The sequence below is a fragment of the Rhinatrema bivittatum genome, chromosome 1 (genome assembly GCF_901001135.1).
Source record: "Rhinatrema bivittatum chromosome 1, aRhiBiv1.1, whole genome shotgun sequence".
In the NCBI taxonomy this organism is placed as follows: Eukaryota; Metazoa; Chordata; class Amphibia; order Gymnophiona; family Rhinatrematidae; genus Rhinatrema; species Rhinatrema bivittatum.
The window spans coordinates 142444469-142516557 of record NC_042615.1 but is presented as its reverse complement, the minus strand read 5'-3'; the positions used below and the strand labels follow the sequence as shown (position 1 = coordinate 142516557).

General features: G+C 44.1%; 1 long non-coding RNA gene and 4 other non-coding genes across 8 annotated transcripts; all 5 read left to right on the top strand.

The window, feature by feature from the left end:
• Positions 1-17692: 17692 nt before the first annotated feature.
• On the top strand, positions 17693-59130 carry LOC115083731. Of its 4 annotated transcripts, none has more exons than XR_003854392.1 (9): positions 17693-18500; positions 19180-19228; positions 20130-20200; positions 31731-31824; positions 35979-36099; positions 42458-42677; positions 44080-44190; positions 46801-46875; positions 58173-59130. It is a non-coding gene; the product is annotated as an uncharacterized LOC115083731 (long non-coding RNA). The 4 variants fall into 4 exon arrangements; XR_003854391.1 differs by having other exon boundaries at positions 17699-18500; positions 42458-42664; XR_003854394.1 differs by lacking the exon at positions 42458-42677 and having other exon boundaries at positions 17695-18500.
• On the top strand, positions 34997-35115 carry LOC115082809. The gene has a single exon (XR_003854298.1). It is a non-coding gene; the product is annotated as a small nucleolar RNA SNORA26 (small nucleolar RNA).
• LOC115082811 lies at positions 36417-36537 on the top strand. Its single transcript, XR_003854300.1, has one exon. It is a non-coding gene; the product is annotated as a small nucleolar RNA SNORA26 (small nucleolar RNA).
• Positions 45119-45238, top strand: LOC115082810. The gene has a single exon (XR_003854299.1). It is a non-coding gene; the product is annotated as a small nucleolar RNA SNORA26 (small nucleolar RNA).
• LOC115082808 lies at positions 47161-47279 on the top strand. Its single transcript, XR_003854297.1, has one exon. It is a non-coding gene; the product is annotated as a small nucleolar RNA SNORA26 (small nucleolar RNA).
• Positions 59131-72089: the final 12959 nt, after the last annotated feature.

Genomic DNA, 72089 nt, shown 5'->3' with positions numbered 1-72089 from the left:
TACTCTTTCGGGTAATAGAAGGACTAGGGGGAACTCCGTGAAGTTAGCATGTGGCACATTTAAAACTAATTGGAGAAAGTTCGTTTTCACTCAACACACAATTAAACTCTGGAATTTGTTGCCAGGAGATGTGGTTAGTGCAGTTAGTGTAGCTGGGTTTTAAAAAAGGATTGGATAAGTTCTTGGAGGAGAAGTCCATTACCTGCTATTAATCAAGTTGACTTAAAAAATAGCCACTGCTATTACTAGCAACGGTAACATGAGATAGACTTAGTTTTTGGGTACTTGCCAGGTTCTTATGGCCTGGATTGGCCATTGTTGGAAACAGGTTGCTGGGCTTGATGGACCCTTAGTCTGACCCAGTATGATGAAAGCCTTTCCTGAACTAAACTGAACCTACTCCATCATTAACTAAGCACTCAGACTTTGCCTTATTCACGGCAACTAATTTCCCTACCTTATAATTAATATTCCTACATCATAAACACAATTCACTAATGCCTTAAGCACATTGACTGGCATTTACGTTCTTTCGATTTAATCCCCTGCTTCTTTTCTATGCTCCAAGTTGTATTACTCCCTTGTTTTATTGTAACTGCATACCTTAGCCTTCTCTTGTTTAATGTTTTATTATTATTATTATTATTATTATTATTATTAATAAGATAAATATTAGTTTTTACCTTTTTTGTTACCTATCCACTTGTTAATTGTAAACCGACATGATGCGATATCTATTGTGAATGCCGGTATAGAAAAACTTAAAATAAATAAATAAAATAAATGTTCTTATGTGCACACATTTTTTGTGCGCACAAATTCACTCTCAATTTAACAAGGAGTTTGGCACACAGAAAATGTGTGCATAAAAATTAGTAAAAATGTGTGCATGGTTTAGCACTCCTCATGCAAATCCCATGTTAATTAAGGCATTAGCTATTACCCCCCAATGCAAAGAGGTGCTTAGGGTTAGCTTCTGTTTTCTTAATGCTAGAAATGTAACTCCTGGTCAGGGATGGAGTAAAGTTCCTGTGGCTACTGTATTAGTCTATGGAGCTGAACCTGGAGTTGGTGGTTTGGGGGTCCTATATTTGAGATTTATGCGCAGAAAACTTTTTGTGCAAATAATGTTTTATATGCAGAAAACATGGTTTGTGCACAGAACATGGTTTCTGCACTTAAATCATGTTTTAAGCACAATGGAACAAAGGGTCATGGATGAGGGTGAAAGGGGGTAGACTCAGGAGTAATCTTAGGAAATATTTCTTTACAGAGTGGGTGATGGATGCATGGAGCAGCCTCCCAGTGGGGGTGGTGGAGACAAGGACAGGATCTGAATTTAAGAAAGCTTGGGACAAGCACAGGGGATCTCTGAGAGAGTGGTAGAAATTGTAGAAATGAGTAGTTGTCTTACAACTACATTATTTTCTTTTTACCCTCTATCATCATTTGTATACCCTATTGTTTATTTCTGAAGAATGTTTTTATGTAACAATAAGGTTGTGTGTGTTTTTATTATGTAAACCGCTCCAGGCCACAGCGGGACGCAGTCTATAAATAATAATAAAGATAAAGGGCCAGGCTTTAGAGTAGAGCAAGCAGGGTGCCCTGAAATGAGCGGCATTGCCACCCAGGGTCAGCACTAACACTATTTCCTGTGCTGCACAAGAAGGGTTCCTTAAGCAGCCGCACACACTGCCCCTCACATCATACAGACCCTGAGCCGTCTCTGGCAGGCAACTGGGAGGAGCAGCGGAAGCCCACGCTGCTTCTACTACCGCTCCTTCCTGTCACTGCTAGTGCTGCACACATGTTTAGAACTCACAGACTAGCACTTTTTGTATGCTAATCTCATGATGCACAAGATCAGTATACAGGAAGAGCGGCAGTGATAGAGAGCAGCAGCGGTGGCAGCTCTGACACTAAACATATTTTGGGGAGAAGACAAGTGAGAACATGGGGGATGGTCAGATGCTTGGCAGCAGCTGGGGGAGGCAAGGCTGAAATGCTTGGATGGGGAGGAAAAGGCAAGAAAAAGATGGTGTGAATGTGGAAGGAGGGGGGATAAAAATCAAGGGATTTGATGCTTGAGATGCAGAAAACTAGAGAAGGAGGTAACAGGAAGGGAAGAGGATGCCGGAGGAGGGAGGGATCCCTATCCCCACCACTCATCTGTAGAGAGAACTCGCATGCACCTCCTCCCCCAAATTCACACCAAGGACCGAGGGTGGGGATCAGATGAAGGAGGAAGGGCACTATCTAAAGGTTTTGCCCAGGGCACCATTTGACCTAGAGCTGGCTCTATTGTTGCGGATGGGCAGATAAGATAGGCCATATGATCTTTTTCTGCTATCATGTTTCCATGTTTCTAGCATTTTTTTGCATACATATTTGTATTAACATGCTTTTTTAACTCCTGTTAGAACATTAGATTTTCTATCAGGAATTAGCTTTTTTTAGCACGTGAGTAAAGAACATTTAATTGGAGGTTCAGCACACATTTGTTTCTCACATCTTTTTACACTGGGCTCTGAATGGGTGAAGATCACTCTCCACTACTTATCTCCCAGACTTTACTAACCTTTGTTCTTCCTCCAACTGCTAAGGCACCCTATAGTCCATAAACTCCCTCTCAACATGGTTGGGAGGGTGCTCTACCTCTACACCAGAAAGATGGCCGTCTCTAGTTCCCTGGTCAGTCTGAAAGGCACAAAAAAAGAAATAGATTTAGCTGACAGCCTAGCAAAGTTCAGAAAAAAATTCAGTTCATTTGTTAAGGCCTACTCACAATCTCTTATCTCAAAATGGACAAACTAACATTCTGGGAGTCCCTGCACTATGGGCCTGAGTTTAAAAAGCATTTGCACACTTAAAATTGAGTTTTACACGTGTAAATGCACTTTACCCATGTAAGTGAGCTTTTGGAAATTGCTACAATATACGCCATTGAATTCTCCATAGGATTTACACGTGTAAGAGCACTTTACTCAGGTAAATGGCTTTTGAAAATTATTACAATTGTAGTTATATTTACAAATGTAAATCCTTTTGAAAATTATTTATTTATTTATTTATTTATAACTTTTCTATACCGAAGTTCAAATAACAGAGTTACTTATCATTACAGTTTACATTTCAACCATAAAATAGACAGTAACAAATAATTGTCTTACAATGAAACAAGGAGGAAATAAACTTGGATAACTTAAGCAAGAGGAAAAAAACAAAGTAACAAACTAGTAAGAACAGGATTATTGAGGTAGTGGGCCAACTGGGATAGGGAGGTTGAAAGGTGGAGGGGGGGGGGGGGTGAGGGAAGGAGGTTACTGGAGCTTTATTGGAAGACAAATGCATGAATTAAAAGCCTAGGCAGTGAAAAATATGCTTAGGAAAAAAATATACTTAGGAGGAAAAGCTGGGGAAGAGATGGTCCATGGCGATTGTAGCGGGGACGCGTAGCTTATGGGAAAGCTTGTCTGAACAGAAGAGTCGTAAGTCTCTTCTTGAAAGTAATCGGGCATTGTTCCAGCCTAAGATCCGGTGGGAGAAAATTCCACTGTTTGGGTCAATGTGCATATTTTTCACATAAACAAGATTTTCTTTCACCAAGGAGAGGAAGAGGACCTTCCTCCAGGGTATGCCACTAGGGCCCCAGTGCATTGGGGAAGACTAGCGGCAGGAAAGGGGACCTTGCTGGCCCTCAAGTTAATCGTGTGGCCATTTCCAGTCTAGTTAGGCAATGAGCAGTAACACGTGATGCCTTCAGTTTTGCAGTGCACAGGGCATTCACAAGGGCGGTGCTGCAAAACTATTAAAAGGAGCCACATCATATATAGTGAAGTGCACACAGTTGAAAAACACATCCTTCTATATATTTTTTTAAATAAAGAACATTTAACTTGCCCTAGCTAAAATGATGATGATGACCTCTGAGGTACAATTTTAGTGACTCCCTTATTCTATCAAGAGTGTAGGAGATGTTGAATATGCTACAGTTGATTCTAAAGTCTCACACTGAATGATTGCCTATGTGTCCAAATATATCCAATATCCCTGGAAAGATCTTGGGGCAAGAAGAGGCTTCTAAGATCTCATAGCTTACTTTCCCAATGAGGGTGTGGGTCCCAACACATGAGCGGTCGAGGCTTTTCTCAGTGCTTTTTATTTATAGTGCTTCAAATCTTCAGCATTCACAAGCATTAATAGTCAAAAAACATTTCATTATTCCTATTCTCAAGGCTGTTTCCCTTCTTTACTCACAGTTCTGTGGGAAGGAGTTGGGCTTCTCCTGTAGTTCCCAGGCCTCTCCCTGCTCATCTCTAAGGCTATGTTATAACCTGCTTTGAGAGCCACCCGGTACCATAAGGCTCTGTCTTAAGGTGGACCAGGACCATCTCTGGTCCTGGTCCACCTTATCAGACTGAACAGCTATTCCTACCAGGGCTATGTCCCACAGTAGGAACCTGCTATTCCTTTGCTTCAATGTTGCCCTAACCTAGGGCTTTTTTCTTTCCTCCTCTGACCATTGCCAGTACTGGTTTACGAGGCCCTAAACCAGGAACTGCCTCGCTCTTTAACTGAAGGGAATTCGTTGTATTCATGGGGAAGCCAAACGTATCCCGATTCTCCGCGAATACAACGAATCTTTGCCGAATTATTCGGCCGTCTAAAGGAGCCAATTTAAACAAACCCTCCTGACCCCCCCCCCCAAGACTTATCAAAACTCCCTGGTGGCCCAGTGGGGGGGTCCGGGAGCCATCTCCTGCACTCACACCCTCGACTGCCGGTATTCAAAATGGCGCCGATAGCCTTTGACCTACTATGTCACAGGGGCTACCGGTGCCATTGGTCAGCCCCTGTCACATGGTAGGAGCAATGGATGGCCAGCGCCATCTTGTCACAGGGGCTGACGGTCGGTCCCTGTGACATAGTGAGGGCAAAGGCTATTGTCGCCATTTTGAATACTGGCAGCCGACGGCCCAAGTGCAGGAGGTCGCTCCCGGACCCCCCCGCTGGACCACCAGGGACTTTTGGTAAGTCTTGGGGGGGTCAGGAGGGTGGGGGGGGTTGTACTTAATTCAATTTTAGCTGGGAAACGAATAAGAATTAACGCATGTATGTATTGGGGGCCCCCCCTTGCCGAATGCAACGTATCTGCCCCCGACGAATACGAATCCTGAATGCAATGTATGGTGTCCCTCTGCACATCCCTACCCTTTCCCCACCCCTCTCTTCTCGGGTAAGGTTTCCCTGTACAACCTCACTTTTACCAAGTCCAAAATGTTCCCATGTTTCTCTGGACCACCCCCTTTGGTTAGTCCCAGAGTTCCACTCATTATAATGTCCAGTTCGTTAGTCCCAGCTTGCGGCTTGTCTTCTCCAAGCTGGGCCTCTGGAACCTCCATTTTCTCCCTGACCTTCACGGCTCGGGCTCCAAGGATTCTTGTCCCTTTCTCACTCTCATCTTTGGCCTTCTCCACCACCTCCTCTTCCTAGCAGTTAGTAGGCTAGTAACCTGAAAGTGATTTGACTCCTCTTCAGCCAGCAGGTCATCCTGGCTCAAGGAGGATACCTCTGCCACGGTGCCCTATCCCTGATACCGGGGATGTGTGCAGGAAGATCACAACACCCCCGGTAACTGGGATAGGGCACTGTGTGCAGGAAGATCACAACACTCCCGGTATCAGGGATAGGGCACTGTGTGCAGGAAGATCACAACACTTCCGGTATCAGGGATAGGGCACTGCGTGCAGGAAGATCACAACACTCCCGGTATCAGGGATAGGGCACTGTGTGCAGGAAGTTCACAACACTCCCGGTATCAGGGATAGGGCACTGCGTGCAGGAAGATCACAACACTCCCGGTATCAGGGATAGGGCACTGTGTGCAGGAAGTTCACAACACTCCCGGTATCAGGGATAGGGCACTGTGTGCAGGAAGATCACAACACCCCCGGTAACTGGGATAGGGCACTGTGTGCAGGAAGATCACAACACTCCCGGTATCAGGGATAGGGCACTGTGTGCAGGAAGATCACAACACTCCCGGTATCAGGGATAGGGCACTGAGTGCAGGAAGATCACAACACTCCCGGTATCAGGGATAGGGCACTGCGTGCAGGAAGATCACAACACCCCCGGTAACCGGGATAGGGCACTGCGTGCAGGAAGATCACAACACTCCCGGTATCAGGGATAGGGCACTGCGTGCAGGAAGATCACAACACTCCCGGTATCAGGGATAGGGCACTGCGTGCAGGAAGCTCACAACACTCCCGGTATCAGGGATAGGGCACTGCGTGCAGGAAGATCACAACACCCCCGGTAACTGGGATAGGGCACTGCGTGCAGGAAGATCACAACACTCCCAGTATCAGGGATAGGGCACTGAGTGCAGGAAGATCACAACACTCCTGGTATCAGGGATAAGGCACTGAGTGCAGGAAGATCACAACACCCCCGGTATCAGGGATAGGGCACTGTGTGCAGGAAGATCACAACACTCCCGGTATCAGGGATAGGGCACAAGTTCTAGTCACATTGACTGATCACATTACTTTTTTTGTCAAGCTACCAACCGTTTCCATTTCCCATCCCCCATATATTAAACCATCACGTCAGTGGAAACCTTGGTAACATGAATAAATAAGAGGGCAGCCAATAGGAATACATATTCATTCCTAAACTGACCTTAACTGACCTGAAAAGTGTCAAATTGTATCATTTTCTGTTAGTGCGCACTAACTTCCTGTTAGTGCACACTAACTCCCGTTAGTGCGCACTAACCGAAAAACTGATTTTTTTTTTTTTACAAAAAAAACCCCATGCCGATCAGATTTTCTCCCCCCCAGCCGAAATCGATCGTTAAAACGATTGGGCACACGATTCACATCCCTAGTGATTTCATCCAGCAGTGTGGAATTGGGTTTTCGCTGCGGGGCCTTTATCCCTGGTGAGAGCACACATGTGCAGGAGTGGCAGCATTTATGCGTTGAAGACAGAGCATGGCTTTGGGGTGGGTCAGTGGTAACCTGGGGTAGGTGCAGCCGGTTGCGGGACCTTCCTGCGACCAGCCAAACATTACAACAAATTTCCTTAAACCAAGAATATTAATCTTTTGTCAAAATATTCTTGCTTTTGCGTCTTGCAGATTATACTTTTGACAGAAATTACCTAGGTAAGCATAAATTATATTATTCAATACTCAATATGTCAGAACACTATGTCTTTGTCAGTCTTATTTTCCTGTTTCTCACTTTGTGTCCCAATTTCTGTGTGCTCATGAGTATCCCTGTGTGTGTTTCTGTGCTTCTAGCCAGAAAATTTAATGTCTTTGTAGCAAGTGTGCAAAATATAGCTCACACATCTGCAGAGCCTTTGCTGGTGATGTGGAGTGTATTGGCGCACTTTCTTCTTCTTGCATTTTTAGTCCTCTGTCCCTCACTCTGCCTCAGCACAGCACCTACTCCACTAAGCTTTAACAAATTTAACAAAAACTATCTACACTTTCACAAATTATCTTCTTGTAGTTCCAGGTATATGTATAACTCATTCACTGACACCACTTTATGGGGCCGATTCAATACTGTGCGCTAGCCACTGCACACAGCCTAACACGCAATTGGACGTGGGTTTTGGACGTGTCCATAACCCTCGATCCAATACGGGGATTAGCAGTCCAAAACACGCATCCAAATCTCCACGTAACTAATAGAGCTCATCACATGGAAATCTATGTAGGTGAGGCTATTAGCTAACCTCCACGATCCAATAAATTTTTCATGCAGCCAATGTGCCCTTGCAACATGGCAAATTTTACACCAGCACGGGACTGGCGTAAAGGTATTCCATGCTCAAGGGTGCATTGAAAAAAAAAAGAAAAACCCTGCTTTCTGAGATTCCTCCTAATAGTATCGTAGTGATACTATGTAGGAGGAACCAAATAATGCAGTATTTATTTTAAAAAATTTTCTTTGAAAAAAAAAAATTTTGGACGTCCAGTACACACACAAGATTCACAATCCAGGCCATTTATCTTGTGTGTATATATGCCAGTAGCAGGAGAAAACGGACGCTCATAGATTGAGTTTCCATTTTCCCAACCAGCTTGATAGCTACCTCTCCTGTGTGCCTGATTTCAAGGAGGCACTAGGGACGCACATTTGTCCCTCGTGCCTCCTTTTTAGCAGGACCTCTCATTTTAATATTGGATCTGGAGCCCAGGAGAAGAGGCTTGGTGTGCATTATGAAAAACGGTGCTCAACACTGAGCGCCCCTTTTCTGTGAACATTTATTGCATCGACCCCTATGTGTGAGAGAGAGTGAGATCCTGTGTGTGTGAGAGCCAGTGTCTGAGTGAGTAAGTGAGAGAGAGCTTGCATGTGTTTGAGAGCCAGTGTCTGTGTGAGTGAGAGAGTATGTGTGTGTAAGAGCCAGTGCATATGTAAGTGAGGGCTTGTGGGTATGTGAGCCTGGATGTTGTGTGTGAGTGAGTATGTGTTGTGGAGTTAGGAATTAGAGAAAAAGGATTTAGAGGCTCAGGTTGCCTCTGCATAAAAAAGATCACAATGAATCACAGCTAAGAACCACACACATATATATTGCTTGCATAGATACAATAAAATGCTATTGCTAATTTTTTTAATTAGTAAGAAACAGCAAGATTGCAGAAAGAAACAATGGTTACATTAGAATCAAGATATAAAGGTGAATTTTAAAAGCCTGAAGTGCACGTTAATTAGGGGATGCGCGAATATGTCTGGCTTGCATGCGCGAGCAGATTTTAAAAGCTGCTGAGATACACGCGTATCTACCGGAGTGCGCACATCTCAGAAGATTTCAAAAAGAGGCGAAGTTAATTAACTCTGGCGCAACCACAGCAGACAGTGTCATTTGGCTCACAAGTGCTGAAGAATGAAGAGGACCAAGAAGAGCCTCTGAGGCCTGGGATCCAATGCCTGGGCCTGACCCTGGGCCGAGGGAAGAAACAGAATAAGAGAGACCCTAAAAGAAATTAGGAAATGACCAAGAAGGGAAAAGTGGGAAAAAAGAGACTGGGACCAACTGATTAGAAAAATACAAAGATCAGACAACAAAGGTACCAAAAAAAAAATGATTTTGAGATTTTAGCACTTGGAATATGCCTTCTTTGGGACTGTTTATTTCTTATATTTTTGTATTTTGCTTTTTCTTCAGTAATCCAGAGCCTAGTTTCTCATAGAGATGTGATTCGGCCGAACCTTTTGGTTCAGCCTTCGTTATCGGCCCACCGTGGGAAATTTCGTTTTCCCGTGGTTCGGGCCGATTTTATTTCGGCTGCCCCAACCCTTCAAATTTAATTACAACCCTCCACCCTACTGACCACTGGATGGTATGGTAAAGTTCTAAATGTCTCTTTTTTTGCAGGAGTTTAATTTACTTCACAAAATTTTTAGCAGTGGAGGGATATCTTTGGCTGAGAATTTGAATTTTTTTTCATGTTAGTTGTAATGTGAATTGTCCTAGCTCTGCTCTGCACCTGTTCTGATGATTAATGCTATTTTGCTGTAGTTATTGTTGCGCGGGGACGCCCTTTGGGCCTCGGCAAACTGGGAATAGCTCTGTGGAAGCGCTGAGGCTAGTGAGACATGCCCCTTCTGGGTAGGCTGGAGGACTTCAGAGGCCCTGACCCTCCACCAGACCTGCACGCCTCTGGAGGCCATCAACGCAATGGTGGTTTCTGAGTGGTCCTCCGACCACTCCAAGCCCTTTCAGACCTGCCGCTGGGTAACGGCAAAGGCGGCAGGATGGACAGAGGTCGAGGGTGGATGAAGACCAAAGGCACTGGTGCTTGGATCGTAGAACCCCAACAAGACAAGGACATAGAACTTGGAGTAGATGAGACGAGGCTTTGGAATCTGGAACCAGGCGATATGAGGCCTTGGAATCTTGGAGCAGGTATGAAGGCCTTGGAATCTGGAGCTCAAGAGCAGGGAAGAATCCGGGCAGTGCTCAATGACAGTCCTGCCGGAAGAAGGCTCCAGCCACCATAGGAAATGGATACCGAATGGGACGGCTTTACTCCAGGGACTGGTCAGCCGGAGCCGAGGTCCAGGGCGAGCGAGCTGAACCGTTGAGAGGACTGAAGGTACCTCAGGAACAGGAGAAGACGAAAGGCCTCAAGCTGTTTCTTGGAACCCCAAGCCTGGAACATCAGGACTGGAACGGAACATCAGGACTGGAATGGAACATCAGGAACAGAGACCAGGAACGTACAACAATGAATCCATGATGAAGAGCAGAGATGTCAGGCAGGAGCAGGAGACAAGGAATCCTAGGGAGGACCAGCCCCTTGCCAAGGCGAAGACTGACTGAGCGAGAAGCCCTTTAATAGGGCAGAAGAAGAGCACACCCAGGGAGGAGTCCTTAGGTGGGCCAGGGGGACCACACCTACACTGTCCCTTTAAGAAGGGGAGAGAGGCACGGCCTCACCCCTTAGAAGAAGGGGGTAGGACCTTGGAGAGCGGCCATGCTGCCACAGCAGAAGAAGCAAGCTCTGAAGCGTCGGAGCGGCACCTGCCGCAAAGAGGAGATGGAGGGCGGCTCCTGCCGCTGATGAGGAGCTCTGGGGACGGCTCCAGGCCACGGGAAAGACCCCGGCTTCTGGGGCCTCCGGGCCGCACACACGAAGGCGACAGCGGACTCTGCCGCTTGAAGATGGCATCGGGGCGGGCAGGCAAAGGTGCAGGAGAGAGGTAAGAGGCCTCCTGTGGCTCCAGCTGAGGGAGGAATCGCAACAGTTTTGATGATTTCTAGCTTTCTGCAAAGAGGATTCATGAAAGAATATATTGATTTTTGTTTTATCACATGATTAATTGGATCTGTTTGTTTGTTTTCTTTGCTTTTTACATGATATACTTGTGCATTTATAAACTGCAATAAATATAAAATAAATTAATACAGATTAATAAAGAAATTTTAATGCTGGTAAGTGCTTGAAATGATTGAGGTAAAATGTTTTAAAGTTTCATGCATGATGCATAATGGTTGTTGCAAACTACTTAGAAAGCCATTGTAGGGTACAATATATGGCATTATTTATCAATAAGAATACAACTAGTAGGTTTCAGACCTGCATGCCTGCAACCCACCGATGTTAACCTTGTGCCCACCCAAAAAATCAGTTCTGGCTATGCCACTGACTGAATGCATGCTCAGATAAGCAGGAAGAGACCTTTCTGTAGCTTAAAATGTAGCCTTCTAATATGTTTAGTTAAAAGACTATTCTGAGACCATACTTTATACTTTAAATACATTTCTTTCAAGTGTTTAACAAGAGAGAAACATTTCCCCTTCCCCATGGTGGCGAAGAAGTTAGCATGTGGCACATTTAAAACTAATCGGAGAAAATTATTTTTCACTCAACGCACAATTAATCTCTGGAATTTGTTGCCAGAAGATGTGGTTGGTGCAGTTAGTATAGCTGTGTTTAAAAAAGGATTGGATAAGTTCTTGGAGGAGAAGTCCATTAACTGCTATTAATTAAGTTGACTTAGATAATAACCACCGCTATTATTAGCAACTGTAACATGGAATAGACTTAGTTTTTGAGGTACTTGCTAGGTTCTTATTGCCTGGATTGGCCACTGTTGGAAACAGGATGCTGAGCTTGATGGACCCTTGGTCTGACCCACTATGGCATGTTCTTATGTTCTTATAAGAAGATAATACAATACTTCCCTTACATTTAGAAGAGCCCTTAAGAAGATACTGCAGTGCCATTAAAATCAGGCATTTAGAAAGATATTGCAATGTCCAAAAGAGGAAGTAATTACAGCAATTTCAGACAGCTCAGGACTAAGGAAGTATCTTTCTTTAAGAGCTGGGACACACATGTGTACATGGTATCTAACATACAACTTATAGGCTCCACATAGCATGATGGCAAGGGGCCCTCCATAGCTTGATGGCAAGAATATCAAACTGTTTTAATCCAGACCTGGCTGTCATCCCATCCTTGATGGTAGCCCAGTACTAGTTCCACAGTTAGGTGTATAAAAGGAGGCTTGGAAGCAGTTCTTTGTACTGAGTGGGTGACTGACCCAAGAATGTCCATCACGACCTCAATACTCAGTGCACCGCCTCTCCCACACCAAGACCCTTCTTTGTAGACATTGCTGAGGATGAAACAAGGGAGTCATCACTCAGGGACATGCATTCTGTAAATATTCTTTTAGACCATTTTCTTATATATATTTTTTCTTATATATATATGGTCTAAAAGAATATTTATAGCAATCCTGCTGTTTCTTACTAAGTAAAATAATTACAAGTGTGTCCCAGCTCTTACAGAAAGATACTTTCTGAGATATGTATATGCTCTTTCATATAGAATATAAAATACTTAGTTCTCTGCTAGGCTAAGATATTGCATGCTTTGCTGTTACATTGCTGATTTCATGGTTATAATTTTTGAAGAAGTATTTACTGTGAGTTATATTACTGCTATCTCTTGTGTAGGAATAAAAGTTCACATATATTCATTTGTCAATTTCTCTCAGTGTTTGTGCCTTATTTCCACTTGGCAACACAGGGCAAACATCCTACCCCATGGCTACACTACAGCATGTGTGTAAGAGTGTGAACATGTGTGAGAGAGAAAATGAACTTGTGTATATTAGAGCAGCGATTCTCAACCAGTGTATCGCCAAGCATCAGCAGGTATATCACGGCTCCCCGTGTCCCACTGCCCCGGTTGTGCTTCCCCGTTCCCTGCTCCTGAGGGCCAATGGCAAGCCTCCTCCATTCTTTCTGCCCCTGCGCAGGCCAATCGGAAGCCTCCTCCCTTCTACCTGCCAGTGAGAGTAGGAAGAAGGGAGGAAGCTTCTGATTGGCTGGTGAGACAGTAAGAAGGGGCATAGCATAGGCTGGGGGGGGGGGGGGGGTTGGGAGGAGTGGCAGTGTCAAAGTGAGGCTGCCACGGGAGCTCATCCCCATGGCGGTGAAAAGGAAACCCGACCCCGATGAAGCAAGGCTGCCACGGGAGCTCATCCCCTTGGCGGAGAAGAGGAAACCCGACCCCCGATGAAGCAAGGCCGCCACGGAAGCTCATCCCCATGACGGCGAAGAGGAAACCTGACCCCAATGAAGCAAGGCCACCACGGGAGCTCATCCCCGTGGCGGCGAAGAGGAAATCCGACCCCAATAAAGCAAGGCCGCCACGGGAGCTCATCCCCTTAGCGGCAAAGAGGAAACCCAACCCCCGATGAAGCAAGGCCGCCAAGGGAGCTCATCCCTGTGGCGGCGAAGAAGAAACCCGACCCCCAACAAATAAAGGCCACCTCAGGATCCCATCCCCGTGGTGGCAAAGAGAAAACCTGACCCTGGCCAAGCAAGGCCGCCACAGGAGCCCATCCCTGTGGCAGTGAAAAAGAAGTCCCACTGGAGTAAAGCCACGGCAGAACTGGAGCCCATCCCTGCAGCAAAGGAAGAAGAGGTTTGGCGGTGAGGCCCGATGCATGCATGTGTGAATGGGAGCCTGAGTGTGGGTGTGAATGGGAGCCTGAGTGTGGGTGTGAATGGGTGCCTGGGTGAGGGCTGCTGTGTGTGGGTGTGAATGGGTGCCTGGGTGAGGGCTGCTGTGTGTGGGTGTGAATGGGTGCCTGGGTGAGGGCTGCTGTGTGTGGGTGTGAATGGGTGCCTGGGTAAGGGCTGGTGTGCGTGGGTGTGAATGGGTGTGTGCTGGTGTGTGTGGGTGTGAATGGGTGCGAGAGCATTTGTGTGTGATTTTGATCTTGTATATAAGAGAGAGCATACATGCTCTCTCTTATATACAAGATTGAGAGAGAGACTGGTCAGGGAGGTGATATATTTCTGGGTGAGAGGGACTGGTCAGGAAGATGACTGGTGTATGCTTGAGTGACTGGTTGTGGGCCCTAAGAAGAGGATCCTGAGGACAGAGGTTCAGCAACCGCTGCTGCTTCTGGTGAGTGCTTTTGGCCTGCAAGAGAAAGGAGTAGGAAAGTTGCTGGAGATGGTAAGTAAAGGTGTTTTTTTAAGTTTATTTTTCTTGATTGACTGCCATTTTAATTATTAGGTATTATGTAATGTCTGTTTTGAAATATTTAATTGGTATTTGGACAATTTTTAAATAATTTTTATGAATTTTAAATTGTTGGATGTTATTCTGTTCATCAGCTGTTTTGAAACATTTATTAGTATAATTTTACAATTATTTCTGCGAGGGTTCTATAGCAGCTTGGTTTATTCTATTTTCCTAATAGGAAGTATAATGGTGTTTATGGCCTGGTTTAATATTTGTAGTTACCTTTTCATAGATAGGGTTATTACTGTTGGAGTGCATGCCATAACACAGATGTAACTTTGTGCAGATTCGTTTGTGTGCATTATTGCAGACCCTGGGACTAGCATACAGTGGCTTTTTTGGTTTTCCATTCCAGTTTCTGTCTCCATATTTATAATTTGTGGTCTTTCTGTCCTTGGTGAAGGTCGGCTTTGTGTGTGACTGAGGTGAGGTATTTTACTAGCATGTAGGCATTTGTATCAATCTTATTTGTTGTATTTTCTCAATAGGATATGTATTAGTGGTAAATTACTGTCTTTTCATAAGGAAGGCTATGTTGCGTCCGTCGGTTGCAGACGGCGGCAACCGCTCTGCCTGACCTCTTTTTATTTATTGCTGATTTATTTATTGCTGAGTTTTATATACCGTCATTCGGAAAGCCATCATAACGGTTTACAAAGTTCAGATTACAAAGTTTTTAACAGTTGGTAGCATATTAAACAGAGACAACCGATTACAGAAAAAAATTGGCGTATGCACTATGGGTTGCACGAAGGGGTGCACAAAGGGGAGAGCCCCTTTATTGCTCCCCTTCAGCGCGCGATGCGCGGTGCCTGGTGGTGAGGCGCATTTCAACGGTCGCCGGAGCTCTGTGTGACGTCGGGGGGGGGCGTGGTCTCCCGATCGGGTCCCTCTCACATTCATTCATTTCTCAATTCCCCGTCACCTCCCGATGTTTCTCTCAAGTCCCTTCTTTTTTCATGTTGCTGGTAGTCTCATGCGGGGGCCGAAAGATGGAGGGTGGCTTCCCCGCTCGCCGGCGCCTGGTGGTGAGGCGCATTTCAACGGTCGCCGGAGCTCTGTGTGACGTTGGGGGGGGGGGCCTGGTCTCCTGATCGGGACCCTCTCACATTCATTCATTTCTAAATTCCCCCTCACCTCCCGATGTTTCTCTCAAGTCCCTTCTTTTTTCATGTTGCTGGTAGTCTCATGCGAGGGCCAAAAGATGAAGGGTGGCTTCCCCGCTCGCCGGCGCCTGGTGGTGAGGCGCATTTCAACGGTCGCCGAAGCTCTCTTTGGGCAAGATGTTTGCTTCTGGTGCTGAGTGCCGAGGGTCTCGGCGTTTCCAAACCAGCATGGGCGTCCCCATCCGCCATGCTCACTCCCATGGTCTCCTAGGGCGCGAGCGTGCACATCTCCTATGCTCAAATACACGTCATGGCGGGAACCTCGGGGGCAGCCCCAGCGCATGGCCTCAGTACCTCTGGGTATATCTAGCCTCCGCTTTCACTACCACCTTGAGTTAGCAAGGACTTTGATTTAAGCTACTCTGACCGCTCTAAGCTGCACGCTTAGACACTGCTTTTCTCCAAGGGCCTCGCTCCAGTAGAAGCTCAAGATACCCGCTCCTTGGTGGTTTCTCGCTTCCAACTACCCTTCGGGGTCCTCTCTAACTAGACAACCGCTCCTCGGGGGTCTTTCTCTCTCTTCTACATTTCAGGATATCGGACCATCGGGTACTCGCTCCTCGAGCGCCTACCACCCATTATATCCCAACTTTCCACCATCAGGAAGACGCCATCATTCCTGTGAGTACCTCTACAATCCGGTGCTCCAGCTCCACCCACCAGCTGCGATGTTACCCACACTGCGGGCTTCCACCATCGTGAAACATCTGGGTGAGACTTCACTTCTGAGCCTGTTGAACGTACTGGCACTTCTGGGATCAGTGCCTTACCTTCCTGCTTTACATCTATCTACAAGCAGTACAATAAAGCCTCTATCCATACTGTGTCTGCTATCTGAGTTCAGCCTATCGCAGTGGTTCCCCATGGGGCCCCTCCCCATGGGCGGAGTCATCTCTATTGCGACCAAGAGTCCACAATGCCACAAACACAACAGGCTATTGTACCTAGCAGTAAAGGGAGTTTGTTTTGCTTTTACTGAGATGTCACCAGAACATCTTTTTTGTATGGTGAGTTGTATGGGTAATGACCTAGTTCTGTTCTGACCCATCGTTGGGGGTCGAGGGGGTTCCCGTGGATGCAGAGTGTATGTTTACATATAGCCCCTTAATGGTCACATGTTCAGTGTGTCACGCATGTGAGAACCATCTGTCAGGTGTGTCCCGGTTGAAAAAAGGTTGAGAACCACAGAGAGTGTGTGTATGAGAGAGGATAAAATGTGCACCCTCCCTCTCCCCCACTAATCCATAATAATCTTGGGGTGACTGGAAATCAAAAGTTCCAAGGATTAACAGTTAGTGCTGCTTTGGCATGGGAGGTTTACTATATTAATTGTAATTCAGTTTACTTATGGCTGTTTGGCAACCAAGCCACACCTAATACCAGATGGGTTGCAAGTGTCTTTTTTTTTTTTTTTGCAGTATTTTGTGGATGGCACCACACCAGTACATGTAAATATAATACAGATGCTCTGAGTGATATTTTTCTTTTATATTGTTTATTTTTATATTTTGCTTTTTCAGGCAGTTCAAAACAGATTAAATTCAGGTACTCCATGTATTTTACCTCAGAAGACTGTAGCTTGAATGTCATTTTCCATGTAATATCTGTTATAATAACTGCATAATTTTTAATTGTGAGTGGGGAGGGCTCTGGGGGTGGTCACACAAAGCTATAAGCTTTGTCTAGGGCATCTAATACCCTGGGATGGCAGTGGTGGTATAGGAGTGTGATAAATTAAAAAAGAAGATTGTGGGGCTCACCTAACCAGTCAAGTTTTCAGGATATCCACAATGAACAGATTTGCATACACATTGTGCCCCAAGGACTGGGCACTGCTCTAATGGAATGTTATTGGTATTTTTATATTTAGGATCATTTAGTTTTACCTCGCTTTGTGCACAGTTTTCTAGTAATAAGGTAAGTAATCAAAGATTAATATAAATACTTGTTGGAAATACATAACACAAATTTTACTCCACGCATCCAAGTGTTTGGAATTTTCACAGTTGAAAGTTGGCAAACCTAAATCTATCTTTTAGCTACCGCAGGAAACTCTGGTATTGTGCCTTACACTTTCTGCCCCTGTTGTCTAATCTAATAGGGGGGGAGGGGGAGCTGGGGGAAGACTAACAGTACCTAAATCAGTAACTGGCCAGGCTCGCTGTTTATCTTGCTTGGCAAAACTCACTACTTACAAGTGTCCCCGAGCCGAGGGCACCAAAGTTTTTAACTGAGTTGCCTGCTCTGTTTCTAGGAGCCAAGGTTCCACTTGCACTTGTTGCATGTGGGACTCTTTTCAATGTGACACCCTGTTTTTCTAAAATACTTCTCTGGGTTTGTTTGTTTTTTTGCTTTTTTTTTTAATTCCTTGGGTCCGCGATAGCTTTCCAGGGGAGTCCTATTATTAAGCTTTGCCCTCGAAGCTTTTCTTGCTGCCGGTGGCAACAGCGCAGCCCCTGCCAGTCTGGTCCCAGCTTCCGGGTTTGCTGCATGCCAATGACGTCACTGCCGCGTTTGGACCTGTGCAGCATGGCAGTGGGAGTCAGCCATGCTGCTTCTGGCTCTCTCTTCACGCAATCCGAGACCTTCACTGTAGCAGCGGAAGCCTTTAAAACTGCTCCCTGCAGCTTCTCTGAGCTACATCTCTTTACGGCGGGCTTTGATTGCAGCGTTAGAATCCTTGAAGCAGCTTCCCCCCTCCCAACTTTTCTCCAGGCTGCTCCAATCTGCTGTGGCAGAGGCAATGAGCAGCCTATAGGTAAATGTGTAATCCTGCTACAGCAACACTACTAAAGTCAATAGTCCAAGCTACCTCCCAATCAATTCAAGCAGCAGCTATCGAAGACCTCGCGGATGGAGCCTATGCTTGCATCCTTCAGGCTCTCACCGAGTCTCATGCAAACGCTAACCACAGTGAAGGGCCAGAATCCGGCTCCACCTTCCTCCGACGCACGCAGCCGCTACAGTCAGTGTACGTGACAAGGCGGCACGAGACACAAAGAGGATCCTGCCGTGCAGGAGGTGCAGTATAGGCCTGATCTTCTCCAAGTCTTCAGAGACTGCTGGAATTGAGCAGCAGGAGCCAGACCATTGAAGTTTGGACTGTCGCCACGCTTTAGCAGGAAGAGAAGCCAGAGCAAGTAAAACCATGAGTGGATGGAGGGCGAAGGAGGCCCCCCACCCTACAGCGTGCGCTTTGTTTCCGCACAGCCTAATCGGTGCGGCCTGCAGGATGAGAAGCTGCCGAAGGGGTGAGACCTATTTTTTTTTTTTTGCTTTTAGTTGCTACTATTATTGCTGCTGTAGGAAGGTAAGAGTGGATGGAGAGTTTGGGTCCGGATGAAAGCTGGTGAGATGGGGGTAGGTGAAAAAATTCAGAAGGGGGTACATTGGGAGCGAGAAGGGAAAGAGCGAGGGGGGATGGACTAGGATGGAAACAAAGGAACTGAAAAAGGGATGGGCGTGAAAAGAAGATGGACACGTGGAGCATGGAGAGAGGAATAGACTACTGAGGAAAGACACAGTTGGGGAGAAGGGGATATGAGATGAGAAGCCAAGAGCTGGCAATACAGGGGGGAGATCGGTAGAGAGAAAAAAAGAGCAGTATTCCCCAAAGGCAGATTGGAAAAAGGAGAAACAGAAGGAAAAAGAAATGGAAAGAGTCAAAACTGATAAGATAAAGATAAAATGTTTTTTCCTTGGGCATCCTAAACTAGCAAAAGGAGCAATAATACTTCTTTAAAATGTGGGCAAAAGTGAACCCTGTATGTACTTCTTAGCTACTCTTGAGGAAGGTAATTTTCAGACCGGCCAATTTACCTCAGCAAATAGCTTTTACAAATGTCATCCTTGTCTACATTTATTTATTCATGGGATCCATGAAGAAAAGAAACACAATATGGGTTTTATCTTGTAATTTCACTTACACAGGTGTACAGGCACTAAAGGCCCCATGGATTTGTCTGCAGGGGGGGAAAAAGTAAGTATACAAATTTGAAATTAGCATTTTGTTTGCATATTTTCCTCTCCCAATCTATGTATGGCATCAATAATTTATTTTAATTTAGCTTTTGGAAAGTGTGACTTATTTAAAGCATGAAATTTATGCACTGTATGAACAAGTTTTAATTTTTAAAAATTATGATACAAAAAATGTTGAATTTGGAAACATTTCAATACATTGTGTCCATTACCATGCATTCAATATATGCACACATTTTTCTGTTAAGTGGCATGTAGTTTTTCTTTGAAAATTGCCTACTAGGTCAAAGTAGAAAACTATATGCACTGAATTTGAATGTAGATGGTCTCTTAAAATTTCCCTAATCCATACATAATGCTAAGTATAGCAGATGTGAAGTGAGCATATCAAGGAGGTTCACTATAATTGTTTCTTTACCCTTTTTCTGTCTTGCTGAGGTCAGCACACAAAATTTAGTTGCGCTAGGAAAGGAGACGGAGTGCAGGGGATGTTGGCCCCATAGCACAGTGATATATGCACCAAGACTTAATGCTGGTTTAGGCAGGAGGGAGAGTAAAACAAATGGAGAAAAATCCTTGAGTACAACAAAAATACAAGACTCATGAATATCACATGAAAAATGTATAATATATGTATATTATATATACTATATTTTCTATTTTATGATAAAGCTTGAAAGGTACAGCTTCACTTTAGCAAATGGATGTCAGTCTTTTGAAATATCTACAAATCAATAAGCATAATACATCTCCCATCCTCAGTGAACAGAAAATCATTCTGGAGGATGGATGGTATATTATGCTTGCTTGTTACTGAGTATTTTTGAGGACTTTTCAAAGATTCACTGTCTTTTTTTTTTTTTTTTCCATCTATCCCCATCACCACCTCTCCTTCCAAGAGCCCTGCAAGATATCTTATTAAAATATTGAACAGAGATGGACCTATGACTGATCCTGAGCCATTCCACAGGTACTCCCTTTTTCATTGGCATGAGCTCCATTTACCACTACCCTTAGCTGCTGATCAATCATTTGTAACCCAGTTTACCACTTTGGGACCCACCCCCCAGGCTGCTTAGCTTATAAATGAAAGCTTATGGTGCTTTGATTACACAGCTATGGGAAGGACTGCAAAATCTTTGGCTGCCCCAGCTCCTGGGTCTGGAAATAGGACTCCTTCATTCCCTATTGCCTGCCTCCCACCCTTCTCCAGGGTCTTCCCCCGGGGGTATATGAGGTTGGTGAATGGTGGGAGTCTGTGCATGACAGACTCTCTCTTAGGGCTGATACAAGGGTATTAAATGCCCTAGACAAACCTTACAGCCTTTCATTCCAAGTTCCCTCCCCTCCCCACATAATTAAAACTTACCCATTCTTTTCCATTTTAAAATTTATTAACTTCCCCAACCTAAAAAGTCACATTGCATATGGAAAATAGACATTCAAAGAACAATCTTCTGAAGTAAAAATATCACTTACATATATATTATATAGGCATACACTGATGACACCCTCCCCCCCCCCCAAGCAATGCAAACACAATCAAGAAATATGAAACATTAAACATACCTTTTCCTAGAGTGTATCCAGATGGACTCAGGACCAATGGGTTATGTGCTCCCCTGCTAGCAGGGATGGAGTCGGGTTTCAAAGCTATACCCTTGCCTTGACCTCAGCTATTCAGTTTCTCTGTCTCCTAGCAGATGTGGATTGTGCCTTCCCTATCGGGAACACGGTACTCTTTAGAAGAGGAAATTTTACCATTAAATTGGAGAAAGATCGCGCCCCGCTCTCCTGTGGAGATACCTAATGGTCCCTTCCCCAGTTGAGAATTCCTGAGGCGATTTTTCAGAGATCCCTCAGGTGTGTGTCTTAGTCCAGTAGCCAGTTCCTGGCATGGACTTTGATGCTGAAGTGGTTGAAAGGCAGCAGGTGCAGGAAGCTGAGCGCAGGGGTGACTGCCTATGCTCTCTCCCCCTGCAGCTGGAAACCGTCTCTCAGCCGGTAAGTGCTGAGCCCAGATAAGTAAAAGAGACATGAAAGTGCTCCGGTAAGTCTTTTCTTCGGTCTCTTGCTCAGTGCACCATACCTACGATGTTCCCGATTCCGCTAGGGCAAGGGAATGGGGTTTCCGAGTGGGTTGGGCAGCCCTCCGATGGGCTAGGCCCTGCTTCAGGCTCAGTGAGGCACTCCATGTGGCAGGCCGCAGTGGCGCCTTCTTGCGCGTGCATTTTCCCCCATATACCATCGGTACACGCAGTGTGGGCCAGCTCTACTGCGCGCATAAGTGTGCGTGTAGGTACGCGTTCACCTGTGCGCATAACTACACGCATACAGATGCACACAACCAGACGCTTATACTTTCGCACGTTGGGGCGGATTTATGTGCGCTCAAGTGTTGTGTTTGTGGCATTGTGGACCCTTGGTCGCAATGGAGATGACTCCACCCACGGGGAGGAGCCCCGTGGGGAACCACTGCGATAGGCTGACACAGATAGCAGACACAGTATGGATAGAGTATTGTATTGCTGTAGATAGATGTTGAAAGCAGGAAGGTAAGGCACTGATCCATGAAGTGCCAGTACGTTCAACAGGCTCAGAAGTATAGTCTCGTCCAGATGTTCACGATAGGCGGGAGCCCGCAGTGCGGGTAACACCGCAGCTGGTGGGTGGAGTTGGAGCGCCGGATCATAGAGATACTCACAGAATGAAGGCGTCTTCCTGGTGGTAGAATGGTGGGACCGAAGGTCCGTGGTGCAGGATATAAAGGTAGATAGGCCCTCGAGGAGCGAGTACCCAATGGTCCAATATCCTGAAATGTAGAATAGAGGGAAGACTCCCGAGGAGCGGTTGTCTTAGTTAGTGAGGAACCCCGAAGGGAAGCTGGAAGCGAGAGACCCCCCAAGGAGCGGGTGTCTAGAGCTTCTTACTGGAGCGAGGCCCTTAGATTGAAAGCAATGTCTAAGCGTACAGCTTAGAGCAGTCAGAGTAGCGAAGCAAAGTCTTTGCTAACTGAAGGTGGTAGCAGAGGCGGAGGATAGATATACCCGGAGGTACTGGCGTCAAGCGGTGGGGCCACCCCTGAGGTTCCCACCATGAAGTGTATTTGAGTGTAGGAGATGCTCGCGCCCTAGGAGGCCACAGGAGTGAGCATGGTGGATGGGGACGCCCATGCTGGTTTGGAAACGCCGAGGCACTCTGCACCGGAGGCAGCCATCTTGCCCAAAGAGAGTGAAAGGGGAGAAAAAGAGGTAAGGCAGAGCGGTCGCAGCCGTCTGCGACCGGAAGTAACATCAAGTTCAAGCATTAGCCGGCTGAACGCACAAGCTGCACTGAACTATGGCTCCGGCAGCAAAGAAGCACAAGCGATGCTCTCTTTGTGCTGCCTGCCATGACCTTTACTCCTTCCTGTGTCGGCACTGTGAGGAGCCCAGGGGATGGCTGGACTCTCAGAACTTCTCCAAGCCTAGTCCCTCCCAGTCAGAGGATGGGTCAGCCATGACCTTATCTGGTAGTACCCAGGATTTGAACAATCCAGGGACTGTGTCGTCCTCTGGAGAGGGCAGTTCAGTGGCGCCTAGCCATGGACCCAGTGACCTTCTCTTGGGTGGAATTCTTTCAGAGCCTTCAAGCCTTTTTCAGGTTCAGTCAGCTGCTGTCCCTGCCTGGCTGACCCACCCAGCTGGGAAGGCCTTGTCCTCCCAGCCCTAATAGCATGCCTCGCCTCACCAAGGGTATCCCTGACAGGGACCCAGACACCACATACGACGAAGGGGATGCAGGCTCATTGGAGGACGGGGAAATCCCTCCAGGCTTGGAAACATACTGGACCATGTTACGGTTTTTCCACAGAGATGAATTGCCAGCACTGTTTTCCTAGACCCTGAAGACTCTGGGAGTTCCTGGCATGGACCGTATGTCAGAGCCAAAGAAGAACCCCATCCTGGTGTCTACAGAAAGTTGCTTGCTATTTCCCAATGCTGGAAGCCATCCAGGAGTTAATTGACCTGGAATGGGATACCCCAGAAGCCAGCTTTAAAGGAGGCCGGGCATTGAAGGCCCTGTACCCTCTGGACCCAGAGGCCAAAGAACACCTGCATTTCCCAAAAGTGGACATCCTGGTCTGCGCCATTTTGAAGTGAACAACTATCCCAGTACAGGGAAGAGCATCCTTGAGGGACGTACATGATAGACAGCTGGAGTGCATCCTGAAGCAAGCCTTTGACGTGACAGCAATGATGCTGCAGATCGCTTCCTGTTGTGTCCTGGTGGCTCACTCTTCTCTGCTTCTTGAGAGAGAGGTGGATAGCTCAGAGGCACATTCCAGAGAGGCAATGGAGCCTGCTGCAGCATTCCTAGCGGATGCAAGCTCTGATCTAGGGCATATCTCAGCCAGAGGGGGTAGCCTTAGTGGTGGCGGCCAGAAGGCAACTATGGCTTCGAAATTGGTTAGCGGGATTCGACCTGTAAGGCAAACTTCACAAAGATGCCTTTTAAGGGATCCCTCCTATTCGGAAGCGAATTGGAAAAGTTGGCCAGTAAATGGGGTGAATCTCTAGTGCCGCTGCTATTGGAAGATAAGAAAAAGAGGTCGCAACGCCCCTCGCCCATGAGGGGTTGGACCAAGGGCTCCAAGCATTTTTGATTCTACCGAAATTCGCCATTTTGGATATCTCGACCTTCAGGAAGGTATCGGTCCTTTCGGAGCCGACGACCAAAAAGAGCAACTGGTTTGGACTCAGGTTTGACCCAAACTTCCCAATGAGGTTTGGCCAACCCATCCATGGGATGAGGAGATAGGGGGCCGACTAATCCTCTTCTATCAGCGGTGGGTCGAGATCACGTCGGACAAATGGGTGTTGGACATCATACGAGAGGGATATGCTCTGGAATTTCGCAGATTCTCTCAGGACATGTTCATGATGTTTTCTCGCCACTCCTAGCACAAGAAACTGGCAGTGGAATCTACGTTGAAACGTTATACGTTATAGCCCTCAGTTTGAGGGCTATAACGCAGGTACCTACACCCCAGGAAAATACGGGGCATTATTCCATCTATTTCATCATACCCAAGAAGGAGGGTTCCTTTCGCCCCATTCTGGATCTCAAGAGCATCAATCGTCATCTGCAGATAATTCACGTCCACATGGAAACTCTTTGCTCAGTCATAATGGCCGTACAACCGGGAGGGTTCTTAACCTCCCTGGAGCGAAGTCGTTGGAAGAGAGCCTCCGACTCCTAACAGATGTGGACGTGCTTTCCCTATCTGGATTGCTGTACACTTTAGAAGAAATTTTACCTTTAAATTGGAGAAAGATTGAGCCTTGTTCTCCTGCAGTGATTCCTAAAGGTTCCTCCCCCAGTTGACAATTCCTGGGGCGAATTTCAGAGATCCCTCAGAGAGGTGTGCCTTGGTCCCATAGCCAGTTCCCGCGTGGACTTTGCTGCTGAAGCAGCTGAAAGGCAGTGGGTGCAGGAAGCTGAGCATGGTGGTGATGGCCAAAGCCCTCTCCCCCCTGCAGCCGGAGACCATCTTTGTACTGAGCCTCCAGGTGATAGCAGGGTCACGTCCCTGCTTCAAGAACTTGGCTGGGTTGTGAACATGGACAAGAGCAGCCTTAAGCCCTCCTAGTCCTTAGAGTATCTGGGAGTCCGGTTCAACACCAAGCAGGACAGAGTCTTCCTCCCCCCCCCCCCCCCCTTGCAGATAAGGAAGTTGATATCCCAAGTGCTTCGGTTGACGAACGCTATATACCCCAAAGTCCTTGGTTTGGCGTCAACCCTGGAGGTAGTACTGTGGTCGAGGGCACACATGTGGCCATTTCAATGCTCCCTGCTGTCACATTGGAACCCACTGTCTCAAGATTATTCGGTTTGCCTCCACCTACCGATAGAAATTTGTTCTCTGCTCCAGTGTTGGCTGCAGGAAGCTCACCTGGGCAAGGGTGTAAGCTTGTCCCCACCAAACTGGCTGGTCCTCACGACAGACGCGAGCCTCGGATTGGGGCGCTCACTGTCAGGACCTGACGGCCCAGGAGTGTTGGACCAAGGAAGAAGCGCTCTGGAACATATATAAACTACCTGGAAGCCTGGGCGGTCAGATTGGCGTGTCTATAGTTCAGCCACATACTCCAGGGTCAGGTGGACTGTGTGATGTCGAACAACATAATAACGGTAGCCTACATCAAGCACCAGGGAGGAACCAAGAGCCAGCAAGACTCTGGAAATAGTTCTTCTTATGGAATGGGCAGAATTCAATCTACAGATGATCTCTGCCTCTCACATCACAGGAAAAGACAATGTCAGAGCAGACTTTCTAAGCAGGGAGATTCTGGAAAATGGGCATTATCGGCCAGAGCCTTTCAGCTGCTGGTAGATCGCTGGGGGTCGATCTGCTGGCTGAATCTTACAATGTGAAGGTTTCCCAATTCTTCAGTCACAGAAGAGATCAGTGATCCCCGGGGATCAATGCCCTTGTTCAGACCTGGTCAGAAGGGGACTTACTATTTGCCTTCCCTCCTACACGTACACATACAGCCTCTCATATACACACACAGATACGGCCTGTTGTTTTGTGAATGAGGGAATTGGGAGGGGGGAAAGAGAATGAGAGGAATGAGGAATTGTGGAGAATGAGTAAGATGATTGAAGGGCTGTGCAGTGTGAATGAGGAGTTCAGAGGGTTACATTTTGGAGCAAGAATGATGACACATTAGCCAAGTAGACCAAAGAAAGCTATTGCTATCTGTGGGAGTGAGTAAGAGGAATTAGATATACTTTATGGGATCTGCCAGGTACTTGCAACTTGGATTAGCCACTGCCAGAGACTTGATGGACCTTGGTCTCACCCAGCATGGCAATTCTTATATTCAAGTGAGTGTGGTGTGTGTACGGGAGGGAGGCTCGATGTCTGGAGTGGTGTGAATGGATCATCCCTTCCTTTCCTGTTCCCAGATCCCCCCCCTCTCCCTGCTTATCCCTGTTCCCTTCTTTCACCCCTTCTCCTCCTTTGTGCCTCTATCCTCCTCCATCCGTTATCTTTCTACCTCTCCTGCCTGAGATACCTTCCTCCCCAGCAATAATCATTGAGATCCCTTTTCCTCTAATAAAGCACTAAATAAACTGGAAATGGACATGTCAGAAAATGACTTATTAGAAGGTAAGAAAATTACATTTGTAATTTGCAAGTTTGCCATATAATTGCTGCAGAATCTCGAGAAATCTGCTGCAGGAACCCGGGAGCACTGCCTATATCCCTATTAGAGAAGTGTTCCGTTTGAGCTGCAAACCACAGGAGCCGGAGAAAACTGCCAAGCCCAGAAAATGGCTTATTGAGGATAAAACTATTTTGTCTCACAGCAGTCCGTACCACTTATTGATATAAAACCTAACGTGTCTATGAAGGGAAGGTGTGATGCATTGCACTGAAACTCTCCCGCTTAAAAATTGCTCTCTTGGTAGCTTTGCAGCTAATCAGATCCCAGTCACTGCTGACACTGTTGCCAACAAGAAAGCAATAATCCTCAGACTAGGAATGTGGCTGGTCAGCTAGCCAGGAAGCCAGCGAGCTACACACTGACCAGCCATGCCAACCAGACTCGCAGGCAGTGCTGAACCTCAGGGGCCACCAGACACTTAAGCATTTTATTATTTTCCTGTTGTGTTTTAGTCAGCCTTAGCGTTCTCAGCAGAGGGTACAAGGGAGGGAGGGAGGCGATAGAGTGGCAGAAGGGAAAGGAGAAGGGCAAAAGTATAGAGGGAAAGAAGAGCACAGCAGAAGGGCAGAGCAGCAGAAAAGAACAGAGGGGGGACACTGAAGGGAGTTGATGACCAAGGGGCAGAGGGGGAGGGAGGTGCTAAGAACAGAATGGCACGAGGGAGGGAGGAGAGAAAAGTGGCAGGACAAGGACACTAAAGAAGAAAAACACAAGGGAGGGAGAGTTGAGGGACAGAAGTACAGGGGAGAGGATAGAGTGGAACACAGGGGAAAAGAGGACAAAGGGACATGGAATGGAGAGAACTAAGAGGCACAGGTAGAGGAGAGAGGGGGAGAACGATGGTGGGGCAAGAGCAGCGTGTTTCATGCTGCTTTCTGCCCAATCCCTTTAGTTCTCCCCTATGCCACTTTGTCCTTGGGAGAAGCAATGGCCTTGAACAGATAGCAGCATGGAGCAATCAGGTCCTCTGCAGACCAAGTCTGCTAAAGCCAAGCAAATAAATATAGGTAACAAAGCTATTACTCCTGGGGGAATGCAAAAAAAAAAAAAAAAAAAAAATTCTGCAGACTTTGTTTAAATAACACAATATAATCACTGCCTTTGAGTAATAATTCCAAAATGCTGTACAGAAAAAATGTTATTACTCAGATATGTTAATTTTAATTTTTTGTGCAGACGTTCATCATAAAATTTGGGGGAGGGGCCTTTGGCTTGAGCCCCTTCCCCAGCTTGATCTCTCCCTCCCCCTTCTCCCAGGGTCAATCCCCTCTCCCAGCTTTCTCTTTCTCCCGCTCCTCCAATGTCAACCATGCCCAAATTTCTCTTTGCCCCAAAAGGCTCAAACCAATCCAATCCAGCCCCCTGGGGAAAGTTACCTTTTGATTTGTAGATAACTTTCCGGCAAATAACGCTGCTTACTAGAGCTGTGTTTTGATTAGCATAGCATTAGCTACACATAAGCTGCTTTCCAAGCATTTGAAAATTGTATGCGTGCAAAGCACTTGCAGAGCAGCTCATTTAAATATGGGTGGGTTTTAATCCTAAATATGCAATAAACACTGTTTTTTGCATGTTATAACCCATATCACAGCTTAGTAAATGTATCTCTAAGCTTGTTCCTGAAATAATGGAGGATGAAGTGACTTGCCCAAGGTGGTATCAGTCATCCACCTTTTGGAGAAGAGATGGCTGAGGGGGGGATATGATAGAGGTGTTTAAAATCATGAGAGGTCTAGAACGGGTAGATGTGAATCAGTTATTTACTCTTTCAGATAGTAGAAAGACTAGGGGGCACTCCATGAAGTTAGCATGGGGCACATTTAAAACTAATCGGAGAAAGTTCTTTTTTACTCAACGCACAATTAAACTCTGGAATTTGTTGCCAGAGGATGTGGTTAGTGCAGTTAGTGTAGCTGTGTTTAAAAAAGGATTGGATAATTTCTTGGAGGAGAAGTCCATTACCTGCTATTAAGTTCACTTAGAGAATAGCCACTGCCATTAGCAATGGTAACATGGAATAGACTTAGTTTTTGGGTACTTGCCAGGTTCTTATGGCCTGGATTGGCCACTATTGGAAACAGGATGTTGGGCTTGATGGACCCTTGGTCTGACCCAGTATAGCATGTTCTTATCCCTAGCATCAGCTCTTCCTCCTCAGACTACTATATCTACTATTCTCTTCTTCCTTTAATAACTGTTTTATATCTCTTCTAACTGCCCTTCCATCACTTGTCCTATTTTCACCCCAACATTGGAAGTTGCCTTGACAAATATAAAACTTAAGTTTTATGCATACTTACATCTTTTTGTATTTAAATGTATTTACATTAAAAGCAAGAAAAATTGATTCTGTTTCTCTGTCGTTCTGGGGCCCATACACTAAGTTATTACACATGGTTATCTGCACTAAAAATAATGCTGGTAGATTAAATTTAGCATAACCTTGTATATGAAATAGGTAAAGTGTATGGAATTAGTTCAGTCATTATTATAATATCTACCAATTTCCTAACTATGGAAGGAGGCAGGAAAGCATCATCTCTGCTCTGAATGGACTATTATGTCTCTCAAAAAGGCTCTGATTATGTGCAGATCCCTTGTAATAACATTTTCACACTGGTGTGGACTGTATCTAACTAAAGCACTGTTTAAAAAAAAATACATGATACCAGATGTTTCAGCATCTGTTCTGTCACAGTTCAGTGTCTAGCTTTTCCGAGAAGCAATAGAGAATTTGTAAGCCCATACTAGAAGCTGCAGTGGTAGAAGGCCGTTCAGAGCAAAAGTGATAAATATGTCTGTCATAGGTTTGGCTAGGAGAGATGACATCACGCTTTTAGTCGTGTGATCCATGCCAATATGGAATCTTTGTATGAACAGGCCGATTTATTTACCCAAAAAAAAAAAAAAAATCTGGCTTGCCCATTAATCCCTCCTTGGGGGAGAGTCTGGGTGTTACAGCCAGATCCAAACTGACTTGCTTATACAGAGTGCATTTAGTGCTCTTACAACACACAAGGGCCGATGTGTTAAAGAAAAAAAAACTATTAAAATCCATGTGTTCAATCTTGGTGCATGTTTAGCAAACAAGCTAAACCACAATGTAGGGTAGAAAGTACTAAATTTATTTGCAGAGCACTTGCATACTCAAAGGACTGCATTACAATGAGCACATTCCTTCAAACCAATATGGGCTGTTTATTGTAGCATATATTATATCTTCCTCTACAAAAACAGTGCAAAATATTTTGCTTAAATGTTTCACCAAAATATTCTTCTAATATGAAGTTCTTAGAAATTGTTTTTTTTTCCTAACATGTAGACAGATGGACTAAGGACCAATGGGTTTATGCTCCCCTGCCAGCAGATGGAGACAATCAGGTTTGAAAGCTGACGTCCCCCTAGATACATCCCTTCATTGACATTAGCCCTTCAGTATGAACAGAACCCATTTTCTGAAAGGGGTGAAGCACCTTCGGCCACCCCTACGGTGGCCGGTTCCCTTGTGGAATCTTAATCTAGTATTGAGCTTTTGTGCAGCAGCCAAAAGTAGGGCTCTGCCACTCTTTCCTTGCGTTTTATTAACCCTGAAAACGGTGTTCCTGGTGGCTGTAAGCCTGGCACGTTGCATCTCTGAACTACAGGCATCGTCATGTCTGGAGCCATTCCTCCGGATGACTCCAGGAGCGTTACAGCTTTGTACTGTTCCATCCTTCTTGCCCAAGGCAGTCTTGGAGTTTCATTTGAATCAGTCCATTTCGTTGTCATCCCTAGATAAGCACAAGGATGCAGAAGAATACTGCCTCCTTTGCCATTTAATGTGCTTTTGATGTGGTATCTGGAAGTTTCAGAACCGGTCCAAAAGATGGACCACCTATTTGTCCTTCACGGTGGAAGGAAGCAGGGCGAACCAGCTTCATGGGCTACCATAGCTCACTGAATTAAGGAGGTGGTCAAGGGAGTCTCTGTGGAGGCAGGAAATTCATTACCCCTTCAGGTTAAAGCTCATTCCACTAGGGCTCAGGTACTCCTGAGGGAATTCTGCGCACAAAATACAATTATGCAAACTTTACATTGGTCAAAATAGCACAATTTACATGACAGTCTTTAAGTAATTACATTTTAAGTTAATATAGAAAAATGTTATTACTTAAAGATGCAGAATTTTAAATATTTTGAGCAGAATTTCCTTAGAAATTCACTGTAAGAGTTGTCCCACTCGCTCTCCCTACTCCCCTGGCCACTTTGCTGTCTCAGGCCCCAACTCCTCCACCTGCCAGTATCACTTTGCCCTCTCTAGGTTCAACCCCTTCCACTCTATTGCCAGTCCCAGAGTTTGACCCCATTCTCAGTACTGCCCCTCATACAGGCTCCCTCTGTCCCTCTTTCACACACATGCTCCCTCTCTAGTACACATACACACATCCTCATACAGGCTCCCTCACTCTCACGCATACACACACAGCCCCTCATACAAGGCCCTCTCTCTTGGATACACACCTACACAAGCTCCCTTTCTCTCTCTCACACATACATCCTCACACAGGCTACCTATGTCTCTCTCTCTCACACACCCCCTTCACACAGGCTCTGTCTCACACGTACACAATCCCTTCACACAAGCTAGCACCCTCGCATACACATGATCCCTTTTTCATACACACGAGCTCCCAATCACTCACTCACATACACACTCCTTCACAATCTCCTCATATAGGCGCTCTCTCACCCTCCCCTCCACCACACCCCTCTCCTCTCTCACACGCGCGCGCGCGCACACACACACACATTGTCTCTCACCGGGGCCTTTACCTTCACCGCGAACAGAGCACACTCATGCCGTCGTCTTTGCGCGCTCCATTTGTGGCATGCCAGGGTCTCCTCTGCTATTTTCTGCACAGAATTTGGCAATTCCCCCCCCCTGCACAGAATTTGGCAATTCTGTGCAGGGGGGGAATTCTGTGCAAATTCTGCACTCCGCAGTAGTGCAGAATTCCCCCAGGACTAGGCTCAGACAGTCTCATGGGTGGAAGCTAAACTTGTCTCTCATCGACATCCGCTGAGCGGCAACGTGGTCTTCCTTGCACATCTTCTACAGGTTCTATCGCCTGGACATTCAGGCCCAAGAGGACGCAGCCCTTGCAAGGGAGGTGTTAACCGGACCGCGGGCAGCCTCCCGCCCCGATTGGGATTAGCTTTTGGGCATCCCATTGGTCCTGAGTCCATCTGGCTACACACTAGGAAATGGAGAAATTACTTACCTGATAATTTTGTTTTCCCTAGGTAGACAGATGGACTCAGCATCCAACCCACAGCTGCCCAAGGATGGTACCAAGGATTCACTTGTGGAGTGGATATCTATTCCAAGCGATTACGGGTACGTCGGCATCCAGTCCCTAGATCAGGGCATCTATAATCTTACTGGGGTTCAGTGTTTGAGTACAGTTACGGTTATCTGTTTTTAATCATTTTTTCAATAGTATGTCCATAGTGGCTTTTGAACAGAATACTGAAGGGCTGAGGTCACTGCAGGGGTGTATCTAGGGTGACGTCAGCTTTGAAACCTGACTGTCTCCATCTGCTGGCAGGGGAGCATAAACCCATTGGTCCTGAGTTGAGTCTGTGTACACTAAAGAAAACAAAATTATCAGGTAAGTAACTTCTCCATTTTCCTAAAGGGGAAATGTTTGTACTTTAAACTGTACCAGTAAATCAGTGGTTGTTAAACTATATTTTCTAGGGATCCAATTGAAGAAAAAATGTTTTTGAGGATCCAGTGGCAGGATCCTCCCACTCCTATCTCCAGTCCCTATTGCCTTCTCACACCCTCCTTCCCCAGCTCTCACTGCTCAAATTCCTTCCTTCCAAGGGCAACCTGAGACTAAAATATTTAAAGTAGTTTTATTTATATATTGGGGCCCCTTTTATGAGTTGGCAACTGCAGGGATGAGAATTTGCTCTGCCCCAATGTTTATTTTTATTCTGAGGCCAGTGGGAGGCAGGAGCCAAGGAGCAGTCTCATGGGAGCCCCATCTCTGCATAGCTCTGTGACTTGAAGCCATGCACTTGTACTCCCACGCTTCCAGCAATCCGCACAAGAACATTGCAGGAGTAAGGGGGAGACAGTTCAGACTTGAAGAGATCGGTGTGGAGGCTTGAGTGGACAGTTCAATGCTGTTGGGAGTCCTAGTAGTATGGAGTTGCAGTAGTCTGTTTTGGAGAAGATTAGCACTTTGAGAACTGTTCTGAAATCACTGTGGTGGAGTGGGGGTCTTAGTTTTTTAAGGATGTGTAATTTGTAATAGCAGTCTTTCATAGTTGTGTTAATGAATTTTTTGAGGCTTAATTCGCAATCTAGAATGACTCCCAGGTTTCTTACGTCTTGAGTATTGGGGTGTTTAACTTGATTCGAGGTTGTCTGCTAGGATTTTGTCGTTTAGTTTGTGACACAGTATTAAGAGCTCGGCTTTGCTAGTGTTTAGCACCAATTTCATTTATGTGAGTAGTTGGTTGATGGTAGTTAGGTGTGATTCCCATATTTGGAGTGATTTGGATATGGATTCGGTGATAGGGATTAGTATTTGCACATTATCGGCGTAGATGAAGTGTGAGAAGCCTAGATCAGTTAGTAGTTTGCATAAGGGGAGCATATATGTGTTGAAGAGTGGAGGATAGGGAGGAGCCTTGTAGTACGCCTTGAGTGAGATTGATGGGGTCAGATTCACTGTTGCCAATTTTGACTTTGTAGTATCTGTTTTGAAGGAATGATTCAAACTAGCGAAGAGCATTACCATTTAAGCTGATTTCTCTTAGTCTGTCAGTCAGAATCTTGTGGCGGCTGGTGCCAAAGGCTGAGGAGATGTCTAGCATCACTAGGATGTAGGATTGACCTTTGTCAAAACCTGGGAGAACTGTGTTAGTGAGTGAGATTAGTAGGGTTTCAGTGCTGAGAACGGGCGGAATCCGAATTGGGATGGGTATAGAATTTTGTGTTTATCTAGGTATTCTGTCAATTGTTGGTTTACTATTTTTTCCGAGGAGTTTGGCAATGAATGGGAGGATGGATATGGGATGAAAATTGGCTGGATCCGAGGGGTTTAGGTGGGGTTATTTTAGTAGGGGTTTGACTAGAGCGCCTTTTATCATGTCTGGGACATTTCCTTGGGTTAGCGATGTGTTTATGATGTCTGCTATGGGTTTGGCAATTAAGTTTGGAATGGCTTTTATTGATTTTATCGGGATTGCGTCTGCTGAGTGGGATGCAGGGTTTATTTTTCTAATGAGAGTTTCTATTTCTAAGGAGGAAATACTTTAGAATGCGTTGAGGGTGATGTATTGGTTTTTTGGGAGGGTAGTTATGTCTGAAATCGCAAAACTAATGTCTATGTTTAGACATTAGTTTTGCGATTTTTGTCTTTGAAAAAGAGGGCAAGCTCATTGCATTTGGCTTTGGAGTCGTCTGATAATGATGGGGAGGCTGTTTTTGTTAGGTCAGTTACGTAGGAGAAGAGGACTTTAGGGTTGAACTGGAAGTTGTGAATTTTCTTTGCGTAGAAATCACATTTAGTTTTGAGGATTGTTCTGTAACTGTGTAGGGTGTTTCTATAGGAGGTTAGAAGGCTGAGGGTGTGATTGTTTCTCCATTTTTTTTTTCTATTTTTCTGAGGATGCATTTCATGTTTTCTTAATTCAGGTGTGTACCATGGGTTTATTTCTTTGGTTATTAGATGGCAGTGCTTGTTGGCTAAGTTGTTAGTGATGGAGTTCCAGACTGAAAGGCCATTGAAAGAAATTTTCTCGAATGAGTGTGTGATCGGACCATGGGATGGGTGTGCATGTGGGAGGATTCGAGGTTTGTATGTGTGAGTTGATGAAAATTAGGTTCAAGGAGTGACCTGCTTTGCATGTAGGGGAGTCTATGATTTGTTTGAAACCCTTGGCGTGTAGGTTGAAGTTGCCAAGGATGATGGCGGGGGTTTCTATGTCAATATTCTTCATGATGAATTCCGTCAGAGGGGAGGCATTGCATTCAAGTAGTCCTGGAGGGGTATATACAAGGCAGATTTGAAGGTGGTTGGACAAAAAATATACATGTATATTTTTAAAACAGGTGGGAAAAGCATGTGCTTGTAGTGCATTGGGTTGATTGGCTTATATGTTTCAGGGTAAAGATAAACGTATATATAAAATGCACATATCTGATACACAGGGCTATTAAATATTGTGTTAAATCTGCACACAGCCATATGCGTATGTATATGCTGCTACATACAGGGAGAATAACTTTCAAACCACTGCATGTATATTTATTTGCTATTTGCCTAAACAAACTCAAGGCAATATAAATATCAATTAAAAATATCACTAAAACTTGGGAACAATATTCATAATACAATAAAATATTTCAAAGAAATCAAGTCAACAAACTTGCAGTAGTAAAAAGGAAATGGCCTGAAAACTGAAAATCTAGAGAGAATGAATGACACGTGGCATTCTGTCTTAATTGCAATACAAAGTCAAAATTCTTTTCTTTGAATCCCCCTTCAGCTTTGCCCATTCAAAGCCAACAATGCTTTGTAGTGGCCAACACAGGGGGGTAAAGCAATTCTTTCAAAAACCTGAAACGGGGCTATAAACTCTGTTTTGGATCCTGTCGTGAGATACATATTTCAACTAATGTTCTAAAAGCTATTAACAACTCTGGGAAAACATGCAGTTCATGGTTCTGTCCATTTCTTAATTATTAGCTTGAACAGAATGTTGAAAATTGTTTTGGTTCCTTAGGAGTCTCCATCTTTTTATTCTCTTTAGAAGTTATAATGTCCTTGTGGCATTTTGTCTGCTGTTATGCCTATTTTGATGTAAGATTATATCAGTGGGTAATGAACAGATTAATTCTAAAACTTTTAAAATAAAGAATGGAAGGGAAAGGGTGACTGCAGACATTTGTTTAGACTTGCCTCTCTTTAAAGTGGCAGTACCACCTGCAAATTTGTAGCGAGTACAGCAGCCTTGACATTAAATGAACAGAGCTGCTGTGTTTGTGTGTGAAAAGTTCACATTTCAGGGAAATACTTGTTTATGAATTAACTTGGAATTGAGTAAATGGTCGTCGGGTCCTTTGTCTGCCTCTTCCTATTCCAGTTATTCCAATTTGTCATATCCAGAGCCACTAGTTGGTTGTTGAAAATGTTGCTGCGTTGGTAACGGGAAGATGGAGCATGCTAGTACACTTCTGTACCAGCATAGAGTTGGACCTGCCCTTGCTGGAAAGGTGCAGTGTTAGTGGGGGAAAAATGACTCTAATTCAGCTACATCTTACTATAGGGGCTGTTTCTCATTGCAAATTTGCGGTTGTTTTTTTGCTACAAGTAAGGTGGCATTGCTGCTTTAAGTAATATTAGCCAAAACAGACATTTCTTTAAGAATGCTGATTTTATTGGTAGAACATTTATCAAGGTTGTTAAAAAAAAAAAAAATAAAAAAAAAAATTTACCTGCATTTCAAATGTTGTTCGTTATTCCATTTCAGAGAATGAAAAATCTAAATTGTGGGATATAAGATTTAAGATATACAGACACCTTGTCTTCTCTTGAGCTGAGAGAGACAATTAAAGATACTTGTGTAATGGATAAAGGATTTCTGTTGCAAGGTAAGGATTATCATTGGCACTCTATTTTTAAGTTTCAGTAGAGGGGGGTATAGCGGTTAAAGCAATGGGCTGAGAGAGAAACTGGGATGCATATCCCACTTCTTTCACCGACACTGGGACTCTGGGCAAGTCACTCTCTCTCCCATTGCCTTGGGTACCCACTTGGAGTACCAGCAACCAAAGGCCAGTGGGTTGTGGTTTATAGAGTTGAGAAAAATATACAAATGAACAATGACTAGAAAGCTCACTCAGGCCTGGCTCTTGCACACTTGAGAAATTTTCTAGTGTGAACATAGGGTTGTCCCCTTTTTTTTGCTTTGCGCACTTGCAGTTAGATGTACTGTAAGCGGCCAACACAGAGGGGTAAAGAATTCATCTCCCTTAAACCCAGAACTGAGATCAGTCTCTCTTTTATGGACCCTGTTGGGAGAGATAATTTTGCATCTGTATGGATAAAAAGTTTTGGCTGCCAGGTTAGTCCGCTTGAATGCACAGAAATACTTTTTATTTGTTAAACTTTAAGTGACCATTTTGTTGGAGTAACTTTATACATTTCTTGACTAGCTTTCTAGAGCTAATGCTATCTTCAGGACTGAGCAATCCAGTCTGTTATTGGCACACTCACATAGGAAATGTCTGGCTTATAGAGCAGATTCTCAGACCCTTAATGTATAACACAAACGGCTTCCTTCAAGAAACCACAGACTTTTAAACAAGTTGAACAGCTTTGAAAAGCTACTGCCTGCTAATCTCCTAGTGACAGTGAAAGTAGAATCACTATACAGCAGCCTTCCCCATGCAGATGTCATAGTTCCATGTAGTAATTTTCTAAACACATCTGCCCTGGCCACCAATTCATGCCAGAAATTATTGCAAAATTAATTGAATTTATCCTGACACACAAATTCTTCAGCTTTAATAATGGCATCTACAAATCATGGGTGCTGCCATGGGCCACCAAGATGGTACTACAATATGCCAAAGGAAGAGAGAGGCCAAAGATCCACAATCCTAATGAAACGGTGGTACATTTGCAAGATGGACAAGCACAAATATAAATCAATAGCATAAATTTAAAATATAAAGGTAATACTATAAAATATGAATGTAAATTCTAAAATGTGTAGGATAAATTTGAAAAACAAAAATAGATATAATTAAAACTAATGTTAAAGAGAATGTGTTAAATTATAGTTAAAGGCACCCAAAGAATGTATCCCTTATTTAAGTATTCATATATGCACACACACAATCTGCACCAGTGATATAATCATAGACATAACATGCCATATTTCATCTGAACAGTCTGCATCACGGGTACATTAAAACAAGATCTTCTATGGCCCCTTATTCAAGCATTCACAAGGTACAAAATATGAATATATATATATAGAGAGAGAGGAAAAAAAACCTACTTTTTGACTTTGATAAAATTAAAAATAGGAATATAAGGTAAACACTACAAATTGAAAATTTATTTTTGTCATTTATCAGCTAACAGAAAATATCTTCCTAAGTGATTTACAACATAAATTCAAAGCATAATAAAAAATTACAAAACACATAATAAAATAGCACATACAATTAAATAACATTTAATACATAATATTTTTAATAAAGATTTTTAATAATCAATACATGAGATGATTAAAAGTTTTGATAAGGAATCCAAAACCAGTTTACCTATACACACACATTTTCCTTCTCCTCTCCATTAGTGTGTATCTACTCATCCAATGAGCTCTATATTAGAAAACAGCAAAAAATGTATTCTTTAAGAAAATATGAAAAGTGTAAAATTTATAAAATGATCACACATGTACCATGTCCTGTATGATTCTAAAATTTCCACAAGGAAAAACAAATGTCTTATTTTTTAAATGTGGGTACCCAAGCCTCTGTTAACCACATATTACTTAAACTATATGGTTACCATGGGCTTATAAAAATATAATAAAAATTAATATATATAATCATAAGTAATAAGGGGTGAGGGTTCTTGTATAAGGTCTACATATGTTAAAATTTTACCTAACCACTAAAAAATAATTTTAGGATATATCTCTTCATATAGAGGAAGGATGGAAGGTAAGTGGGAAAGGGGTGGAAGGGGTAATAGGGTGGGGATGGGCTGGGAAATTATATCCTTTGAGTCAAACACTATCAGATGAAAAAACTGTATATGAACAAAAACATGGCATCATATATTGAAACAATCCAAAACAACGGAAGCTACCTCCTCTCAATAGACACAGTATATATATTTATACCACAAACAATATAAACTCTTTTACAAGTCTACTCAACCCCTGCTCCATAGCTCTGATGAAAACAGTAAGAGTAGAAACTTCTGGTTTTATTACTAGATATATCACTCATCTTTGTTCGCTGGTATCTTTCCCTGTTCTCTGAAAAAGCTACTGTGTGGCCAATCCTAAAAAAAAAAAAAACTGTCAGCTGACCCAACATCACTTTAAAATTACCACCGTTTTTCTATGCTTTGTGGTATTGGGTCACCATTATCCGTTCCAGGCATAACCCTTTGGCCTAGCCACCTACCCAGAACATTTTCCAAGATTATAGTGGTCGTAGCGGCAGCATTGAGAAAAGAGGGAATCCTTGGACTGGTTGATCCGGGCCAAGTCCATGGAAGAGAGTCTCTAGGTGACCAAAAAATGACCTCCTTGCTTCAGGAATTCAGCTGGGTCATAAACGTGGACAAAAGCAGACTCAAGCCCTCCCAGTCCTTGGAATATCTGGGAGTCTGGTTCGACACCAAGCAGGGCAAAGCCTTCCTTCCGACCATGCGGATAAGGAAGTTGATGTCCCAAGTGTGTCTGGATGCTGAGCACAATATGCCCGACGATATGGAGGTATCCAAGTTCTTGGTTTGATGGCAGCAACCCTAGAAGTAGTACCTTGAGCGAGGGCACATATGCGACCACTTCAACGCTCACTACTATCACGTTGGAACCCGCAGTCTCAAGACTACTCGATTTGCCTCCACTTACCGAAGGGAGTTTGCTCTCAGCTCCAGTGGTGGCTGCAGGAAGCTCATCTGAGCAGGTGTGTACTCCTGTCCTCCCCGAACAGGATGGTCCTCTCAACAGACGCGAGCCACTGGGGCTGGGGAGCTCGCTGTCGGGAACTGACAGTCCAGGGATGTTGGACCGGAGGAAGAGGCCCTCTGGAAGCTGGGGCAGTCAGATTGATGTGATTACATTTCAGCCACAGACTACAGAGTCAAGCGGTCTGCGTGATGTCGGACAATGCAACCACGGTAGCCTACATCAACTGCGAGGGTGGAACCAAAAGCCAGCAAGTGTCACAGGTGATAGATCTCCTTATGGAATGGGTGGAAATACGTCTACAGACGATCTCAGCCTCCCACATCGCTTGAAAAGATAACGTCAGAGCAGACTTTCTAAGTAGGGAGAATCTGGATCCAGGAGAGTGGGCATTGTCTGCCAAAGCCTTTCAGCTGATAGTAGATCATTGGGATCTCACATCAATCGACCTGCTGGCCGCATCCCACAATGCGAAGGTTCCCCGATTCTTCAGTTGCAGAAGAGATCCGTGGTCCTTGCGGATCGACGCTGTCATTCAGACCTGTCCGGAAGAATAGCTATACACCTTCCCTCCGTGGCCCTTGCTGGGTAGGGTTATTCGCAGAATCGAGCACCACAGACGATTAGTCCTAATAGTAGCTCCAGATTGGCCCAGGTGTGGTATGCGGACATGTGGAGACCCCCACCCTCACCATGCCTTCCACCACACGAGAGGCCTGCTACAGCAGGGACAAGTCCTTCACGAGGATCCGACTCGATTCTGTCTTTTGGTCTGGCCCTTGAGGGTTCGCCTGATGAAGCGAGGATATTCTGCAGCAGTAATTGCCACTTTACTCCACGCTCTAAGTTCTCTGTCTCTAGCATATATGTGGGTCTGAAGAGTATTTGAGGCCTGGTGTAAGGAACGTGGTGTACCCCCTTGGGCAGTCAAAATCCCACTAGTTCTGGAATTTTTGCAGGATGACTTGAATAAAAGTTTGACCCTTAACTCCTTGAAGGTCCAGGTAGTGGCTCTCTCCTGTTTCTGGGGCAAGGTGAACAGAACCCACCTGTTGGCTCATCTGGATGTGGCCCGTTTTTTCTGAAAGGGGTTAAGCACCGTCTGCCACCCCTACAGTGGCTGGTTCCCTTGTGGAATCTTAATCTAGTATTGGAATTTTTGGCAGGGGCCCTCCTTTTGGCCACTGCGCAGTGCTTCCTTGCGTTTATTAACCTTGAAAATGGTGTCCTGGTGGCTATATGCTCGGCAAGTCGCATCTCTGAACTGCAGACATCGTCGTGTCAGGAACCATTCCTCTGGATGACTCCAGGAGCGTTACAGCTTCATACCGTTCCATTCTTCTTGCCCAAGGCAGTCTTGGAGTTTCATTTGAATCAGTCCATTTCATTGCCATCCCTAGATAAGCACAGGGATGCGGAAGAATACTGCCTCCTCCGTCATTTGAATGTCTGTAGACTTTTGGTGCAGTATCTGGAAGTTTCAGAGCCAGACTGTTTGCCCTTCACGATGGAAAGAAGCAGGACGAACCAGCTTTGCTGGCTACCATAGCTTGCTGGAATAAGGAGGTGGTCACGGGAGCCTGCGTGGAGGCAGGAAAGCCATTACCCTCTCATGTTAAAGCTCATTCCATTAGGACTCAGGCGGTCTCATGGGCGGAAGCTAGACAGCTGTCTCTCGTCAATATCTGCCGAGCGGCGACGTGGTGGTCCTTGCACACCAGGTTCTATTGCTTGGATGTACAGGCCTGAGAGGTCGCAGCTTTTGCAATGGTAGTGCTAACCGACTGTGGATGGCCTCCCGCCCCAATCGGGAGTAGCTTTTGAACATCCCATTGATCCTGAGTCCATCTGACTACACACAAGGAAATGGAGAAATTACTTATCTGATAATTTCGTTTTAGTGTAAACAGATGGACTCAGCATCCCGCCCACGGCTGCCCCAGAGAAGGAAAGCCTCTGAAAGCGAACCTAGAGACTAAACAAATACGGGTACCCGCTGCCTACCCTTAGTTCAAGACACCCACAGTTTTCCGGTGTCGGCGTTAATTGATTGAGTGCACTGGCGGTCTCCACTTTTGAATCAGTTAAACCAGTTCATTCAAGTTAATCAAGTTTAATCAAGTTAATTGAGCAAATATATATCCACAATGGCTTTTCGAAGAGAATACTGAAGAGCTAATGTTACTGCAGGGGTATATCTAGAGTGACGTCAGCTTTGAAATCTGACTCCGTCTCCCATCTGCTAGCAGAAGAGCACAATACTCACTGGTCCTGAGTCCATCTTACAGTAAGTAAGGAAAACAATTATCGGGTAAGTAATTTATCCATTTTATTTGTATTTCTGACAGAAAAAAGATAAAAATCCAAAACATTCTGACCCACAGTTTTGATGATGATACAGACTTTATAATCACAAGATTGGTACATAATTATAACGAGTGCTACGTAGCCACAGATATATGGCAGTACAAGCACACAGTGTGAAACCAGCAATTAAAAAAAAAAAGACACGAGACAGATTTTTACAATGTTTACTGTTCCTTTTATTGTTTAACAGTGTTTTCAAGTTGGAACAGTTTGTAAGCTGCTTGTTCGTTGTGGTGGCAACAATAATCCACTCATCTGGACTGGTCTGGCACCTTTGATTTCCTCTTATACTAATTTGTTCCTCTCCTTGCTGAAGCACAATCTAGTGATGTGACTTATCCTCTGCAGTTGTGTACACTGGTTCTACAGAAATAACATTGAATGTTGAATTTTTCTGTAGTAGGGTTTCTTGGCTTTAGATGTTTTGGATTTAAATGTAAAGATTTGCAGATCTAATTCTCACTTGTTATATTTTGCTATAGGACTTCAGATTAGTACGGTAAAATTATATTGACAATGTCCCCAGTGCATGGGGACAAAAATTTCTGTGGCTTACATGAGAAATGTCAAAGAATTTGGTTTGAGGTAATCCGTGCAAAGACATGGGCATTTTCCTCTAGGGTGTCAAAGTCAAGATAACTTTCTAAATGCTCTAAAAATGGCTTGCACCGACTCATAGTAATCTAATGATGCAACATATGGTAGATGGGAGGGATGTATGATTTGGTGTTTTTCAAGGATACAAATCCTTTTTAATCAGACAAATCAATGTGTCTGAACAGTTCAAGATGTATGCTGGATATGTGCTCATAAAGCTATCTAAGAGGCAAGGGTAACCTAAGCCCATTTCTTTTGTCAGATTTTTCTCCTATATAGTGCAAAATATCATTTCTGTGTAACCCGGACTTGTTTCGCTTTTGCAGGAATATACACACGTCTTTGTGTATTGCTGAAACAGTTTGCCTGCCAGATAAAAGAATTTACCAATGATCTACTGTGAAATATATTTCTAATATCACAAAAACAAAACCTCCTGCAAACCTGGCCTTCAAACAAACGAATGTATGGACCTTCTGCCACCCGCCTGTGAACAGCGTTTCTGTGTGGGAAGAACCAGACCCAGGATATGTGTAATTTTAAATTGTATATTTGGCTTTAGGGGAGGAGAGTGGTGGTTTCGGTTTTTGGTGTTTGGGGTGTGGGGTTTTGTTTTTTTTTTCATATGGGATGCAGCAGCCTTTAGGCAGTGAAGCTTCTATGATTGGCATCTGATATCTATGTATCTGTCTTTATAAAAATAAATATATATGGAATGGGATATATAAGGAATAGCCTAGTGGTTAGAATAACAGGTTGAGAACCAGGGAAGCCAAGATGCAAATCCCACGGATTCCTCTTGTGCTCTTTGGCAAGTCACTTCACCCCCAGTTGCCTCAGTTGCAAACTTACAGGCCGATACAGTACAGTGCGCTGCACACATTTTACTTTCAGAAATTAACGCCAGCCTTTGGGCAGGCATTAATTTCTGCCAGGGAAGTGTACAGAAAAGCAGAGAAAACTGCTTTTCTGTACACCCTCAGACTTAATATCATAGCGATATTAAGTCGGAGGCCCCAAAAGTGTAAAAAAAAAAAAAAAAAAAGTAAAAAATTAAAAATCGGCCCGCAGGTCGGAAGATGGACGCTCAATTATGCTGGCGACCGTTTTCCGAACCCATGGCTGTCAGCGGGTTTGAGAACAGACGCCAGCAAAATTGAGCATCTGCTGTCAAACCCGCTGACAGCCGCTGCTCCTGTCAAAAAGGAGGCGCCAGGGACGCGCTAGTGTCTGTAGCGCCTCCTTTTACTGTGGGCCCTAATTTGCATAGGCCACCCTCCTGAATCACATGCCCAGGAGAGTGGCCTGTGTGTGCGCCGGGAGGGCGGGCGCTCGCCAGCTCTCCCGTGCGTTTTTCTGTATCGGCCTTAGATTTTAAGCCCTCTGGAAGACAGGGGAATACATTAAGGTATAATGGGTAGCTCACCTTAAACTATCAGTGAAAAGTTGTGGGATATATATAATCAAAGCTTGTCTGTCACACTGTCATGTTTGTGATCACCATGTGGCACCCGGAAGATGCAGTGTGCAAAGACAGATGCATACACACGTGGACACAGGCATATGTACCCATACACACAGGCTATTATTGATCAGGCAATCTGAGCAACACTTGGCAGTGTTCACTAATATGCTCTGTCTGTGAAGCTCTGTCTCTTATGCTTCCATACACAGGGACAGGCAGGCATATGTATGCTCACAAGCATGCTTACACGCAAGCAGACACCCACACAACAGAAGCTGTTATAGAACAGACTATCCAAGCAATGCTGGGCACTTTTTGCTATTTAGTAAAATAAATAAATAAAAAAAAACCTTCAGAAATGTAGAGCAGAATAATTAGACTAAATGGACCTTTGGTCTATTTAGGTCATTGCTATCTTAAATGATCACCTATTCTTATCAAATAATAACCAAAACATTTTTCAACAATATTCTTTTCTTCTAGGATCAGCACACAGCTACTGTCGTGCATATTTTCTACGGGGATGATGTTTGTTTCAATGCAGTAATCCAGTTTGATTTGGACTACTTTCCTCCTCAAATGTTCTACAGAGCTGTAAGCAAGTTTGTACTTTATTAGCATCACAACTTAGTGGTTATAGGGAAGAAACAAATTTAGTGATAATAGTAAAATAAAACTATAAGGTACCAAAATAGTTTTTACTTAGTGTTTGGTGGTTCCCCTTTAAGAGTTGGCAGCTGCAGGGTTAAGGACTTATTTTTATTCTGAGGCCTGTGGGAGGCAGGAGTCAAGGCGCAGTCTCCTGAGAGCCCCATCTCTGCATAGCTCTGTCACTTGGAGCCATGCACCTGTAATCCTACGCTTCTGACAATCGGCACAGAAACATTACAGGAGTAAAGGAGACACAGTTCAGACTTTCAGAGACCTGTGTGGAGGCTTGAGTGGGCAGCTCAGTGCTGCCAGTACTGCACATTTTCCCTCCCAGAACAGCTAGAATGCAGATGGAAACAGAAATGGGACCCCCGACTTTGAAAAGTACTGCATTAAGCCATCCTCACAGATCTCAGTGTTTGTTTTGAGAGCACTGTTTCCTATGATATTGTCCTCATAGGAGGAAAGGGGAATATTTTAGCTACAACTTTTAATTAGAGCTGCTGTCTTGAAATCAAGTAATCTGTTAAAATGACATTGTTCCAAATTTTAAGGAAGCCATGCAACTTGAATGTGAAAAGGACAGCTTATCATGGCTTGTATGCTGGCCCCAGTTGACAGACTATGTATTTATATTTAATTGGCTAAAAAAAAGCTCAAAGCAATGTAAATTTAAAATATCACTAACAAACTTATGACCAATATCCAAAATACTATAAAATAAATACAGTGAAGAAGTAAAATCAAACTTGCAGCAGCAAAAAGGAAATGGCCTGAAAAACTGAAAATCTAGAGAGAATGAATGACACTTGGGGTTCTATCTTAATTGCAATACAAAGTCAAAATTCTTTTCTTTGAATCCCCTTCAGCTTTGCCCATTCAAAGCCAGCAATGCTTTGTAGTGGCCAACACAGGGGGGTAAAGCAATTCTTTCAAAAAACCTGAAACGGGGCTATAAACTCTGTTTTGGATCCTGTCGTGAGATACATATTTCAACTAATGTTCTAAAAGCTATTAACAACTCTGGGAAAACTTGCAGTTCATGGTTCTGTCCATTTCTTTATTATTAGCTTGAATAGAATTTTGAAAATTGTTTTGGTTCCTTAGGAGTCTCCATCTTTTTATTCTCGTTAAAGCGTGAGAACATGTTGGGCAGTTCTTGGCTCTCACCAGCCATCGGTCTCACTGTGCCTCTTGGACTAGCTCTTCAGTCCTCCCAGCACTGTGCCTGCTGCCTAGACACTCTGCTTAGCCCACTCAGCTCTATGGCCTATACATCCTGCTGGCCGCCATGCTGTTCCTGTTTGTCTTAGTTATTTTCTGGTCTCATAGTCTGTACCTTGCTTGAGTTTGGTCTTGCTGGTGGTCTCATATCTTGTCTCAGTTTTGCTCTTGACTCTAGCCTCGTGGCACTAATTTGCAGCCTTACATTGGTCCCCTTCTTGTACTCATATTTTTTGTTTTGTTCTTGCTGTCCTTGTTTCTTATTATTGCTTGCCCTAGTCTGTGTGTTTCCTGTCCAATCTTGCTTTGCCCTTTTTGTTCTTGTCTGGTCCTAGTCGTCTCTGCAGCAGCTCTGCCCTGCCCCCACCCCTGTGGATGCCTTCAGGTACCCTGGTACGAGTGTCCTCTTGCTTGTCCTGCCGGCCACCAGTACCTCAGGGCTGAACCCCAGAGGAAGGTGACCAATGCAGGCAGAAGGCTCCATGATTCCCTTCCTATTCAAGTCCAGTCTGCTTCTGCTTCTGGAGTCATAAATGCGGCAGTGCGTCCGGACATGAAGCTGTGTCCTTATGACATTTTATCTGCTGTTATGCATATTTTGATGTCCGATTACATCCGTGGATAATGAACAGATTAATTGTAAAACTTTTTACTTACTGGTTTCTTTAATAAAGAACGGAAGGGAAAGTATGACTGCAGACATTTGTTTAGTCCTGCCATTCTATTTTCTCAGACAACATCCTTTTAAAGCAGTAGTACCACCTGCAAGTTTGTAGTGAGTACAACAGCCTTTACATTAAATGAATGGAGCTGTTATTTTTGTGTGTGAAATGTTCCCATTTTAGGGAAACGCCTGTTTATGCATTAACTTGGAAATGAGCAAATGGTCGTCAGGCCCTCTGTCTGCCTCTTCCTATTCCAATTTGTCCTGTCTCAAGCCACCAGTTGGTTGTTGAAAATGTTGCTGAGTTGGGAAGGGGAAGCATGCTAGTAAACGTTTGTACCATCATAGAGTTGGACCTGCCCTTGCTGGAAAGGCGCAGTGCAGGTAGGGAAAATGACTCACTAGTTCAGCTACATCTTACTTTTTGCCACAAGTAGGGTAGCATTGCTGCCTTAAGTAGAATTAGTCAATGCAAGCATGTCTGTAAATATGTTTCTGATTTTATTGGTAAAGCTTTTGTTTTGACCAAGGTTGTAAAAGAATAAAAATTAAAAAAAAAATAGTAAATATATTACCCGCTTTCCAGTATGTTGTTCATTATTCTGTTTCAGAGAATGGAAAAATAAAATATCTAAATTTTATATCTTAAATCTTATTTCCCATAGACACAGGCTTCTCTTGGGCTGAGAAATGCATTTAAAGATACTTGTGTGTAATGGACAAAGAAATTTTACTGTAAGGTAAGGATTATGTTTGGCATCTATTTTTAATGGTTTGATAGCGTGGTATAGCAATTAGACTAGAGCATTGGTGCTCTAGGACTGAAATCCCACTTCCATCACTCTTTCTCCCATTGCCTCGGGTTACCCACTTGGAGTAGCAGCAACCAAAGCCCAGTCTGTTGCGATGTCCCGAGCTGAGAGAAAGTTACAAATGAACTACCCTGTATCAGCTGAGTAGAAGAGCTCCCTCTGCTCTGGCTGTGTAAATCTTTGTGTGAGCATACAGTTGTCCCCTTTTTTGCTTTGCCCACTTGTAGTTGGATGTACTGTAAGTGGCCAATACAGAGGGGTAAAGAATTCATCTCCCTTAAACCCAGAGCTGAGGTCAATCTCTCTTTTGGATCCTGTCAGGAGAAACACTTTTTGCATCTATATTGTAATAGTTTAATTTTAAGCTTTAAGAACTAGCATTAATATCTCAGTAGCTTTTTTTTTTTTTTTGGATCGCCCTGACTGCTAACATTCTAATGTATAGCTTGATGATCAGAGCACAGACTTGTAAAACTAAAGATATTCTACTTCCTTATTTTCTATGCCAGCCTAGTCAAGATGAGTGTGTTATGGTCCCCCTGCCAGCAGATGGAGACATAGAAAAAAAGCTCAGAGCTGACTTCACTCCCCTATAGGGGTATGATGCAGCCTTCACTGTTTCTCCTTCTCCAGCAGATACAGGCCGACACAATATCCGGGCACTCAGGTCAGCACGCCACTTAACACACAGTCGGATGCATGTTTTGGACGTGCTAAAATAACCCCCTGATGCAATACCGGAATTAGTGTGTCCAAAGTGTGCGTCCAATTGAGCCCATAGCTAATATAGCACTCATCACATGCAAATTCCATATACATGAGGCTATTAACTATTACCCCGCAATGCAAAAAATTGCCGTACGGCCAGGACGCCCATTTTAATGCTGCAAATTTAATGCTTGCCCGGGAGTTTAGTTTGGTTTATTGGTTTTTCTATACCGTCACATCGGCAGTGCCATCACATGTGTTAAAGCATGCAGTGCTCAAGGGCTGACAAAAAAAAAATCCTACTTTACGTTACTAAATAGGAAGCACCACAGAAAGCAGAATTATGTCCCGCTCAAGGGTTTAACTAAAACAAAAATCCTGCTTTCTGTGGTTCCTCATAGGGGGAATCACAGAAATTAGCATCCCCAAAATCTAGCCCAATCGGAAGCCCTACTGGCAGTGAGTGAAGAAGTGAATACATTTTATTATCAAGTGTTAATTTATTCACTCCTTCCCTTGCCGACTGGGCCATTCACTGTCACATGGCAGTGAAAAGTACCAATCCCTTTTCAGAAGGCTGTCTTGAAAGGGAGATTGGTCCAATCAGGACCAGGCCTGCGGGTGGTGGGGAGGGAGTTCTGGCCAGGCTGTTCTAGACACACAGCCACTTCTCCTGAGCACCCAATGCAGAGCACTAGCGATGCACAAATTACCCATCGCGAGTCTTTTAGTGTGGCAGCTCATTTGCCTATTGCATAGAGTGCAGATGGATATGCACGTGTTCAAAAAAATCGTGCACTCCGATGTTTGTGCTGATGTTGCGCTGATGTTGCATCAGTTTGCTAGTGCAGATATGTGGACCGGTACAGCAGCTCCTTGGAAGACGATGCGGTCTTGAGGGCACTGTGGGTGACAGTCCTTTAGAGACTGATCCTTCCCCTAACCTACCGGGGAAGCTATTCAGTTGGGGTCTGAGGTCCTACACCAACGGATCACGGGGTGGTCCTCTTTGACTTTGTTGCCTTGATGTGTCTGGCAGGAGAGTTTACTAAAAGTAGTAGTTCCTCTTCCTCTGTTCATATAGAGATACAGGGAGGTAGTGAAGTTCTTACAAAAAAAAAAAAAGCTTGCGGCATAGCCTCTTCCCTGGACTACCTCCCAATCTCCCTTGGTGCTTTGTCAGATTTGGACTAAATCAGGGGGTCTGAAGTGTTCCCCCTCCTGTCCACTTGCTTCCAGTATGGCCATAAAAAAAAAAAGGAGATGCAGTGCTGCAAGTAAGTCACAGCGGCTCTGTGTGTCAGCCAAAGCATCCTGTCTGGCTTGGAAGTAGAATTCAGCAAAACTGAATGGGTTTCTCACGTCTAGTCCTGGCCCCTAAAGTGGATGGCACATGGAAACAGGATCTGGTTGGTGCTTCTGTTTTGACAGGATCGACAACCACTTTATTGCCACCACTTGCCCAAAATAAATACAGGCTCTTTATCTCCCTCTTCTTTCCAGAGCCTGCCCAACCTAGTTCTCAACCAAATTATTTCAACAGGTGACCTCACAAGCAGGTTAGAACTCCTCTCTCCTGCCCTGGCAGAACGATGGTGAGAACAGCTTGCAGAAACTACGCTCTTCCCCTGTACACAAACAAAGCTTCCTGGGGATCTTTTAAGGCAAAATTCAGCTTGTGGCGGTGAAGATTGCTCTAACCTGTTTGAAAAAAATAAATCCTAGGGTAATCCTGCATGGGCTTTATCTTTTGGATTACTTCTTCAGCCTGTCTCTGCACAGAAGAACCTTAAGTTAGCCTTGGCAACCTTTGGGGTGCTAGGGCAGTCCTTGGGAATTGACTGGAAAAGAGGAGGAGGAGATAGCTGATCCAGAATATGGGGGAAATTGCCTCCTCTTCAGGGAATAATGCTCAGTGGGGAGGCTGTGTTTGAAGGAGAGGAATTGGTGACTTAATTTTAGGATGTGACCTCCTGCAACTCTGTAGTGAGAAATGAGAAGCAGTAATCTGTAGAGGGATCCCAAATTCCTGGGTACTTCCCTCTACATCCAGCTTTGAGATGGGATCTCCTCAGTGTGACACCTGTTTCCAGCCTTAAGATGGCCAAGACTTCGAGGGATCTATATTCCTTCCCAGGGAAGAGAAGGATATGGTGTTGGATCACCTAGGGTGATTGTCCTAGTCTTTTACTGAAGAGGATGTTGGGGAGGTACCCGTAATGGAGAAGGTTTTCATGGGTAATGATTCAGATGGACTGAATCAAATCACGGTGAACCTAGAAGATGTGGTAGGCCTGATTGACAAACTGAAGAGTAGTAAATCACCTGGACCGGATGGTATACACCCCAGAGTTCTGAAGGAACTAAAAAATGAAATTTCAGACCTATTAGTAAAAATTTGTAACTTATCATTAAAATCATCCATTGTACCTGAAGACTGGAGGATAGCAAATGTAACCCCAATATTTAAAAAGGGCTCCAGGGGCGATCCGGGAAACTACAGACCGGTTAGCCTGACTTCAGTGCCAGGAAAAATAGTGGAAAGTGTTCTAAACATCAAAATCACAGAACATATAGAAAGACATGGTTTAATGGAACAAAGTCAGCATGGCTTTACCCAGGGCAAGTCTTGCCTCACAAATCTGCTTCACTTTTTTGAAGGAGTTAATAAACATGTGGATAAAGGTGAACCGGTAGATATAGTATACTTGGATTTTCAGAAGGCGTTTGACAAAGTTCCTCATGAGAGGCTTCTAGGAAAAGTAAAAAGTCATGGGATAGGTGGAGATGTCCTTTCGTGGATTGCAAACTGGCTAAAAGACAGGAAACAGAGAGTAGGATTAAATGGGCAATTTTCTCAGTGGAAGGGAGTGGACAGTGGAGTGCCTCAGGGATCTGTATTGGGACCCTTACTGTTCAATATATTTATAAATGATCTGGAAAGAAATACGACGAGTGAGATAATCAAATTTGCAGATGACACAAAATTGTGCAGAGTAGTTAAATCACAAGCAGATTGTGATAAATTGCAGGAAGACCTTGTGAGACTGGAAAATTGGGCATCCAAATGGCAGATGAAATTTAATGTGGATAAGTGCAAGGTGATGCATATAGGGAAAAATAACCCATGCTATAATTACACGATGTTGGGTTCCATATTAGGTGCTACAACCCAAGAAAGAGATCTAGGTGTCATAGTGGATAACACATTGAAATCGTCGGTTCAGTGTGCTGCGGCAGTCAAAAAAGCAAACAGAATGTTGGGAATTATTAGAAAAGGAATGATGAATAAAACGGAAAATGTCATAATGCCTCTGTATCGCTCCATGGTGAGACCGCACCTTGAATACTGTGTACAATTCTGGTCGCCGCATCTCAAAAAAGATATAATTGCGATGGAGAAGATACAGAGAAGGGCTACCAAAATGATAAGGGGAATGGAACAACTCCCCTATGAGGAAAGACTAAAGAGGTTAGGACTTTTCAGCTTGGAGAAGAGACGACTGAGGGGGGATATGATAGAGGTGTTTAAAATCATGAGAGGTCTAGAACGGGTAGATGTGAATCGGTTATTTACTCTTTCGGATAGTAGAAGGACTAGGGGACACTCCATGAAGTTAGCATGGGGCACATTTAAAACTAATCGGAGAAAGTTCTTTTTTACTCAACGCACAATTAAACTCTGGAATTTGTTGCCAGAGAATGTGGTTCGTGCACTTAGTATAGCTGTGTTTAAAAAAGGATTGGATAAGTTCTTGGAGGAGAAGTCCATTACCTGCTATTAAGTTCACTTAGAGAATAGCCACTGCCATTAGCAATGGTTACATGGAATAGACTTAGTTTTTGGGTACTTGCCAGGTTCTTATGGCCTGGATTGGCCACTGTTGGAAACAGGATGCTGGGCTTGATGGACCCTTGGTCTGACCCAGTATGGCATTTTCTTATGTTCTTATGTTCTTATGTTTAAAATCACAGTCAGAGAAGCAGAATGTTCATTGACCCCCCATAACAGAAAAATTGATACACTACTTAAAGAATCTCTCTTTTTCTATAGTTTCTTTCCCCAAGTAACTGTGTGCAGTGGCTTTGTGACTTCAGTCTTCCTATATTGCGTCCAGCATTCCTCAGATGAGGCATATGAACATAAGTGCCATGCTGGGTCAGACCAAGGTCCATCAAGCCCAGCATCCTCTCTCTCTGACAGTGGTCAGTCGGGATCCAAGAATCCACCAGATTCTATATAGCTGATCTCTTTCAATCCCAAGGTTAAGCGATGACTTTCTATCTGGCTGATAACTGTTTATGGACTGTTCCTTCAGGAACTTGTCCAACCTCTTTTGAGCACCACTGAGCTAGTTGCCTTGACCACATCCTCTGGCAATAGATTCCATAACTTGATTGTGTGCAGAGTGAAAAAAAATACTTGGTCTTTTGCACTGGGTGTTCTGTCACTGCTCAGGAGGACTTCCCTGTGTAGACCTTAGGGGTATTAGGTTGGTTCAGTCAGCCACAGGATTTAGGGCTCAGTATCGCTTAAATAGTATTATGCCAGACTTCTTTTTATTTCAGGTCTCCCAGAAAGGGCTATGAATTCCTTTCTTAGTCTCCCCGTGCAGAATGGCAGACTTATTAGGCAGTTCCCCACCTGGATGGATAGGGGCATTCCTCCTTATCTCTTTCAGGAGTCACTACAAGATATTTCTCAGATGCATTATTCTGAGATCCTTACCAACTGCTATCCCCTTATGCTAACCATGGTCCTGGGTACCTGCTGCTCCAAGGGATAGTAAAGGCCTCTCTATGCAGGGGGGGGGGGGGAATATCTTGTTTTTTAGTTAGACATCTTGACTATTCATGGCTGAGTCAGTGTAGGAAAGTTGTTTAGCCGCAGCCATGGTTATGCATGTATAGAACCCCTATGCTGGCCATCTCAGACAGTCTAGAGCAGTGGTTCTCAACCTTGTTTTGGCCGGGACACATCTGACAGATGGTTCTCACATGCGTGACACACTGAACATGTGACCATCACTGGGCTAAATGTAAACATGCACTCTGCATCCACAGGAATCCCCTCAACCCCCAGCAATGAGTGCAGAGCAGATCTAGGGCATTACCCGTACAACTCGCCATACAGAAAAGATATATTCTGGTTCTGATGACATCCCAGTAAAAGCAAAACAAACTCCTTTTACTACCAGGCAAAATAGCCTTCTTTATGAAAAGACAGTAATTTACCACTAATGCATATCCTATTGAGAAAACACAACAAATAAGATTGATACAGATGCCTACATGCTAGTAAAATATCTCACCTCTGTCACACACCCAGAACTGACCTTCACCAAGGACAGAAAAACCACAAATTATAAATATGGAGACAGAAACTGGAATAGAAACCCAAAAAAGCCACTCTGCATGCAGTGCGAACCTGGAGAAATGGAAAAGAGAAATATAGCACCTAACAGACTCTCAGGATTTGCAATAATGCACACAAACTAACCCACCCAAAGTTACACCTGTATTATGGAACACACTCAAACAATAACAACCGTATCTAAGAAATAACAACTATTAAACCAGGTCCTAAACACTAATACATTTCCTATTGGGAAAACAGAATAAGCCAAGCTGCTATAGAGCCTCACACAGAAATAATTGTAAGGCTATACTAAAAATGTTACAGAACTGCTGAACAGAATAATATCCAACAATTAAAAACTAATAAAAATTATTATAACATGTCCAAATATCAATAAAATATTTCAAAACAGCAGATATCGTATAATACCCAATAATTAAAATGGCAGTCAATCAAGAAAAATAAACTTCAAAAGCCACCTTTATTTACCTTCTCCAGCAACTCTCCTACTCCTTTCCCTTCCAGGCCAACAGCACTCACCAGAAGCAGCAAGGGCTGCTGAAGGTCTGTCCTCACAGTCCTGTTCCTTGCGATGCCAGTCAAAGGCTTCCTCCTGTCTTCCTATTCCCACTAGCAGGTAGAAGGGAGGAAGCTTCCGATTGGCCTGCATGGGGGCAGGCAGAATGAAGGAGGCTTCCCATTGGGCAGTGGGGATAGGAAGGAAGGAGGCTTCCAATTGGCCCACGGGGGCTGGAAAAAGGGAGAAGAAAGTACAATAGGGCAGTGGGACACCGGGAGACGGGACACACCTGTCTGTGCTTGGCAACACACTGGTTGAGAATCGCTGGTCTAGAGTATAGGGAAGTCATAAGAACATAAGTCCTCTCGTATCCAAAGAAGGAAATGGCCTAATGCTCTTTGACATCAAGAGCTCAAGGCTGTACTTCCAGTGTCCAGATCTCCCATTTCCATGCCTGCTCAGGCTATGGGCCTTTCTGCAGGGCTCCGGGTCAGTGAATCTAGATTATAGTACCTGGGCATATACCTACATGCATTTTATTTAATTTGCACATCTCTCAGTGTAATATCCAATATTCCCTCTCTTGTGAGGTTTGAGCCTGAGCCTAAGCAAGTGGCTTTTCTTAGCTGTCTTCTGCAGGGAATCAATTTGAAATCTTTGTGGTTATAGTTTTGGAAGGTAATTATGATTTTGGAGCAGCCACAAGATTCCTAATGGAGAACCAATAGGTCCATGTCTAGGCCAAGGGCCAGAGGCAGCCATTAAGCACTCAGAAATATTGGTCTCTAGCTCAGGAGAAGGCAGCTCGGGTGGTGGTGGGCAATGTAGCGCCATTACTTCCAGCCTAGGTTACTGTAATCGTATATTGGACTTAGTAACAATAAATAAATAAATAATAATAAATAAATGATAAATAGTAATAATAAATAAATAAATAAATAAATAAATAGTGTCCTCATTGCAGATCATTCAGAATACTGCAGCTAGAATTGTGTGTAGTTTGAAATATTATGATCGCATTTCTCCAACATTGAATTCTCTCCATTGGCCTTCAGTTTCTTTCAGAGCCAATTTAAAGTTTTATCACTGGTATTTAAGATCTCACATGAGTGAGACTCCAGATATTTAACTGACCAGATTTGTCATCGTCATGCAAATCGTAAGCTGCAGTCTTCCCAAAATACATCACTAGTGGTTCCATTGATTAAACATGTTCATCTTTTTTATATGATTCCCTGTCTCTGCAATTCTTTACCAGTGAACTTTGGTTTATAGATTTATATTTAATTTTTCCCAAAACCTGTCAGACTTGGCTGTTTATATTTGTGCTTGGGTAAGCTAGGGTTTTCTTTGATAGCTGCTGGCTTGAGGGTAAAATGTTTGTATTTGTATTGAATTACATTTTTAAGATGGTGGTTCATGTTGTTTTTAGGTTGTATATAATATTGTCACACAGAGCTCTTGCTGCAGGGGTGGATTTATAAATGTGAATAATAAATAACTGATGTGAACGTGCTGAGGGAATCTAGAAAACCTCAGATACCCTGGTGAGTTAGATTCTGTCTGAGATGAAGTTCTCTTGCAGGACCTAGCAGTAGCTCATGTGCTCAACATTGTCGTCATATAAACACATGTTTTGCACAGACACGTTTGAGACCCCATAGTGTACAGGGGTCAGGTGGGGCCCCACCATGAATGGATTTCAGATCAGCCCAGCAAAGCTCTAAGACAAGGAAGTTTTTCAGGTGACAAGAGAAAGGAGCCAGGAGTTTGGATCTCCTGGTAGAACCATGACTGGCATCCAATCTCTGGGTGTGTACCGCCCGGAGTCCAGATATTCACTGGTCTGAGTTCAGAAAAGTGTAGGCAAGGGTGTTCCTTCACCTTGTACCCCATCTGAGAATTCTTCCCTAGAAGATCCTTTCCATTTTCTTTTTCAACCTTTGCAGTTGAGAAAATCAGCCAACATAGCGGGGAATCTTAATGTTCGGGGTTACAGCCTTCAGTGGTGTGAGAGGATGTAGCAGACCAGGATTAGTTTGGAGACTCTGCGAGTTCAGTTTAAGGAGGAAACAATAGTTCCCTTGAGGGATCCATTCCTTCAATATTATCCTTCTGCCAGAGGAGACTAGAATAAAAAGCATAACCCATAATGCTAATGGAGGGCAGAGACTGCCCTCTGGCTTGCTACATGGGACACAGTCATGGAAGTGATTTTGCTACTCTCGTGGATGAGATACTTTCTTCCAGGAAGCTGAACATGCAAGTCCACTATTGTGGGAGGTCTCCCATAGGGTAGCATCTCTTTCAGCTTTGTCAGTCTATTGGGTGGCCTATGGTAATTTTAAAGGAAAGGGTATACGTGCACCTTTCTCCCTCTTCTGAGGGTAGTTTATGGTTTATTTGGTTTTTCTATACCGTCACACCAGTAAAGACCTTCACCACTGTGTACAATCATTTAAAATCAAAGAAATACAATAATGATAGTATGAAAGAATAAAAGCTAAAGTATCAAAGAAGAAACATAAAACATTATCAATAGCTGTTAAATTTAGACTAAAAATACTATGCTAAAAAAATACATAGAGATCAAATACAATCAAAAATACATAGACATCAAACTCAAAATTGTGGAAGCACAACTAAAATACAATAAATAGACTTAAGATGTAGTTACAGAAGTAGAAACATGCTCTTAATTATTGATCATTCTCTGCATAAGCACATTTAAAAAGCCACGTTTTGAGGTCAGCTTTAAATTTCTTTCTCTGTCTGGAGCCGAATTTGTGCGGGCAAGCGTGTTCCAGAACTTTGGACCTGCAATTGAAGTACGTGAGAGGGCAATATCACTAAGCCTTGCTGTCTTAATTGTGGGAATCATTAATAAACCTTTTATTGGCAGACCTGAGATTTTTTTTGTGGAATATGTAACCAGATTGCAGCATTGAGCCATTCAGTTTTATTTCCATAAATTATATTATGCAGAATGCAAGCAGTTTTGTATTGTATAGTGTTTCACTTTTGTCACAACCAAGCTTTTCTCACTTATGATAGTAAAAAACAAAAAAAAGTCTGATGTGTGTGAGGACAAAGATGGTCATTCTTGAGTCTGCTGTAGGTCACCTTTCATGTGTTTGTAGGTGACCAGGTCCTTCTAAATTTCAGATAGGTCTTTGGTCTGTTGAAGTGTCCTGTTAAAGCACAGTGGTTTCTAAGGTATTGATTTCAAGTGGAATCAAGGAGATGAACACTTCAGCCTGCTCCAGCAAGAGTTTGCAGGTCCCAGATGGCTGGCAAGCTTGCTTGATGAGGACATAGGAGTCTTCATAGTCACAATCTTTCCAGAGGATAATGGCAGGACAGGACCCTTGCCTCCACCGCACACCTGCTCTAAACACCTATTGGTGGGTGTGCAGACTGGGAGAGGGCTATACCATTGATACAGAAGTCCTGAGAGCTATTGTGGCTTCCTCCTGACTAAGTCTTAAGTGGAGTTTGAGTATATTCCACTCATCTGAACTAGTCTGGTATGGAAAGTAAAGAAGGTGAAATTTAAGTTTACCTGTTAATTTCCTTTATTTTAGTTCTGCCAAACTTGTCCAGAAGCCACCCACGGAAGCTGTTGCAATTAGGGGCTTTATCTGACAAGTTGAGAAGACTACCAGTAAATATGTTGTTGGCATAGTTATGTCCATGGTATAGGGATTATCTTATTCCTGGCTTAATGACCATGGAGTTAAGTTTTTGTGTTTTGTTTTTCTAACTGCTCCAAGTTTGGTTGTGGTGGTGGAAATCTAAAGAAAACTATTTCCTTCGGCTGTCTTACCTTTGACCTAGGATGCTGAAGGCTGCACCAGACCTCTATAAAGGGGACTGAAGTCAGCTTCAAGCTTTTGTCTGGCTCAATCTGTTGGCAGGAAGAATATAACTCACTGGTCTGGTCTGGCAGGACTAAAGGAAAGTAATAAATTTTCGCTTTGATTTTTTTTATGTAGTAATTTGTCCCTGCCCTTGCCGAAATATAATTTAGTGATGTCACTTGTCCTCTGTAGTGTCTTGTACAATAGTACTACAGAAATAGCATTGTGTATTGAATTTTTCTGCAGGTAACAAGTTTTTAGGTAAAGGGTTTCTTGACTTTAGATGTTTGGATTTAATTATAAGATTTGCAGATATAATCCTCACTATATTGGATATAGTAAGATATTTTTGCTTTAAGAATTCAGATTATTAAAGTAAAATTATACTACTATGCCCTAATGCATGGGGACAAACATTTCTTTGGCTTATTTGAAAAGTGCCAAAGAAATTGGTTGAGGTAATCCTTGCAAAAATATGGGCATTTGCCATAGTGTGTCAAATTCAAGATAACTGCCAAAATGCTCTGTAAATGGCTTGTACCAGTTCATAGTAATCTAATGATGCAAAATAAGCAAGATTTGGGGGATTTTAAGGACACAAACCTTTTTAACCAAAACAGCATTAATGTATCTGACTGAACAATTCAAGATGGATGCCAGGTGCTCATACAGCTGTTTCAGAAACAAGGAAAATCTACACTTATTTCTTTTGACAGATTTTTCTCTAATGTTGCCAAAAATCATTTCTGTATAACATTGACTTGATTCATTTTTGCAGGAATTATATGCATGTCTTTGTATATTGCCGAAACCATGTCGACCTGCCAGATGAGAGAATTTACCAAAGGTCTACTATGAAACACATTTCTAGGATCCCTAAAACAAAACTTTCTGCAATCCTAATGAGTTTAAAACCTGGCCTCCAAACAAAGAAACGGAGACAAATGTATGTACCTTCTGCCATCCTCCTGGGAGCAGCAAGTCTGTGAGGGGAGAACCAGGCCTGGGACATGTTTAATTTTAAATTGTATGTTTGGTTTTAGGGGATGAGTAGTGGTTTTGCTTTTTGGTGTGTTTTTAATGTGGGGCACAGTAGGTAGTCAAGCCTCTATGGATGGCATGTGGTGAACCTCCACTGTACCTTGCCAGTCTGATTGCTCCATATAAACCTACTCGTCTGCTTAGTTTTTCTAATAATGAACCTCTGGTTTTACTTCTGTCAGTTTGATTAGATTAGGAAGCACCAAAGAACTTATTTTTTCGTATTTGGAATTAATTTTCTTTAACATTGCAACTTGAGAATAATTATTTTAAATTCAGAAAAGTCTTGAACACCATTCTTTTTATGAAGATACATCCTGATACTAATTAGCCTTACCGAGTTTCTGCTATTCTTATCCTGCTATTAATTAGTTTTACTCAGTTCTTAGTATTTATTTATTGATTAACTGTTTAGTGTATCTGGCTTTTATTTGTACTATGTACAATAAATTGTACCAGCTATTTTTTTATGCTTTACCTTGATGCAATGCATAATTTGTATTCTTTGTAATTTGAGTGCTTTATATTTTATTTACTATTGGTCTATTGTATTCTGCAAGTTTTTAACTTTTTTGTTATATACTGCATTATTGATTTGTTTTAGAATTATGACTGTTTTAAGATTGTATTATACATTGCTGTGATTTACTTTGCTGTGAAATGTAATCAATCAAATAATAAATTGGAATTGTCTATGTGTGTTTTTATATATAATACATATTATATCGGATTGCATTATATAAGGAGTGGAGGAGTAGTGTAGGAGCAGTTATGGGAGCAGGCTGAGAACCAGGATTTCAAACTCTACTGCTGCTCCTTGTGACCTTGAGCAAGCCACTTCACCTTCCTTTGCCTCAGGCACAAACCTGCAGTCTGATGCAATAAGGTGCCTTTGGCAGAGCACATAACTTTAGCCACTGTTATGCACACTTTTTTTTGTGCCCAAACTTTACTGCTGATGCGGCAAGGAGCTTTGCATTAAAAAAAAAAAATATATATATATATATAGATATATATAGCGCCCTCGCATGGAAATTCAATGTTAAAGAAGGCATTACCTGTTACCCCCCCCCCCCAGAGAGTTCCACTAGTTTGGTTTTCTTAGTGCTAGAAATTTTACTCCTAGTCTGAGGTGCAGTAATGTTTCCAGGTCTAATAAGTCTACAGGTAGAAACTGGAGTTCCAGTGCTGGGACCTGTCCATGGTTTTTTATATGCAGAAAACATGCTTTTCCTAGCATGTAGCAGATGGACTCAGGACCAATGGGTATAGTGTACTCCTGAGTGCAACACAAGCACGGGTAAGCCAACCCTTATCTCTAGTTCAGACACCCATATTAGCAGGGGTCTGTGCTTCTCGGTTGAGTGCCCTGGTGGTCTCCAGCTAGAAACCACATCAACCAATCAGTAATCAAGTTTCAAGTTAATTAAGTTAACCAAATTAATCAAAATTATGCAAATATACATATATCTATAATTGCTTTTCGAGGAGAAAACTGAAGAACAGAGCCTCGTGCATGGGTATATGTAGTGCTGATGTCAGATTGAAATCTGACTCCGTCTCCAACTGCTATCAGAAGCACACTATATCCATTGGTCCTGAGTCCAGCTGTCTACACTAAGGAAAATGAAATTATCAGGTAACTAATTTCTCCATTTGTCTAGGCTCAGCCCACAGCTGCTGACAGTGTCATGCATATATTCTAACACACACATATGCATATATTCTAGACATATGATGGTTGTTTTCAATGCAGGAATCCAGTTTAGTCTGGACTGTTTTCTTCTTTCAGTGTTCTTCAGAGCTGTGATTGTTTGTACATTTTTGGAATGAAAGCTTGTTCATGTGTTGCCAAAATAATACACACAGTGGATAAAAATGAAAGAGAAAAAGAAGTAATAAAATTATAGGGTACAAAAAGGGCAATAACGATGCATTCATGCCAAAGTTACTCTGAGGCAGGAAAGAGTTCATTTTCCACAGAGATGACTACAAGATGTCCAAGTGTTGACTGGGAATGAGAGAGAGTTATTTAAATTCCCGGCAGGCAGGGAACAGAGTTAAAGGTGTAGATTGAGTTTCTATGCAAGACTCACCTAAGCTGTTCAAATATATCTTTTTCACAGCATTTGGTAAATATTTGGAAAATGCTGGCAAATCTGTTATCAATGCAGATATTCTTAGAGCCATGAATCTTACCCATCCCCCTTTTTAGCTCTTCCACAATTTGGCACAATTGAGCTGTATAAGATTGTTAATAAAACATTTTTGTATTACCAACTATATATAGACAGAAATATAACATCTTGTATCTGAATTCATGCTCTAGCTTTCTTTGTGCGTAGATAAGTGAATGCTGACAGCTGAGTGACGTTATTCTGCAGAGGGCTGCTGTGAAGCTTTCTCCCGTTATCTTTGAAGCAAGGATCAGAGGTGATGCTCACCCACGCATCTTTGATGTTTTATAGTAGCAGACTGGAGGCATGTGCATCAAAGATTAAATGATCACAAAAGCGGTAACTGACATAGAGCTTGTGCAGAATCAGACTTTCTGAGAGCAGATTATGCAGGCGAATAGTTTTACTTATCTGTAAACAAATGTTTGCCTAGCATGAGCAAGTGCATGTTCTAGATGTGAAGCTAATTAGAAGGCAGGCTGAGAACGCTGCCTTCCGTTAACAGGATAGTGGCCCCGGTTCCCCTGCCCAGAGTCTCTTTGATCTTTATCACTAGAGGAATTTTTCAAAGTAAGCCCATCTTACTTTTGCACAGGATCCTGGGAGTATATTTAATAGGGAGCATACTAGAATAAACTTTCTGCAGAGTTAGTAAGTGCGCATGCTGTTTTTAAATTAAGCCTGGGGCACTCCTTGCTCTGATTGGTTGGGGTGCATATGGACCCCATCCTGTTAGGAGTTTGAGGCTGGATATATCCATCCCCCTCTTTTTCATATTTTCAAACCTTTTGGCTGGTTTTTCATTTGGTTTTCTCCTTTACCCTCTCTCCCACCCAGTTGTTGGTTTTTATGTCTGTTCCGATTGGAAGATTTTCCGTTGTGTTGATTTATTTATTTTGTATACCGACATTCGATCGAGATATCACATCGGTTTCCAGATAACAGGTTGAATAGAGCCGGAACTGCCCTATTTTACATTGTAACAAGATAACAGTTGATTAAACAATTAATATAAGGAACATTGTAACATATGAATAAAATTAAATATTAAATGTGTGTATATAGAAATGGCATATATTTGGGTAGCTTTGCATGATTCTATGGATATTGTTACAAGAATAAATATTTTGGCAAGGGGGGAGAGGGTGTTTTAAAAAGCCCAGAGTTTACATGGTATTGGGTTTGCCAACCATGTCTGAGGTCTTCCCCTGCTGGGTTGTGGTGGGGAGGGACTGAGGAGGTGGAGCACTGCCAATGGGGGAGTTGGAAAGGGGTGGGCCACTTTGGTGGTACAGCTGCTTGTTGGCGGATGCTTGGCCTGTTGGGGGATGTATTACAACTAAAGCTGCATTAATGGTGTGATAAATTGTGAAGTTGGTTCGGGTTTACATTTAAAGTTATTCATAAACTGTGGCCAAATTTAACCTGAATCTATTCATTTTGTAAAGGGTGAGAGGTTGGGAGATGGCAGGGAATCTATGGAATACCCATGTTGTTGACAGGTATGGTCTGAGCCACAGGGGAAATAAAACAAGTTGCTTTCATGTTAATACTTCTGATCACAGCAAGATTTTAGAATTGGTTATGCTGCTTACAGGTCAATACAGCAAAGTGCGGCCACGGTTACCCTGTTTCTAACCCACCTTTTACTCACAATTTGGCCGCGTTAGCCCAACCCGCGATCCACTATCCCCTTTAACCCATTCTTACCACCTCTTTAAATCAACAAGTAACCCTTTCCGCCAGCGGCATGTATATGAGATGTAAACGATCGGATTAGCTATTCCCCCCCCCCCCCCCCCAATTCAGTAACGCACACCCCGACTATCGCCTTTTTAACCTGCAGTTTAGCCGCGCGTTTAACCTGCTAAATTACCGCCTACCCTTACCCCTGCGTTAGAGGCAGGGGGTAAGGGTAGGCGGCAAACTTTCCCCCAGCCCTCGCTCACCAGCCCTGGCCGGTGAGCGAAAAAGGGGCAGCCCAGTCCTCTACCCTCCTCCCGAAGCAACGAAAGCGAAAAAGGAGGCAAGGCGCAGGGCAAAAGTTAAAACAAAAGTGAATAAAGAGTAATAAAAGTAAACTTACTGGCGGGAGCGCGTTCATCGAGGGAGGCGGGAGCTGGCGGCGAAAGCTGCCTCCAACAGCCCCCGCCAGCGGCGAATGAATGCACGCCTGTATACGCCTGTGCAATTTAGGCGCTCAAGGCGTGACGTCACGCCTTGAGCGCCTAAATTGCACAGGCGTATACAGGCGTGCATTCATTTGCCGCCGGCGGGGGCTGTTGGAGGCCACTTTCGCCGCCGGCTCCCTCCGGCTCGATGAATGCGCGCCCGCCGGCTCCCGCCAGTAAGTTTACTTTTATTACTCTTTATTCACTTTTGTTTTAACTTTTGCCCTGCGCCTTGTTTCAGGAGGGAGGGAGAGAGGGCCATCCACTTCCTGGTACCTGTCATTTCAAATGTCATTTGAAATGACAGGTACCAGCGCACTCAGGATACTGTATAGGCGCTGTATAAAGTGCCTATACAGTAAAATGGTTTGCGCAGGCCTAACGCTTCATGGACGCTTCTTGGACGCGGCTTGCATTTGCAAGCTATTTAAATACAGTATCGAGCGGTAGGTGAGCCGGACTGTGCGTGCAGCAAACGCGGGTGCGCCCGGCACTAACGCAGCTCTTCCTACCACTCCTTACTGTATCGGCCCGTTAGTAAGTACATCAGTTGTTTAAAGAGCATGTAAAGGAATGCATGGGGGAAGCAAGGTGTTGCATCTTTCAGGAGGAAAGAGCAGAGGATCATTAGTAAGTCTGCTTTCTAAATTATAGAATCAAGTAAGCAACTCATTCAGAAACTTGTTGCAAATTATGCTGGAATGCTTTCACTTCAGATCATCTCCATGCAGGACATAACTTCAAAATACCAGTGGCCACTATGCAATAGACTGCATTCATGAGAAACTATTTGCAGTTGTCAACTGTGAGTCAGCTGATTATGGAAGCATGATGCAAAATTCATGTAAGAAAATGCATTGGAATTTCAACTGCTAGCACAGCTAACCTGCAAGGATAGTATAAGATGTGTTCTGCGTGTCTTTCAGAAGAATTACCTATGCAAATTCATTTTTTATACTATGCCCATGTACTCGGTTTAGTGGTCGTAGATCCTGGTGTTATAACATCTGCATCACTATTAACCAAGATGCATGATATCTGTGTTCTTTCAAGTCCCATCAGCAAATCAACGTGTAGCAAGTGTACCATGATTAGCAGAACACAATGGTCGTTGAATGACAGTGCACTGAGAAGTTCTTGTGTCATTTTCTAATTCGAATTACTCTTATATACATACACCTTATGGTAATTTTGATCAAGGGTCAGGGCAGTTTGAGGTCTAAAACTTGCACCTATCAGAGTTAGAGTCTACATAGCTTTTAAAGTTTGAGACTTTTGACAGCAAATATACTTGCACGGATTTGATCTAATGTCACTGCTATCAAAGATAACTTCAGCAGAATGGATCTCTTAATCGTCATCACATGGTAGTGTTAGATCTTCAAAAGGATAGCTGTGTTAGTCTGGTGTGGCAAAAATGACAGAAATAGGTGGTACCTTATAGGCTAACCAATTATTTGCGGCATGAGCTTTTGAAGACCGAGAACACTTCCATCAGTTCCATCTGATGACGTGCACTCTGTCCTCAAATGCTCATGCCTCACTAAATTAGTCTATAAGATGCCACCTGGCTCTTGTCATAGTAGTACTAAGCACTAGTACATGTCTGGGAAAAATAAAATAAATATTGAGAGAGAGAGAGCCCTAGATATGCTAGGCTAAGTCAGACCAAAGTTCCATCAAGCCCAGCATCCTTTCTCTGACAGTGGCCAATCTGGCTCACAAGGTCCCTGGTGGATCAAAAAAAAAGTAGATCCATTCTTTGTTGCTCACCGCCAGGCATAAAAGGTTGCTTTTCCACATCCTACCTGGATTATCATGATTTTGGACTTCTCCAGAAATATGTTCAAGCCCCTTTTAAACCTCACTAAGCTAGATGCCTTGACCACATCCTCTGGCAACAAATTTCACACCTTTTGTTATGCAGTGAGTTTAAAAAAAAAACCACCTTTCCCAGATTTGTTTTAAATGTGCTACCTGTTAGTGACATGGAGTGTCTCCTAGTCTTAGTAGTGATTGAAAGGGTTAATAACTGTCCCTTATTTATGTGTTCCACCACACTCATTTTATAAACCTATTATAGCGCTTCTGTTACTTCGTTTTGCAAGCTGGAGAGCCCTAACATCTTTAACTGTATTTCATAAAAGAGGAGTTCCATCTCCTTTATCATTTTTGCATCTTAAGTGCTAAGTGCTTTTTGTATTCATGTTATGTTAATATAGGAAATCAAAGAAAAAATGTAAGGATATAAATACACTGATTTGCTGTCTAAAGCTGTATTATGCAGCTGTGGCTTTTTATTAAACGTTTATTGTAAACATAACTCAGCAACAGATTTCATGGCATTAATTTGTCTTAAAATGGTAAACACTGTAAAAGCTTGTTTTAACTTCCCTAGGGACTGTTCTGTAGAAAAGGCAGAAGTGTAATGCTTTCTTCACTACTTGTCTGTGAACCCTTTTTGAATAAACAATCTGCCGTGCAGCACTCACAGGACAGCCTACAGGAGATTTTGCAAAAATAACTTCCCAGGAAGCCATCCTTCAGTCTTACTTTTCTGGTGTACTCTTTGAAGATTAATTTAATACTAACAAGTAGTTTATTTCATGCTTTCCTGGCTAATTGCATATCCTAATGAAGTTGTACTCGGTGGGGGGTGGGGGGGGGGGAGACATCATGCGCAATCTCTGGGGAAAGGAGTAGACGACGTTAAGACTTCATCTCCCAGCTTTTGAACTTGTTCATTAAGCAGAGCAAAGGCAAAGTAATATACTGGGTGTTAAGTTTGCCATTTTTGTTTAAAACATTTGAAATTTTGCTTTCCTAGCTTTTTGCTTTAGATTTGCTTTAGATAGCAAATCTGATGGACTCAGGACCAATGGGTATAGTGTACTCCTGATAGCAGTTGGAGATGGATCAGATTTCAATCTGACATCAGCCCTAGTACATATACTCCTGCAGGAAGTGCAGCTCTCCAGTATTTTCCATTTCCATAGTAGTTAGGGACTACCTGCACGCTCTCACAGCGTTAGAGTAAATTCACTGGAGAAAACCCAAAATAAGAAGAAATCTTACCTCTACAGACGAGCCCTGCTCTCCTGCGATGATACCCTCGGGTCCCTCCCCCACTTGAGAATTCCTGAGGTGATTTCCGCAATCCCTCAGAAGTGAGCCTCGGTCCGGCGGCCAACCCTCGGCGAGGACCTAGCCCCCGATTTCGGGAACGGCTAAGAGGCAGCAGGTGCAACCTCGAGCGAGGCGGTGAAGGTATTTCCCTCTCCCACTGCAGCCGGAAACCGCCCGGAACGAAACCGGGAAGCACCGAGACAAGGTAAGGTAGAAATCTTCTTTAAAGACTCCGGTCTAAGCTCGAGGAGTCGCACAGGTCGCCGGCCGGGACCAGTGCCACCGGGTTGATCCGCCCTAGCAAGGCTAGACCCCGGTTAGATCCAAGGGTCCTCCCACGTCGAGACCCTTGTGGTGGTCGCCATATTGTCCGTGTGGTCGCCGGCACCGTTTTGATCTGTGCACACAGAGGTGAGCCGTGCGCACAACATCGCACGCTCAAGTACCGTGTGCACAAGATACGCGTGAAACGCGCTCACTGGGCCGGGCGCATAACTACGATTTGTGTGCACACCAGTGTGCACATCCTGAGCACACACCCAATCTACGTGCACATCTTCAATGCACCGGAGCGCATAACAGATTTTGCATGCCTATATCCATGGCACTACCGGAAAAGGAGCTCAGGGCCTCTGCCCAGCATGCTTCATCAGAGCCGCACAACATGAAGAGGCCAACACCCTGTGTATAAGTACCCCGGACCTAGCAAACCCCAGTGGGACACCCTCTCAAATGGGACAACCCCCCCCCCCCCCCCCCCCCCGGGACACAGCGCCCCCTGGCTTGGACCAAGCGTCTATCGCAATCACAATACGGCTTTCGACGACATCACAGCACAGAGACCTTACTAGTCTCGCTGTCTGATTACATCCTCAGAAGCCTTGACCAAGCCCTATCACATATCCTCATCCTCCTTGATATCTCTTCTGCCTTTGACATGGTAAACCACAAAATTCTACTAGAACGCCTCTCTGACATTGGCATTACTGGCTCAGCCCTCCAATGGTTTCAATCCTACCTACAAGACAGGCAATACAGTGTCCAATTAGGCAATTACAAGTCCAAACCTATCCCTCTTGCACAAGGTGTTCCCCAAGGTCCTTCCCTCTCCTCCACCCTTTTCAACATTTATCTCCTCCCCCTCTGTATCCTGCTTTCCAAGCTAGGCTTCCCGCACTTCATCTATGCTGATGATGTGCAAATCCTCATACCCATAAAAGACACACTTCACAAAGCTAGAGACCTGGAACTCAACCCTATCAACCATCAACAACCTACCGTCAAGCAACTTCCTTGCACTCAACACTGCCAAAACAGAGCTCCTGTTCATCACACCCCAAAGCATATCCCCACCCCTACAGCTAAACAATTCTTCCCCCACCACTGCCACCTCCTAACATGTGCGTAGCCTTGGCTTCACTATAGATAACCACCTCACCTTCAAAAAACACATTAATAACACAATCAAAGCCTGCTACTACATACTTCACTCACTCAAAAAACTCAGCTCCACTATAGCTCGGGCACTATCCCTAGCTGCACCCACCCTCTGGAACAATCTCCCCTCCTCCCTACATCAAGAAGCCTGTCCAAAAAATTTCAAACAGTACCTGAAAACATTCCTCTTCAAACAAGCATACTCCGATCAGTACACCTCCCCCGTTTGACACCTTTTCCCTCTCAGACATCCTCGTAAATAGTTATATATTCATGTAATAGACCTTTTCCCACCTCTGACCTCCACGGCTTCCTTTTTTTTTTCCCTTCCTTCTCCTATATTCTTTATGCCTTTTATTTTAAATCGTTCAATTTTATATCTGTATTGTCACATGTTCACTGTTTCACTGTAAAGCGCTTGTTTGCTGAACCTTTGTTTAATGTGAACCGATGAGATGTTCCCAATGTTCATCGGTATATAAAACCTCTAAATAAATTAGGGATGTGAATCGTTTTTTGACGATTTAAAATATCGTCCGATATATTTTAAATCGTCAAAAATCGTTAGGGCCACGATACAATACCAATTCCCCTGATTTATCGTCAAAAAATCGTAAATCGGGGGAAGGGGGAGGGCAGGAAAACCGGCACACTAAAACACCCTAAAACCCACCCCAACCCTTTAAATTAAATCCCCCACCCTCCCGAACCCCCCCCCCCAAATGCCTTAAATTACGTGGGGGTCCAGCGCCACACTAAAACACGGCACACTAAAACCCCCTAAAACCCACCCCGACCCTTTAAATTAAATCCCCCACCCTCCCGAACCCCCCCCCCAATGCCTTAAATTACCTGGGGGTCCATAGCCTTAAATTACCTCCGTAGCGGCGGTCCGTAGCTAAATCGGGGGAAGGGGGAGAGCAGGAAAAGCGGCACGCTAAATCGTGTAGTCTTCAGCCGGCGCCATTTTGCAAAATGGCCGCCGCAAAATGGCGGCGGCCATAGACCAAAACGATTCGACGCAGGAGGTCATTCCGGATCCCCGCTGGACTTTTGGCAAGTCTTGTGGGGGTCAGGAGGCCCCCCCAAGCTGGCCAAAAGTTCCTGGGGGTCCAGCGGGGGTCCTTGAGCGATTTCCTGCCGCAAATCGTTTTCCGTACGGAAAATGGCGCCGGCAGGAGATCGACTGCAGGAGGTCGTTCAGCCGGGGTCCGGAACCCTCGCTGAACGACCTCCTGCGTCGAATCGTTTTGGTCTATGGCCGCCGCCATTTTGTGGCGGCCATTTTGCAAAATGGCACCGGCTGAAGACTACACGATTTAGTGTGCCGCTTTTCCTGCTCTCCCCTTCCCCCGATTTAGCTACGGACCGCCGCTACGGAGGTAATTTAAGGCTACGGACCCCCAGGTAATTTAAGGCATTTGGGGGGGGGGGATTTAATTTAAAGGGTCGGGGTGGGTTTTAGGTGGTTTTAGTGTGCCGTGTTTTAGTGTGCCGTGTTTTAGTGTGCCGCTGGACCCCCAGGTAATTTAAGGCATTTGGGGGGGGTTCGGGAGGGTGGGGGATTTAATTTAAAGGGTCGGGGGTGGGTTTTAGGGGGTTTTAGTGTGCCGGCTCACGATTTTAACGATTTTCACGATACTTTACACACCCAAACGGCAACAATACGATTCCCTCCCCCTCCCAGCCGAAATCGATTGTTAAGACGATCGAGGACACGATTCACATCTCTAAAATAAATAAATAAATCTCCTGGGTGAAATTCTTCAAAGGCCTGCACACCTTCGTTCACATGCAGACGAAGCCTCCGATAACACGGCCACAGCCTCCACCAGAGGACTCTTACGCGCCGGGCCCCTCTAGGCCCAGAGAAGTGAATCCACCGCCCAGAAGCCCCACCTACAGGGACACAGACAACTTGGAGGAGGAATCAAAGCCCTTGGAGGAGGGGAACGCCCGGGGACAGAACCTCACCGGACCATGAGGCGCTTCTTCACCAAAGACGAGCTTCCAGACCTGGTCACCCACAGCCTGAAGGAGCTTGCTATCCCGGGCATAAGTGCCTCGGGGGAACCTAAGACGAATCCCATGCCAGAGGGACTCCGTCAGATCTCCCGCCATTTCCCTCTGTTACAAGCCGTCCAACAGCTAATTGACCTTGAATGGGTTGCCCCAGCGTGTACATTCAAAGGGGAACGGGCTCTGGCAGCCATGTACCCTCTGGACCCCGGCGGCCAAAGACCTTCTGACATGCCCAAAAGTGGATGCCATGGTCTGCGTGGTCTCGAAGCGCACTACTATCCCAGAGAAGGGAGGTGCAGCACTCAAAGATGCTCAAGACAGACGTTTGGAATCCATCCTCAAACAGTCCTTTGACATTGCCGCTATGTCCCTACAGATAGCGGCCTGCTGTGCCGTGGTGACCCGTGCCTGCCTATCACAGACAAGGAGCAACACTCCTGGGGAAGCCATGGAACCAGCAGCATCATTCCTCGCGGATGCGGCTTCCGATCTGGTGCATACTGCAGCTAGAGGAGTGTCATCAGCCGTGGCAGCCAGGAGGCAACTCTGGCTCCGAAACTGGTCACCCGACGCATCTTCCAAAACGAGACTCACAAGAATGCCCTTCAAGGGATCCCTACTAGGGGTGTGCATTCGGATTGACCGCATTAGTAAAACGCAACTCATATTTTTTTTTTACTTAAAAAATTGATTCGACATAAACGATCGGATTTCCCACATATCGAACATAGATATGGATCAGGAGGCCCCCCCAAGCTGGCCAAAAGTTCTTTTTGGGCCGAACGAGCCGGGAATCACGTGACGCCGCGTCACTCGACGTGCCACCGACGTCACATGCTTCTCGCCAAGGATTGCAGAAATGACGTCCTCGCTCGATCACCAGGGAGTTGTGGTAAGTCTGGGGGGGGATTAAGGAGGGTGAGGGGGTTTAAATTTTTTTTTTGCACATATGTACATATACCCAACTCATTGGATTTTTTTTATGTCCATATTGGCCGCAAGTGGGACCCCCTTTCGGACATAAAAAATATGAACATAAAATTTTGCTCTGCACATCCCTAATCCCTACTGTTCGGAAGCGAACTAGAGAAATTGGCTAACAAGTGGGGCGAGTCCCCACTGCCGCGGCTACTGGAGGACAGGAATAAGAGAAACCAGCGACCCTTCCGCCGATCTTCCGGGGGCAGAGGTTCACAGCGCTTCAACCCATACAGAAACACTTATCAAGTGCCTCATCCTACAGGCAGGAACCAGTCCTTTCGGAACAAACACAACAAAAGGGGAACAGGCTCGGGACCTGCTTCTATCCTGGCCTGTGCCTGCAGATGCTCCTTCGCGGTTTTCATTTGATGGACATACTGTACTGCTCAGATTTCAAGCTCATGATCTGGGAGCCCTATTTGCTGCATCTTTATCACTACATCCCCATATCGATTCACTGGTTCAGACATCTTATTATAAGCTTCAGCTTCTGCATTCTTTAAAGCATCTCCTTTGCTTTCCTTCTGACTTTTTCCACTGTCACACGATATCTGATTATGTCTTCATTTGACTGCTGAATTATTTTTGGGTCTTCCAATTCACATTTAAGGGCCTTACAACTGCTCCAGAATTCTGCCACTCAGTTTAATTTCTGGCTCTCCATTATGTGAACATATCTCACCTGTTCTGGCTGCTTTATATTGGTTACCTATTGCTTGGTGAGTGAAATTCTAAACCCTCCCCTTGATCTTCAAGGCCCTACAAGCTCTTGCTCTACCTAGTATTGTGTCTTCAATAGGGAGATACCAGCCAGCCTATCTCCTCCACTCATCTACTCGGCATCTACTAGAGATTCCATCTCTGAAGTATGCTCAGTTGGCTAAGTCCAGAAAGTGGATCGTTAGTATAGCTGGCCTTATTTTATGGAATAACTTACCTGATGAGATCAGGGCTGAGAATGATCTTTGTTTCAGAAATGTCCTTACACCTTATCTCTTCTTTACCTTTGTATGGGTTTCTGTGTCCTTTGGACAATAAAGAAGTCAATGTTTTGTAACATTGAGTATTGTTTTGCTTTTACCTTGTATGTATGTTTATTTTATAGCTTTGTTTTTGTTTGTTTTGATTATGTATGTATGTGGATTGGGGGAGCAGCAGCATATAAATTGTTAAAATAAATTTTATGGTATCTATAACTCATCTGCATTTTAAATCAGAAAAGTTTGGCTAATCTTAAGGTTACTAAACTGAACTATCATCTTTTAAGTTCAATGGGGATTTTTTCAGAAACCGAGTAGTTTCATATCGCATCAATAATATCAGGCCATATACCAAGGACTTGACCATCGATGAATAGACGTAGCAGAACTGGCTGATTTGCTAAGAAATTTTCATAGAAATAAATGAGGTTCTTTGAATGCAGCTAGTTGAATGTGACAACAAGGGAAGAATGAATACAGACCAATGCATGTTTAGAGGGCAGGGACAGCCTGAAAAAGGGAAATGGGAGGGGAGGGAGTGTGAGTATGCACAAATCGGTAGAATACGTCTACTAGAATATAATGAAGCAGAGGGTACCTTGTTAAATTTCTAGCAGTGCCCTCCTGAAAATTTGCTCTTGGTAAAAATTGAAAGAGGTAAATCGATAGCAAATGTTTAATCTATAACATTCTTAATTTCCTTCCAAGAGGATTGAACCAGTGGACAGTCCCACCTCTGAAGGAAGGTACCAATTCACCT